The sequence below is a fragment of the Pleurodeles waltl genome, chromosome 6 (genome assembly GCF_031143425.1).
Source record: "Pleurodeles waltl isolate 20211129_DDA chromosome 6, aPleWal1.hap1.20221129, whole genome shotgun sequence".
NCBI lineage: Eukaryota > Metazoa > Chordata > Amphibia > Caudata > Salamandridae > Pleurodeles > Pleurodeles waltl.
The window spans coordinates 1,098,191,053-1,098,263,141 of NC_090445.1; the positions used below are offsets into that span (position 1 = coordinate 1,098,191,053).

Genomic DNA, 72,089 nt, shown 5'->3' on the forward strand with positions numbered 1-72,089 from the left:
CTTTGGTGTTTAGAAAAGGATCAAGATTCCACTTCGTGTGCCGACTGTCGGCCATGGCTCTGAAGGCCTTGAGCGAGAGATCCCTCAAACTTCTTGCGGCCCGACAGCCGTCTTTGGTCGGCGTGACTCCAAGGAGGTCACAGTCCTGCAGTAGGAGGAGGTCGGGGCACCGCTTCCAGAGCCCCAAGTCCTCTTCCTCACATTAGAGGTCCTCTGATCACTCAGGTAAGAGGCACAAGAAGAAGAAGAAGTCCAAGCGGACTTCGACTTTGCCACGCCTGCCGTCTTCGGTTGGCTTGACTCCGACGAGGTCACAGGCCCGCAGTAGGAGGAGGTCGCTGCACTGCTCCCAGAACCCCAAGTCCTCTTCCTTGCATTCGAGGTCATCTGATCACTCAGGTAAGAGGCACAAGAAGAAGAAGTTCAAGCGGACTTCGACTTTGCCATGCCAGACGGCCGAAGATGCGTCTAGTGAACATTGATGTTTTTCCGAGTGTGGTTCTGCAGAGCCGTCGCCAGGGTCGACTCTGCTTCTTCCCCCTTTTCCGGGGACCGGAGCGACCACCGCTCAAATGAAGTAATTTTACGAGGCCATGCGTCTTGTTTTTGAGCAGTTGCACCCTCGGTGGGTCTTCAGTCAACGTCGGCAGCTTCAGCGTCGGCACCGTTGGGAACCCCAGGATCCGATACCGGATCTGGACTAGCACCGGTCTCTCACAGTCGAGGATCTAGAAGAGGCCGGTGGACTGGACACATCTCCAGATACTGGTATGCTCTCTCCTCCTAATGTGGCTACGGAGGAGGGAGCTTCTTATGCTATGGTGGTGCATAGGGCAGCTGAGGTCTTGGATCTAGACTTGCCCATGGTGCCAGTCAGGACAAATCTCCTGACTGAGGAGCTTCAGACGGGGTGACTACATCAGAGCAGATGTTTCCCTTCAATGAGGGCCTAACAGACCTCCTTCTGGGAACATGGTCCAAACACAGTACAGTGGCTCCTGTGAATAGGACAGTCGGCCGCCGCCATAGACCCGCTACGAGCGACCATAGTTTCCTTACTCAAAACCCCACCCCGGCGAGCTTCGTGGTCCAAGCCTCTACTTCTCGTGGTGCCTTCCCTTCCGCTCCCCCGGATAGGGAATCTAAGAGGCTGGATCAGCTTGGAGAGAAAATGTTTTCTTCCTACAGCCTGGCATTGAGGTCAGTAAACACCTCAGGCCTATTGGGCCATTTTTCCCATACTTTATGGGAAACGGTGGCACAGGTGCTGCCCCAGGTCCTGGAGGGTGTACGGGACACTCTCCCCCAGGCTGTCAAGGATGGGAGAGATGTAGCCAAGTTTACTATCAGGTGTGGATTGGATACAACCAACTCGCTCGGTAGAGCGATTGCATCGACGGTGGCCCTACGCCATCACACCTGACTACGTTCAACTGGCTTTTCAGGGGATATCCAGTCAAATTTGATGCTCATGTCTTTTGATGGCTCTCACCTTTTTGGTGAGAAGGCAGACTCCGCCCTTGAGAGGTTCAAGGATTCTCAAGCTATGGCCAGATCCTTGGGCCTCTCAGTGCCAGCTAGACAGCAGTCTGTCTTCTGCCCCTTTTGAGGCTTCAGAAGGGGCGCAGTCCCACGCCAGCCGCAACTTGCCCACCATCCTTAGGCTTCACTCCATCCCAGAAGAGGACGTGGTCGTGGTCGTGGTACCATCAGACCCAGAGGGTCTGGCCAGCGGTCGACCACCCCACAGCCCCCCTCCACTGCACCCAAGCCCTCCTAGTGTGGTTCTGCGGGACCAAGTCCGTCCAGTTGGAGGGAGGATTCAATTTCATCTCCCTCACAGGCATTCCATAACAACGGACAAATGGGTCTTGCAGATCATACAGAAGGGCTATTCCCTCCCCTTCCAGTCTTTTACTCCCTCTATCCCTCCGACAAAAGAATGGCTGATGGAGGACCATTTGGTTTTGCTCCGCGAGGAAGTTATGGCTCTCTTGGCCAAGGGAGCCATAGAAAGGGTCCCGATGTCAGATTCCCAAAAAGAACAAGGGCCTTTGCTCTATCCTGGACTTAAGGGCCGTCAATCTCTTCCTCAAGAAGGAGAAATTCAAGATGCTCTCTCTTGCTCAGGTCTTGTCTGCTCTAGGCCAAGGAGACTGGATGGTAGCGTTGGACTTGCAGGATGCAAATTTTAATTTCCCCATTTGGCCCACCCACAGGCATTACCTGCAGTTCAAGGTGGACCACAAGCACTTTTAGTTTATCATGCTCTCTTTCGGTGTCACCAGTGCCCCTCGGGTGTTCACAAAGGTGATGGCAGTGGTAGCAGCTCATCGGCACAGGTCAGGAATTTCAGTCTTCCCCTACCTTGACGATTGGCTGTTGAAGGCTTCCACGCCCCAGGCTCTCGTCACCCATCTCCAGACGACAGCGGACCTCCTGCATTGGCTGGGGTTCACTATCAATGTGCTAAAGTCACACCTGACTCCCTCTCAGAAGCTCACTTTCATTGGAGCTGTTCTGGATACAGTGCAATATTGGGCCTATCCTCCTGAGCAGCGAGTCCAGGATATTCAGGTTATGATGGATTTCAGTGAGACAGACTCTGAGGTTGTTGGGACTCATGGCTTCCTGCATCCTGTTAGTCCAGCATGCCAGATGGCATATGCGGGCTCTGCAGCGGCACCTGAAGTTTCGATGGGAACAGCATCATGGAAATCCTACTGACGTGGTTCAGATCTCGAAGGGGACTGCAAAGGATCTGCAGTGGTAGTTAGTGAACTGCAATTGGGTCAAAGGCAGACTCCTCTCACTTCCCTAACCAGATCTCCCAGTAGTGACAGATGCGTCACTTCTGGGATGAGGCGGCCATCTGGGAGAGGTGGAGATCAGAGGTCTCTGGTCTCTGGAGGAATCCGGGCTCCATATCAATTTGTTGGAGCTTCAGGCGATCCGACTAGCATTAAAGGCATTTCTTCCTGTTGTGAAAGGGAAGATAGTGCAGGTGTTCACGGACAGCACCACCGTGATGTGGTACTGCAACAAAGCAGGGCAGTGTGGGGTCATGGACCCTTTGTCAAGAGGCTCTGCGTCTCTGGACATGGCTGGAACAGCAGGGCATAACCCTGGTGGTTCAACAACTGGCAGGTTCTCTGAACGCCAGGGCGGACAAACCCAGCCGATGATGCTTAGCGGATCACGAATGGTATATCCATTTGGAGGCGGCGCAAGGACTCTTTCAGCAGTGGGGAGAGCCTTGGTTAGATCTGTTCGCCTCCGTAGAGAATGCTCAATGTCAGCAGATTTGCGTGTTAGAGTTTCCAAGGGGGCTATCGCTAGGCAGCGCTTTTCGTCGCAAGTGGAGTTCAGGCCTCCTGCACGCCTTTCCGCCCATGCCACTTCTTCCCAAAGTTCTCAAGAAAATCAAGAACGACTGGGCCCAAGTAATCCTAGTGGCTTCGGATTGGGCACGTAGAGTCTGGTATCCAAAGCTTCTCAAAATGAGCATCAGTCCTCCAATCAGGTTGCCACTTCAAGAGTATCTTCTGTTGCAGCACTAGGGGAAGGTTCTCCAACCGAACCTGTCAACTTTATGACTTCATGCGTGGAGGTTGAGTGGTGACAGTTGATGGTTTATGAACTCCCTTCCAAAGTTTGTGATGTCATTCTGGCAGCCAGGCGTACCTGTACTAAGTTGATTTACGCCTGTAGGTGGAAACGTTTTGTTTGATCCTCTTTCTTCTTCTCTATCTAATATCCTTTTGTTTATTTTATCTCTCGCCCAACCGAGTTCCTCCTTAGGGACTCTCAAGGGCTATCTTGCTGCCTTATCAGCTTTTCGACGCTTGCCCAACCAACCATCTTTGTTCTAGTCTCCCATCATACAAGGATTTTTAAAAGGGCTTGTGCATATGTTTCCACCTGTGGCTTTTGTCAGGCCCCAGTGGGATCTTAATCTTGTTCTTACTTTCCTAATGTGTGCTCCTTTTGAGCCCTTACATATCTGTCCTCTCTGGCTGCTCACTATCAAAACAGCCTTTTTGGTTGCAATTACATCTGCCAGGAGAGTGAGTGAGTTGCAGTCTTTATCATCAAAACCGCGGTATCTCACGATATATCCTGATAAAGTTGTCCTCAGAACTTGTGCCTCTTTCCTCCCCAAGGTGGTGACCCCTTTCCGTCTGGGTCAAACTATCCCCCTGCCCACCTTCATTGCGCCACCGCATCCCTCTAAGGAAGAGGAACGTCTCCATCGGCTGGATTCAAAAAGAGCGTTATCGTTCTACCTTGACTGCCCAAAAGAGTTCCGGGTGGACGACCAACTCTTTGTGGGATACGTTGGTGCAAATAAGGGTCAGGCAGTACAGAAACGATCCATTTTGCGCTGGGTCGCTCTCTGTACAAAGATTTGCTATGCTTTGGCTAAGAAGCAGCCTCTAGAGGGCTTGAGAGCTCACAGAGGTAAAGCTGCTACCACTGCGTTAGCTCGTGCCATGCCAGTACTTGACATCTGCAAAGCAGCAACGTGGGCTTTGTTGCACACATTTGCAAGACACTACTGCCTGGATAGCCAGGTGAGGAGACAGAGGCATTTTGCCTGCTCAGTCCTGCAGGACTTCCTGGTATGAAATACATCCTCAGGACCCTCCACCAGGAGTTATAGCTTGGGTATCTATTCTAAAGTATGGAATCTGCAGCTAGGTGTCTCTAACAGATGAACAAGTTACTTACCTTCGGTAACAAATCATCTGGTAGAGACTCTATCTAGCTGCTGATTCCTTACACCCACCCAAGTCTCCCCACTCTGCGGATATATACATATATATATATATATATATATATATATATATATATATATATATATATATATATATATATATATATATGAACACTTTGTTTGGCGTTTCTCTCTCTGCACCTGAACGCCAATGGTGCTAGAATAGGACGCGCGCCGCCACGTCTTTACATCGAACACAACACCTTAAAATATCATTAAGGCTTCCAGCACTCCACAATGGTTAAACCGAAGGTTTATTTAAACAAAACAGGAACGTGTTTCGGCGTAGCCGCCTTTATCAACCTGCGGGCCGCCATTTTGGCCAACTTTATATATCCTATGTGCTATAGTTCACTTAAAGCAACACCCTTCACCAAAACAAATCAAATAATAACGTGTGAATCAAAATACATACAAATCACAAATGAATTAATACAAAACTTAGTGGATCACAATAAATCACAGGTGAAACTATTAACTGTATGTTGTTAAAAAATTAAACAGTGTCTAATACTCATTGCCTAGTTCATATTGTTGGACATTTGCTAAGAAGAGAGACCTCGAATGGTATTGCAACAAATCATATATGTAAATAACATTACGATTCTTGGATAATTAAGAACTTTTCTTGTCATTAAATGTAAACTGTTAGTAGTGGTTGAAATAACCATATTAACTTAAATGTACGTATAACTCTTCACTTGAGTTTAGCCCAACTGGTTCTCTCGAATTTAATGCCAATATGTACCTGGACTCTAATTTTCTCAAATGTTTCTTCCTATCACCTCCACGAATATCCTTTGTGATGCCAACTATTACACTGTATTTGACTTCTTCTGCGCACCCTCCATGAAACTTGTGTATGTGCCGGGCAACCAGATAAGACTCATCTTTGTTGGTTATTGCTCTTAGATGTTGCAAAATTCTTTTGTGAACTTGAAGTTTGGTACTACCTACATAGAGCTTTGGACAACTGCATTTTAGGATATAAATGACATATTCATTTAATGACAAGAAAAGTTCTTAATTATCCAAGAATCGTAATGTTATTTACATATATGATTTGTTACAATACCATTCGAGGTCTCTCTTCTTAGCAAATGTCCAACAATATGAACTAGGCAATAAGTATTAGACACTGTTTAATTTTTTAACAACATACAGTTAATAGTTTCTCCTGTGATTTATTGTGATCCACTGAGTTTTGTATTAATTCATTTGTGATTTGTATGTATTTTGATTCACACGTTATTATTTGATTTGTTTTGGTGAAGGGTGTTGCTTTAAGTGAACTATAGCACATAGGATATATAAAGTGGGCCAAAATGGCGGCCCGCAGGTTGATAAAGGTGGCTACGCCGAAACGCGTTCCTGTTTTGTTTAAATAAACCTTCGGTTTAACCATCGTGGAGTGCTGGAAGCCTTAATGATATTTTAAGGTGTTGTGTTCGATGTAAAGACGTGGCGGCGCGCGTCCTATTCTAGCACCATTGGCGTTCAGGTGCAGAGAGAGAAACGCCAAACGAAGTGTTCATTTATTTACCTCTCCGCCCCCGCAATGGATATCGACTTACAAGAGAACATCAAACCGTTCTTAAGGAGAGTCTGCACGGAGTCGGAGGACGCCGAAGCTGACTATTACTGTGAACGGTAAGCGTTTGATTTATATTCCATGACATGCGGAGCCAAACGCCGTACACTAATTTATACAAATGTGTACCAAAACGTACGGCACATGATCGGTTAAACAAGGAGTTTGTTTACAAGAACTCACAGCGAATTGGTAACAGTGTATTCGCATTTAAGAACATTTCAACCCTTTTAAGCCACACGTTATGTGAATGCTCGAACTGACTACAGAGTTTCACCTAACGAGAAATGGTGTGTCAATTAGCAAGAAATTAAGATTGCTGACTCGTAGGTCTACGAAGAAGAGAACAAATCGGTTTCTCTTATGTGCACCAACAAGTGAACAAGACAATTATATGGAGTGAAACTCTAGCGGCACCTAAAAATCTGACGTCAAGATAATTCATTTTTTTAAACACAGCGAACGGATAACAGTGTTTCCCTACAGAAAAGCATACCGGGCACATACTTAAAGTGACGATACGAGTACACAGACATCCTCGAAGCTTAATGACCAATATTGTAAATCGCCAACGTTAAAATTCGGACGAGTAAGCATATTGGGTACTCATTCACATTGATAGAAATCAAATACCAAACGGTAGAGCTGACAATACGGCTAAGGCGTGCAAAGATTAACGAGATGGCCAACAAAATAACAAATGTTTATGAAAGCAGAAGATTGAGAGCTGAATTAGCTTTTGCCAAAGCCATCACATAAGAAAAGAATCAAACATCCACGGTGGGTTCCACCTCAGGAAATTCGGATATTTATGGTACATTCAAAGAATTAGAGACATTAAAAAAGAAAGAGCTAATTAAGTGGTGGGAATGTGAATCTCTGAATAAGTACTTCGAAGTAGATAGAGTACCTAGAGGCTTGAGGATTTTCATTATGCCTACCAATGATGATCCTAACCCTGAATTGCTAAAAGAGTGGGCAGCGCATAATGCAGCTAGTTCTGCAGGGATGATGAAAATATTGATTAAATATGCCCAAATAGAAAGAGAGTCAGTCATAGAGAAAATTGACAACATCATGAAACAAATTGAGACATTTCCTGATAAAAAGTTAGTCGAATCATTGTCCAATGCCATGGAAGAACGATTACCTAAATCGAGGAGGAAATAATTTCTAAAAAGTCACGTAAATTTAATAGAGACACATTTGACTATGAAACAGGACACATATATACATTTGCGAAGAAATTTGATTATTGGAGACATCAAAAAGGGAAGGAGTCAGTTAGTAAAAATTATAGTACAGAAAGGAAAACATCTAATGTGGAGATGAGTGAGAGTTCTGACACAGACTTTGAAGAATCATCACGGATTCAGTCACACACTTCATTACAAGATGAATTTGATTTTTTAAGAAAAGACCGAAGAACAAACCACAGACCCTGGAGAGGAGGAATCAGAACAAGAGGAAGAGGCAGAGGCAGAAGAGACGAGGGGGCAAAAGAAAGTCAAATCGACGAAGGAGGAAAGATGACTCGAAGCAACAAACGATATTGACAGATGACAAGATGTTGACAGATGACAAGACAGTGGTCAATCTGTCTAACATCACACTAGACGAAGAGGACAAAAATAACTTGTCATTAGGCCTTTCGTATTGCCAGCCCGATGATTTTGACTACGTGCAAAGCCGCATAGATCTGTTTCTTTTCATAAGGAAATTAAAACTGTTTAAAATTCATACAGTCAAAAACAAGAGGATATCGTCATACGGAGGGAATACTGAAGAAACAGATACACACAGGGAGAAGCAAAAAGGTCAGAATTTACTAATCGAAGATGTGATGCTAATGAGGGAGCTTTGGGAACTGGAAGACAGCTCTACAGAGACATTAAATGAAGAACAAGTAATTAGTAGACTGGAATCAGAAGGCATATGTCTAGATAAAGAAGGGACATCACGATTGAAGCCCAAATCTAGAACTATCCCAGCATACAGCGGAGATATAATTGATCAATTTTCTGACACACTAATCAAGGGATTTAAGAACTTAAAGGTACAGGCACTTAAAAGAGCAGAAACACAGAACAGTGGGTACCAAAACATTGAACAAATTGTCTAATAATCCAGAAATTGTAGTGCAGAGCTCTGACAAAGGAGGAAACATTGTAATTTGGTCCATGCAACAATACATGGAAGAGGCCTACAAACAGTTGAATGACATGAAATGTTATAAAAGAATTGATTTGAAGTATGTGGAAAATGTAAAGGTGAAATTTGATTTTGAATTGGCACAATGGAGAGATAGAAGCCTCATAAGCGAGCAAGAGTATAAGTTTCTTAAAGTTGATTTCCCTAAATTACCTGTATTTTATTTGATACCCAAGATCCATAAAAATGCACTCAAACCACCAGGGAGGCCTATCGTCTCCATAAAAGGGAGCTTGTTTGAATTTGTATCCCAGTACATAGATGCATATTTACAACCGCTGGTTAGAAATTTATCATCCTATGTGCAGGATAGTAGTGACTTTTTAAGAATGATCTTTGATGTAAGCTGGGAAAGTGAATTTCTTTTGATGACATTAGATGTAACAGCATTATATACAAGCATCCCGCATAATTTGGGAGTACAGGCAGTTGAGTATTTTCTAAAAAAGAGATCCATCAATTTTTATCATCATAGTAAAATGTTGTCAGAAATGATTGCATGGTGCTTACAACATAACATGTTCTATTTTAACAATGAGATATTTGAGCAGGTATGCGGTACAGGGATGGGAACATGCTTTGCTCCAAGTTATGCCAATTTGTTCATGGGATGGTGGGAGGAACATATTCTAAATAACTTCCCCTTAGACAAATGGAGCGACAATATTATCATGTGGCTCAGATACATTGATGATATTTTTATTATTTGGAAGGGAGACCTAACCACTGCCAACAATTTTATCAAAGAAATCAACACCAATGATTGCAATTTGAGATTTACAGGCAAAATTGATCAACAAACAATTGAATTTTTAGATATCAAAGTGAATGTTGCAGATAATAAAATTGAAACCACACTCTTTAGGAAGGCCACAGCTGGCAATAGTATTTTGCATGCCAGAAGTTACCATCCGCAGTCACTGAAAAACAATATCCCCTTTGGAGAGTTATTGAGAGCAAAAAGGATTTGCAGCAGAGAACAAGAATACTTCAATGTTCAGAATGAGATGTTAGGGAGATTAAGACAGAGGGGATACTCTAATGAGATTCTAGCGAAAAGTACCGCAAGAGTTAAATCCTGTACCAGAGATCAATTGTTATTTACCACAGACGAAAAAGGAAATTTTTTGCCGACTAAGAAACATAACAAACGAAGTGACACGGGCAATGTAAGATTTATCACTACTTTCAATACTGCTCACAAATCTGTCAGAAAGTTATTACAAAGACATTGGCATATGCTGAAAAGTGATCCGGTCATAGGCACTGAAATAAGCAATAGCCGGATAATAACATACAGGAAAGCAACATCGATGAGAGATATTTTGGTTAGAAGAGATGTGAGACAAGTTAAACCTTCGAATACTGGTTGGTTAAAGTCTCAAGATGGATTCTTTAAATGTGCAAAACGTAAGGCGTGCAAGAATGGGGAAAACATCAAAACCATTAAGCAAGCACATAGAATTATACATACCATCAAAGGTAGATATGACTGTAAGAGTAAATATGTAATTTATATCCTAAAATGCAGTTGTCCAAAGCTCTATGTAGGTAGTACCAAACTTCAAGTACACAAAAGAATTTTGCAACATCTAAGAGCAATAGCCAACAAAGATGAGTCTTATCTGGTTGCCCGGCACATACACGAGTTTCATGGAGGGTGCGCAGAAGAAGTCAAATACAGTGTAATAGATGGCATCACAAAGGATATTCGTGGAGGTGATAGGGAGAAACATTTGAGAAAATTAGAGTCCAGGTACATATTGGCATTAAATTCTAGAGAACCAGTTGGGCTAAACTCAAGTGAAGAGTTATACATACATTTAAGTTAAAATGGTTATTTCAACCACTACTAACAGTTTACATTTAATGACAAGAAAAGTTCTTAATTATCCAAGAATCGTAATGTTATTTACATATATGAATTGTTACAATACCATTCGAGGTCTCTCTTCTTAGCAAACGTCCAACAATATGAACTAGGCAATGAGTATTAGACACTGTTTATTTTTTTAACAACATACAGTTAATAGTTTCTCCTGTGATTTATTGTGATCCACTGAGTTTTGTATTAATTCATTTGTGATTTGTATGTATTTTGATTCACACGTTATTATTTGATTTGTTTTGGTGAAGGGTGTTGCTTTAAGTGAACTATAGCACATAGGATATATAAAGTGGGCCAAAATGGCGGCCCACAGGTTGATAAAGGCGGCTACGCCGAAACGCGTTCCTGTTTTGTTTAAATAAACCTTCGGTTTAACCATCGTGGAGTGCTGGAAGCCTTAATGATATTTTAAGGTGTTGTGTTCGAGATATATATATATATATATATATATATATATATATATATATATATTTGTATTTTTGCCTTTTTTATGGCATGTCTTTTTCTTCAAACAATCAAGTGAAAAAACTAAATGCTGTTGGTTCTTCCATAACTCTGCGCTTCTAGCGTGGAAAGTTGTGGAAAAAGAACTGACGCCCACGCGCTGAGGTATCATCTATATAGACAACCGTGACATCACAGACGGCTCCAACGATGCTGCCGATGCCACGCGGAGCCAGACGACACACGGGGATTCCAACCACACCACCCAACGGTGCATCCAGGGTACTGCTCAGCAGAAAAATTCCGGATTCAAAGCTGACGCCAGGGAATTCTAAGGTAAGGAATAGAAGGCAAGGAATCTGCAGATAGATAGAGTCTCTACCAGATAACTTGTTACTGAAGGTAAGTAACTTGTTCTTTGCCACAATCAGCAATGTAATTACGTGACATGGAGTAATGGTATCATTTTGAGAATTTTGTGTTGGGCAAAATTCCTGAATCTATGCAAATTATGCCAACATAATTTATTTTATCCAGGCCTAAAGACAAATTTACATTGCAGGTTTAGTTGTAGCTTGAGTTTCGCTATTACCTCCTCAACCCCATTTCTCACCCTAATACTTACTGACATGAGGTGTGCCCCCTCCACCCAGGCCCAGGTCCCTTAGCCAGAACCACTAAAAAAGACTCAATGCAAAAACCCTCCCTCGCCTTCCTGCTCTCCAATCACCTTCCACCAACCTGGTGATAAAATGGCATGGAGCCCAGAAAACGCCCTGTTTTCTTCGGCTGCTCAAAATACAATGTTGTTCCTTTGAGCCATTCCAATAAGTTAAGCCCTAAGAGGCTGAGTGTCTTGGGGATGGTTGGTTGGCTTTCCCCGGTACTTGCTTCCCTGGTTATGGGTGTAATGCAGGGCACTGTGCATGGGGCTGGGGATATTCTCCCTGGTTATCTCCCTATGTATTGGGTTTGCTGGACCTACTTGATTAGGGTTTGTTAGGGTCTTTTCAGGCACCTTTTGGTTGGGGTTTACCTGGTTTTTGTGCCCCTGGTCATCGCGTCTCTTCCCGCGTCTTTGGGCGTTCAGAGTGCTGCTGTCGTTTGGTCCTCAATGACAGCTGTACAGCTGTGACCCCTTTATGTGGCTGGTTTTCACCATTGTGATTGCGGGCTTTGGTGAAGTGTGCACGTGCTATCTGGGCCCTTCTGGTTCACCAGGTTACACACGGCTTCAAGGCTTGCAGGGCCTGTGTTCTGAGTGATGTTTCCTCTGATTCCTTCAGCCCTCTGTGCCTCGAGGGTTCCGACGCACAGCACTTCCTGGTTTGCTTCTCTCTCGCATTGGATGAAGTTGGTGTTTTGACTCCCCTCTGTTGCAGGAGGTCTGGACTGCTGCATACCGGCTGCTCAGTCATCGGCGTGAGAATGGGTTGATTTCCCTTCTTCTTGGTTGCCATTTTTTTTCCCTAAAAAAAATATGCTGAATGATACAATGAGATATAGGCTATGGCCCTCATTCTGACCTTGGCGGGCGGCGGAGGCCGCCCGCCAAAGTCCCGCCGTCAGGTTACCGTTCCGCGGTCGAAAGACCGCGGCGGTAATTCTGACTTTCCCGCTGGGCTGGCGGGCGGTCGCCTTCAGACCGCCAGCCAGCCCAGCGGGAAAGAGGCTTCCATGATGAAGCCGGCTCGGAATCGAGCCGGCGGAGTGGAAGCTGTGCGACGGGTGCAGTTGCACCCGTCGCGTATTTCACTGTCTGCGCAGCAGACAGTGAAATACATGTAGGGGCCCTCTTACGGGGGCCCCTGCAATGCCCATGCCAGTGGCATGGGCACTGCAGGGGCCCCCAGGGGCCCCGCGACCCCCCCTACCGCCATCCGGATCTCGGCGGTCCGACCGCCGGGATCTGGATGGCGGTAGGGGGGGTCGGAATCCCCGCGGCGGTGCAGCAAGCTGCGCCGCCGCGGAGGATTCAATGGGGCGGCGGTACACTGGCGGGACCCCGCCAGTGGTGCCGGTCCAACCGCGGCTTTACCGCCGCGGTCGGAATCCCCATTGGAGCACCGCCGGCCTGTCGGCGGTGCTCCCGCGGTCCTCCGCCCTGGCGGTCAAAGACCGCCAGGGTCAGAATGACCACCTATATGTCTCCACAGGCCTTAAGTTTTTCAAATGTCTCTGGTTTGCTCTTTGAGTATATCCTTATTTGCTCATTGTTCTTTTTCCACGAGTTGTATTTGTGGTATTCTGTTTCCTCCCTCCAATTTAAGATTGGGAGATTTTGTGTTTTGTTTTTTTATAAATAAAAAGAAAAGAAAAGAACACTTCAAAATAGAATTTTCCGATTGATGTTCTACTGTTTCAATGAAAGTTGCACATGTTTTTCAGGCACTGGTGTGCCCTGTTTGGGGTCTTTTGGGTCTTTATATGTAGATCCTACTTCTTTTCTGTGTCAGTTCACCATAGAACACAGGAAGCGGTCTGCTAAGCACCATCACTGCTACAGTGATGTTCAGGAGGGGAAGAAAAGGCACAAGGCTGAAGATGCTCTTTATGGGTGATACCAGGAATTGGGACTTACTGAGGATCAATTCCAACTTCTGTTGTCATCCATCTCTGAGGTGGTTTGTGATCCAAGGACTCTGGGGGGGGGGGGAGGGAATCCTGTTACTCACCCTCTTCTCCTACATCTTCAGTTTTTTTGGGTGGTGTCCTCTCCCTCCTCTTCTTCTTCATGGCCTTCTCCAGAGTATGGTGAAGAGGATGAGTCTCTGGTAGCTGAGGCTCTTCTCAGATCCAAGTTCCTTAAGAAATCTGATCGTTTGGCCCTCTTCAGAGATATGGGTGACAATCTGAATATTCCTATGGAAGATGAAGTCCCAGGTCCCAGCTCAGGTCTTGTTCAGCAGTTTCATTCTCGCCTACTGGCCTATTTGGCTGTCAACAAGGAAATGTTGGATCTTTTTCTTTGTGAATGGAAGGATCCTGAAAAGGTGGATCTGCCAAAGTTTTTAACTCTACTTTATCCGCTGGCCAAAGGCAATATTGAGTTCCCCTCCTCATTGAAGGTTGATCCCCTGCTCTTTCACTTATGTGGTTGTCCTTCTATTATGTCTGAGGAGGTTCCCATTTCTGATTTTGTTTATCGTCTGGTGGAGTCTTCCTTGAAAACATGCTTTTCTGGTCTCAACCTGGCTCTGAGGGTCACCATTTATGCAGTCTACACCTCTAATTTTTTATTTTACGGACTCCCAATCTTTGACCGTGGTGATCCAGGAAGGAATTGAGTGTACCTGGCTGTTCGCTAACATGGAGGCTCAAGCTACACTTTTGGCGTTTCATGTGATGCTTTTAAGGCTTCAGCTTCTGCTATGGCTACTTCAGTTTCTGCCATGTGTATTAGGGCGATTGGAAGGTGGGCCCAGCTCAGAAGTCAGAGTTGTTGCATATGCCCTTCACTGGTAGCCATCTCTTTTGGGAAGATTTAGAGCCTATCCTCTACAAGGCTTTCAAAAACCAGAAAACAGCCCATCTTTTTCGTTCTCATTACTGAGCTGACCCCTCGACTAAGGTTTCTTATAAGAAATGCTCACAGAGACTCCCAGGGCAGTTACAGGGAAAACATGAACAGTCTTCCTCCTTCCCTACTCGCTCTTTCTCCAAACCTCAGCCTCCACCTCTGCTCAGGGTGGGGGAACACTCCTGACTATTCAGCCCTCCCGGTGGCAGGTCGTCTTGGCTTTTTTCTTCCAGCTTGGTGAAAATATGTTTCAGACACGTGGGTGCTGCAGATCATCTCAGACAAATACTCCCTCTACTTTGAAAGCTATCCTCCCCTATCAGGACCTGTGGAATCTATCTCAAGCACTTCCTTCTCCCAGTTCTTTCTCAGGAGTTTGCAGATATCTTCAGGAAACTTGCTGTGGTGCTAGGTCTGGTGGGACAGCAGGGGAAAGGTTTTTACTCTCTGGTCTTCCTGGTTCTCAAACCTGTAGGGAAGGTCAGACTCATTTTGAATCTCAGGCAACTGAACCTCTTCCCGCAGAAGCCTCATTTCAAGATGAACACTCTACAACGCATATCTGCATATTGCCATTGCTCAGTCCCATCAGTGGTTTCTTTGCTTTTGCGTGGGCGGCATCCACTAGCAGTTCCGGGTCCTCCTCGCTGGCCTTGCCTCCTCCCCCAGAGTGTTCACCAAGGTGGTGGCCCCTCTAGTGGCGTATCTTCATGGTCTGGAGGAGATGGTTCATCCTTATCTGGATGACTGGCTACTCCATCATCCTCTGCTGTCCGTGCTTTAGTCTCAGATTGTGTTGGTGTGCAAGACTCTGGCAGACTTTGGTCTGCTGATAAATTGGGAGAAGTTGCATCTTACCCCTTAGGATCTCCAGTTCATTGGGGCCCATTTCAAGACTACTGTTGGCTTGGACAGTCTTCTGCTGCACCAGGTGTAGGTGTTGCACAATCTCCTCCTGACTGTAGGCGAGGAAGATTTGCGACTGCTCACAACTGGCTGTGGTCTTCAGGGTCTCATGGTATGTAGATTTTGATGCTGCTCTTGTTTGACTCTTTATGCTTTCTGCAATGGCTTCCTTCTTTCCATCCCAGGGTTATTACTACTGATGCCAGCAGACTGGGGTGGAGGGCTACTTTGGGCAGCCTCTCCTTTCAGGGTCAGTGGTCTCCTCAGGAGAGCAGACTCTCTTTAAGTTGGAGGGAATTGAAGACAATTTCTCTGGTCCTGCTGCACTTTTCCACCCTTGATCACCAGTCATGTGGTTCTGGTAAGGACGGACAACACTGTTGCAAGTCTTATCTCAATAACCAGTCAGAGACAGGGTTCTTTCTCTGGATTCACAGACATTTCAGGTGGGGAGTTGGGCAGAATCTCACCTCTTATCCCTATCCATGACGTATATTCAAGGGAAAGAAAATGTGCAGACAGACAGGCTCAGCAGAGTTTTTCCTTCTGCCCTTGACTTTTATTTGGCTCCTTGTATTTTCGACCAACAGTGCCAATTTTTTGGCACTCCTCCAGTCAACCTGTTTGCCTCTGGGGAGAATTCCCTCCTTCCCAGGTTTTTCTCTAGGTCCCCAGAGCCGGGGTGTTGGGGAGTGGATGTTCTGTTCCAGCCCCTGCCACAGATTCTTCTGTATGCTTTCCCTCCATTCCTCTTCTTCCCAAGCTGTTGGCTAGACTTCAGATGGAAGCAGTGTGTCTCATTCTAGTCACCCCTTATTGGCCGTGGATGTGTTGGTTTCGTCTGTTTCGGCTGATGGTGGCAACACCAGAATGGATCTTCCTTTTCCACCCATCTCCCCTTTGCACTCCCATTCTTCCCCCAGCCACTTGTCAACTGATGATCTGGCTCTTGAAAGGAGGGGTTTGATGTTGCAAGGTCTTTCCTCAACAGTGGCGGTCTTCATTCAGCACTCTCAAAAGGGGTTGATTACGAAGGCTTATGCTCATCATTGGCCATCATTTTATAAGTGGTGCAAAATAGGTCTTTGGATTCTGCAAGTCCTCCCGCCTCCTGGGTACTTCAGTTTCTGCAGGAGGACTTCCAGAAGGATTTGGCAGTTTCCATGATGTGGGTGCAATGGGCTGCTATTCCGGCAATTTACTTGCCTTTTAGTGCCTGGACTGGTTGCTTTGGGTTCACACCTTCTTAAGGGTTTTTCTTTGGTCAAACCTCATGTTCGTTGAGTAGTCCCTGCCTGGGATTTGCCTTTGGTTATTTAGGTGTTTGAAATGTATTTATTTGAAAGTATTGTTATTGGTTGCCATCACTTCTGCATGGAGATTGGGTGAGCTGGGGATCTTTGTAGATCAGACCTCCCTATTAGCAGGTTTTCTCTGACAGGCTTGTCCTCCGATTGGATCCTGGCTTTCCTTGCAAGATTGTTTCCTCCTTTCACCAAAAACAGGAGATCACTTTACCCTCTTTTTTCCAGAGGCTACTACTCCTGAGGAGGAAGCCTTACACAAATTGGATGTGTTGAGGGTTGTGACGATCTATTTGTCTCGCACCATGGATTTTCACCAGTGTGAGAGACTCTTTGTGAACTTTGGTATTTTTCATCATGGCTTGAAAGCTTCTATGCCCACTTTGAGTTGCTGGATTCGTTCTTTGATTTCCCTGGCTTATGATTCCAAACATACCTGTCTGCCAAATGTTGTTCAGGGGCAGTCCACGAGGGGCTTGGCAGCTTCATGGGCGGAAGCTCAATGTGTTTCTATTTTGGACATTTGTCAGGTGGCCACTTGCGCTTCTCCCTTTACCTGTATCACACATTACAGGTTGGGTGCGCATGATTCGCTGCCCCTCGGGTCTCGTGTATTGGCTGCTGTTACTAAGTGAACGACTGGACCTCCTGCCTGATGCCTTTCTGGTTTGTAATAAATTTGATTCTGCAGTACCCAGGGCCTTGTGTCATTATTCTTCATGGGATTCATGTTATTCTCAAATTGATTTGGTATATCCTTATGTCAATAAATACTGGGACAAGAAATGGGATTCAGGAGCTAATGAATTAATTACCTAGCTGCAATTCTCATTACTCCAAATACCCTATTTATCATACCAACGCTTACATCCCATCCTCCGCTTTCCTTCCCAGATCACAACCTGACCACCTTGGTTCTTAGGCTTGGGGATGTTCAGGAGTTTTTCTGGGCTCCATACCATTTTATCACCAGGTTGGTGGAGGGTGATTGGAGATTAGGAAGGGGTGGGGGGCTCCTACAGCCTTTTTTTTATTGGTTCTGGCTGAGATGTGGGCCTGGGTAGAGGTGAAACAGCTCGTCAGTAAGTACTGGCATGAGAAATAGGGTATTTGGAGCAATGAGCATTACCGGTAAGTAATGAATTAATTGACATCCGTTTTGCACTTTTTCAACGCATTTGATGCCACTTTGAGCTTTTTCTTCTGCTACTGCCGCTTCTCTTGTTCATACTTTTGTGCTAGGAAAGCTGCTATTGTCGTATTGGCTCCATTGTCTGTTTTAGTTATGCTTCAAATAAAACATTTCACTATACAAAAGCTAAAATAATTTAAATTGTCATGCAAGTTTGTGTACGTAATTCTAAAAAAAAAGCGAACTCCTCAAAATATATGAAGATTTTTCATTTGTTGTCTGTAAGAAAGTTTTGAAAAAACGAACTGGACAATTTTGTACTATTCGAGTGCACAGACCACTTACTTGGCAACATTGCTTTACATCTTGTGATTTACGACTTGCTGTTTTAGAAGCAAAGCACAAGCCGCAAATGCATGATGTTGTTGGCAGAATAGACTGGACTCCCTGATAAAGATGAAGTCAAGCCCAGCCCATTTGGAAAGGAGAAAAAACTTTGTGGGTGATGTTATGCTGTTGTTGTTTGGTGGTGCTCAAAGGGTGTCAAACTTGGGAACAGGGCAGACATTGCCCTTAAAGTGGAGATATTCTATGTCATCACAATGGGCAAACACTGACCCTCCTTTAAAACAACAGGGAATGCTAAAAGACATTGCCCAGCAGAAAGAGAACTCCCACCATGGGGTTTATTTCCTTGAATATTGTGAACCACCTGGAACCTGTGGTGAGTAAGAATGATCCGAATAAACACTGCAGAAGTCAGTTTCAAGTTTATTTGGGAAAGAACACAACCTGGCTTCCGACCGTCCCAGAGGCTTCTCGCAACTGTCGCCTCTGGAACCGTGAACGCCTCACATTCTAGATCACGTTTACATCACAACACATCCTCTCCCGTTCATCAACAAAATAATTATGAAAATAAAAGTAAAACTAATAACAAAACTCAAATCAGTAAATTTTAACCAATAAATGAAATTTGTAACAAGAAGTAGATTATGCAACACAACCTTCTCAAATAAACCATAAGTACGTTACCTAACATAATCACTCAAATAAGAAGGTGGTTTTCTAATTCTCTTTCCTGAAACAGGACCTTTTTCATACTCATTCCCACACACACCACTCTGAACCTCATAATCTCATAATCGCTATGTGAAACCCTGCTACAGATCCCATTAACCACTTCTTCATCACTCATGAACATCAATCCTGACGAACAGTCATCAGCAGACTCATCTGACATGCCTCCTTTTTGATACAAGGCCACATTCCGAAAATTCCATCTTTCCCCATTCTCCAAAACCACAAAAAATGTACCAACTCGCTGAACCCTAAAAGGGCCCCTGAACTTGGCCAAACCTCCTTGAATCCTTCCTGATTTCACTTTGACCCAGTCCCCCACTTCCACTCGCATCTTGGAATTAACCCCCCTCTCATTAAGAGGTTGAGCACCATCGTGTCTGTGAACTTCCGCATGATCGTCGAATGCACCCTTCAACCAAGCTGGGACTAATTTAGTACCCGGTGACTGACCTCGCATAGACGCAAATGGAATTTGATTTGTGACACTATGTGTTGTGGTACAATACGCCCACACCATATCAGAAATAACCTGTTTGACATCATAACGATTAGCTAGGGAAAGTTGAACAGTCCCTTTAAGAAGCCTAACGTCTCTCTGGGCCATCCCATTTCCCCTAGGGTTATATAGCGCAGTGCAAGAATGTTTAACACCCCGTGCCTGCAAAAACTTTACCATTTCATGCGATGTAAGCTGCGTCCCATTATCTGTGATAAGCACAACCAAAGCCCCCTCCGTTTTGAAAATATCTTTCAAGACTTCAATCGTGCTTCTTGTAGTGATATCCCTCAAAAGCTCCATTATCAACCACTTGGAGTGCACATCCACCACCACCATGGCAAATCTCATGTCAGATGACAATTCATATGGTGGTCCAACAAAATCCAGACAAACCGTGTGCCAAGGCTTTCCCGGATCCTCCAAGTTTCCCCCCACACTCTTCTCAAGAACCAACCTCTTCTCACTTGCTTTACACAAGTCACACATTTGTACCCACTCCCTGATTTGATTATTCATCCCCGGCCACCAAAGATTTTCCCTCACCCTTCTGGAAGTCAAACCTTGCCCCAGATGTCCCTCATATGCCAACTGAAAAATCCGGAAACTCAACCCTACCGGGGGGTACAAAACAATCACCTCTCATAATCACACCATCACTACAAACGGACAACTCATCAAGCACCTTCAAAAAAAGATCTCACTGGTAATGGAGGAGTTCTCTCTTTCACCTTCCCATACTGTATTAATTTAACAAGATCCCTCATGACCACATCCCGATCCATTGCATCCCTCCATTGCACCAACGAGAAGGAACCGGTCCCACTGTCCACTACATCACAAACAGTGGCAATAGCACCCTCCGTGTCAGCACTATTCACTCCATCACAATCAACTTCTTCCCAATCTAAAGACAGCCTCGCCAAGCAATCAGCCCGAACATTCCTCCAACCGTGCAAAAACTCAACTGTATAGTTATACCCCTGAAGTCTAGCCACTAGTCTGGCCAATCTAGCCGATCCCTTACCTGCTCCTCCTGCATACAGGATTTTAACCAGTGATTTATGATCTGTCCGTAAGACAAAAGGCAACCCCCACAAATACACTCGGAAATGTTCAACACCCCATGCCGCTGCTAAAGCTTCACGTTCAATGACTGAGTAATTTCTCTTAGCTGATGTCAGGGTACGAGAAGCAAATGCCACCGTCCTTTCTTCACCATCATGATATTGTGAAAGAACTACACCCAAACCAGATGCACTGGCATCTACTGTGAGTGCAGATCTCAAATCCTTATCAAATACTGTCAAAATTCCAGCTCAACATATCTCCTGTTTAATGCTGTCAAAACATAGTTGTTGCTCCTCCTTCCACTCAAATCTACTACCCTTACGCAACAATTTTTTTAAAGCCTCTGTCTTCCCTGCAAACTTCTCCACAAACTTGGCATAATACTCCACAAGCCCCAAGAAGGACCTCAATTGATCCCTATCCTTCGGAACCGGAGCTTTGCTTATAGCATCTAACAAGGAATGTTTAGGCTTAACAGACCCCAAAGCAACTGTGTAGCCCAAGTACTCAACTTGTTCAGTTAGAAAAACACACTTCTCCTCATTTAGTGTAAGACCAAATTCCTCCAATTTTTTTAACACCAACCTCAGAGTAATATTATGATCAGTCACTGTCTTTCCCATGACTAAGATGTCATCTTGAAAGTAGATCACATTGTCTACACCCTCCAAAACCCTGGTCATTGCCCGTTGAAAAACGCTAGCGGCAGAGGTTAATCCAAATGGTAGACGTTAAAATTGAAAAGTCCCTTCTGTAGTGACAAAAGCTGTGAGTGATTTGGAGTCTTCATGCAACCTGATCTGATGAAAGGCACTCCTCAGATCGAGTTTGGAGAAATACATCCGGTCTTTCACCAGAGTCAACAACTCATTAATGTTGGGAAGAGGGAACATATCCACTACTATATTCTGATTCACTGAGAGCAAGTCAACACAGAATCTCAAAAGTCAATTCACCTTCTGAGTAATTACTACTGGTGAAATCCATTCTGAAGCTTCCACAGGCTCAATAACACCTTCTGCCAACGTCTCCCCTAATAAACACTTCAACTCATCCCAAACAGACAAAGGCACCCTCCTCAATCTATGTTGGGTAGGAATGGCATTTGGTTTTACTCGTACTTTATGAACGTAACCGCTGAGATATCCCAACTTCTTGTCAAACACACTTCTTGCACCCTCTAACAGATCATCCAAAGTAGGATCTTCAACCACCAACACTTGATTGGGAGCCCTAGGGTGAATCATAATATTTAGATCAAATCGATGCATCCACCCCAGAATTGCCGGGCCATCTGTTGAGACATAAACCTTGCCTTTGACACTCCGGTTACCATATTGAATATTCCCTTCCATGTACCCCAGGATATCTATAGACCTCCTTTGGTACCCTCCCGGATTGATATACTTTAGGTAAAAGTTTAACAATCATCCAATGCCTCTTAACTAGGTGTTCAGGAATAATAGTGTACATGGATCCAGAGTCAATCATAAGTTCCACATTCTTCCCACACATGGTAAAAATAGCAGAGGGTCTAATCACACCTATGCCCATAGTTGTTTTTACCCAAGAAATTAGTATCATTGTGCACTACAAGAACTCTGTCCTCACACAATTCTGCGACTGCATCCCCGACCGCACACACACTAGAATATTTATTTCCTTTGCCAGGTTCTTTACAAACTCTTGCATAGTGATCTTTACGCCCACATCTCCTAAAAATCTTGTTACTCGCAAAACACTTTGCAGAGTCTGAGTCATGAAAAATGCTGCCACAACGTGCACAGTCTCTCTTATTCCTCAGTAATTGAGAACCTTGGTCCCCTTTGTTTCTAGACATAAATTCGTACTCCTTCTTGCCTTTCCTTTTAAGAGCACACACTGCACTTGGAACGCTATCATCACGACCAAAACTGACTGAAGAAACATCAGTAGTCCTGTCCCGCCTGTTCAATTCTTTCATGCACTGCTGCGATTCTTCAATTATCTTTGCCATTCCATTAGCTTCCACGAGCGTGGGATCCTTCGCTGCCCATAGTCTCTCTTGTATTTTTCTATCTTTGCACTGGACGATCAACTATGCTTGGATGAGTTCCTCTGTCATGTTTCCAAAATGACATTTAATAGAAAGTTCCCTCAGTCTGGCCACAAAGTCATCAATAGATTCATGTTCATGTTGAGGTTGCGTGTAAAATTTTTACCTGGCCATAACTAAATTAACCTCCTTTGCAAATCTATTTTCCAACCGTTTCACGGCTTCTTTGTAGATGTCATCCACTGGCTGATCATGAGGCCCCATCACTGCTGGTAAGTACTTAACAATTCTTTGGCCTTCATCCCCGAGGGCACTTGGCAAAATAGCTTTTTTTCTAGCTGGAGAAAAGTTTTGCCCATCCAAGGCTATAATGTAGTTTTCTAAGATTTCTATCCAATCCTCCCAACAAATATCTGGTTGACCAGCCTGTTGTAAAACAAAAGGTGGTGTAATAATGTTTCCCAATGTGGCCATGAAGATATACAAAACAGAAGAGAAAAACTTAAAAGGAATAAATTCTTCTCTTTCTCCTTTTTTTTTTAAAACACCACCAAGATCTAAAAAATTTCAAATTCCTACCCTCCCAATCAGGAAGTGTACCGCAATTTTCAAAGATGTCTGCTTTTCTTTACACAAGCGGTCTAGTCTTTCATTCCGCTAGGGAATGCCGAATATGACACAACGCGATGTCTGGAAAACCCAATGGAGAGCCGGTAGCTGGTGCGCATGAGCACATGTGCTAGGAGTACCCGAGCGCGAGGAACACCTGAGCGCATGCGTGTGCCAAGACGAACTGCGGGAAGGCCCCTTCACCTCCAGGGGTTTTGCACAACATGCGTTTGGCGCGTACATGCTTGAAAGGCACACGTATTCTTCTGAGGCCGTTTGGGAGCCGCACCTGCCTCAGAGCGACTCTTTGCCGTTTAAATCGGATGCAGTGCGAACGCACCTGCCTTAGAGTGACTCCTCACTGTTCAAATTGGAAGCAGAACGGTTGGCAGAGCAAGTCCCAAAAGCGGCACAGACGCTTCCTCTTTCCGCAACGCCGCATAAAATGAAGCTGAGTCGAAACTTCCAAGAAGCTCAGCTTTGCTGTGAATAAACACAGCCCTTTTAGCTCCCCAGGAACGCCACAACAATACTCCAGTGCGGCCAGTGAAGAGAAACAAGAGCCAACAGCCAGGTTGTGTATACATCAAGGTAACTCGTCGCCAAAATGTGGTGAGTAAGAACGATCCGAATAAACACTGCAGAAGTCCGTTTCAAGTTTATTTGGTAAACAACACAACCTGGCGTCCGACCGTCCCAGAGGCTACTTGCAACTGTCGCCTCTGGAACTGTGAACGTCTCACATTCTAGATCACGTTTACATCACAACAGAACCTCCCCACCTTCTCACGCGCACATATTCCATTAGGAGGATAAGCTGAAGGTAGCTCTTTTTGAAAAAAAGTGTTTTTATGGAGCGCGCTGTAGGAGCCAACATAGACTCGATTTTCAACCCTGTTTTTCTCTATGATAGGCCCCCACAAAGCTACAGTTCAGGCTATGGCATAAGGTGGCGAGATAGGAGGGTGTGTGTGTTTATACTGGTGGGTTGCGGGGAAGGGGCAAAGTGCTTTTAGCCCAATGGTCTTTTCATACCAGCCAGTATGGCAATTTTCCCTTTATTATTTGTATATTCTAAGGTAGAGCAAATATCTACTATTGAGGTGAGTTAGACGTCGCACATCTTAAGTTCCGAAAATCAATTCGCATGTATTCTGCACTTTATAAATGGTCATTGTTTGCCTGATTAGACATATAGACCGGCGGTTGGTCCATACATAAACAACTTGTAGAAATTAAATGATTACGTCTCCGTTTATCTCGTGTCTATTGTATAGAAATGCAGAGCATATCTTGGATTTCCCGAGGTGGGCTTCTGACAGGAAGTACAGCGACCAGCTCTGCTATCTTCGCTTCAGACACTGACTCCCTGCCAAGTCACAACTCGAACTAAAGGAGTCACTGATTGTCCTTGAAGTGCTGGCATTTAGTGGACCGGAGAACACCCCACTTACCCACAGCTGCATGAAAGCTACCAAGTACAGCACAGACTGAATGTGCATAGAATCAACCCAGGCCCGATCAGGCCCAGTTATTTTCCCGAGGGATTGAGCACCTGGAGGTTGTTTTTGTGGGCTGGGGGCGTTCCTGGTTTATTTGTCACTGTCTCCTGTTCTCAAAGATAAATTGCAGCAGGAAGAGTAGTCTTCAAGAGAGAGAGGGGGGTGGAGGGAGGGAAGTTAGAGATAAAGTGATCAAAGAGAACGAACTGACAGAGGAGAGAGAGAAAAAAATGCATGGAAGGAAAGTGAGAGATTGGACAGGGAGATGACGGGAGGGGTCAGTTTATAAATTTTTTCAAAGGCTAATTTGGTTCTCCGGTCTGGCTCTGAAACAACCCCATGTGTCCACGTTTTGGCCCACGGCACTGGGCCACATTTGGGATGATTTGCTGGGGCAGGCCTGGAACCTTAGTTCTGAAATGTTTGACAGTGTTTGTCCGAGCCTCTATTTTTGTGCAATAAAAATAATGAGTAATAATAATTGTTATTGTAAATAAAAAATTATGCTATACAAATTATTCACACCTAATGAACACATGGCTCGAGCCCAGTTAAACATTGATCTTCATAACATCAAACATAAATGAATGGACTGATGTTACATAAGTGAATGAAAGACTATAACTAAATGGAAGTAAATGAAAAAAGCTATTTCACTATCTGTGAAAACTGTATGTAACAGTTTAGTCTTCAGTGATTAGTTCTTTCCCAATCTTTCTAAATCTGTCAACTGGGATATGTATCTGTTATCCCGACGACGATGGATCAAATAATTAAGCTGAAACTATGATATTATAGTCAATAAGTTGGATAACAACTGCAAGATGAGGAGTCACTGAAGATTAACTGCTACAGTTTCCACATATGGTGAAATAGAAACTACTGGATTTAAATTTTGACTCTCTATTTTCATTTATTTTATATATACTTTTAACTTTGGGAAGGTTGCTGGAGGGATCAGATCTATGAAACTGTAAACCAATTTGTACAGATGAAATAAATCATTTATGAGAGCCTAGCTTTGTGTTGATTGAGTGTAAATAGTTTCTATACTATCATTGTTTTATTTAAGATTATTTGGTGCCTAAGAATAAGGATATCTAAATGGACCATCCCTGTGAGTTTAGCCAGTTAGAAATAATGTTGTATCAGATCCAATACGCAAATTATTAGTTAATATGATTTCAGTTGAAAAGAGTTAAATATGGTGTAGGGAAATGTGTTTATTAATTTGATGATTTAGTTATGCCACATTTATGTGAAAACACCACCTTAAATAATACGGTTGCTATTTCTGTCATTCACTCTTATCTTCACTCCCTCCCATCTTGCCCCCTGTGCATTTTCTCACCACTCCACTTTCCAAGGTCTCCACTCCAAGGTTTTTCCACTGTAGTTCCACTGTGTAGATGAGTCCTACTAATTTGTGTGCAGTAATATTGTTGCAGTGATTCATGTTCGTACATCTTTGGCTGGCAGTAGCACAGTAAATGCTGGATGCTTTCTTAAAATGGGATAGTGCTTATGTGTTAAGGTAATGATGTGCACATTTCTGATTTGTTAAACAATTGTTACTTATGATCATACCATGATGAATAGCTGTTTTAACTAATTTGTTATGCAAGAATTGTGTATAAAAACTCCTGGATTTAAGGGTAAGCAAAAAGACGTACCTGTTATAATGGGGATGCTGTACAACCCTTTTCTGATTTCCCTGCTCATTTGAGACTTAGAATGATTTCTGATTTATGACTATTTTATATGACTTTGAAAATGAGCCTTTATTGCATTTTTTCTTTCTTGTTAGTTTTGTAATAAAACCTTTTAACTTTTCCCTGACATAGAACTCAATTATTGTGTGGTCCCAGTCACTTGGTTTTGCTACTCTTCTAAATTGAGGTCTGGGAGTGTGGCCAATTATTTCCAGTGGGAGAACCCTATATGGTAAAAGTTTGGTGTTCCTGAATATTGGGGAGTCTTCAATAATGATTAGGTTACCCGTTTGCTCCCCCGGGTGGACATAGCTACTTGATATTGAAATATGATAGTTCTCACTCTAGGCTATCCCGCTGCATACACCAAAGATTGATAAAAAATAATAAACAATTCTTTCTTTTATATTTTCATGTACTATTGTTGTTGGTAAACCTGCTAATAATCATCCCAATTGCGATCAGGACAGGAGACGGGGGTGCGCTGGTCACTTTGAGTTACCCAGACACTGTGTTTCCAATCTTGGACTTTCATTTGACGAACTAATTTACTGTGGAGGTTATCACTGTTCGCACATTAAAATGGTCGATCTAAAGGACCACAAAACAATAACTAGTATCAGGAAAGCGGGTACCACCAACATGGTGCGAGGCTGACATGGAACATTCGGATACCCAAAAAATGAACTAAGGCAGAGGGAGAAATGTGATTTGCGCAGGACTACGCAATTTGATCAAGTGATTAAATGAGAACGTGTGCGTTCTGTCTCTTTTATAAGAGCTATAGGCCAACAAAGAGAATAAAAGCATCTATCTGCGCTTCATTTCCTTCATCTCCTCTCGCACAGTCATAAGATGACAGAATGTTTACTACGTGCAGGTCACACAAAAAGCACGATGCGTGCCCGATAGTGAGGTCTCGCCCACCATAAGAGCCTCGGAACCGCGGTTACTAATTCACACCCCACACATTTTGGGGTCTGACTCATGATCACAGGAATGCTACGTCAGACGCGCCTCCCTTTCCGCCCTCATGTTAGGCAGCTGGAACGGCTTGTAGTGCAGACCAGACAAGAATCTGTACGAAAAGCCTGCTATTGTTTTTTGTAAGGCCGAGAATTGGGCGCTGCATTGTAGAGGTTTGTAATGCAGGGGACGGCTCACAATATGTAAAGACAGGAGATTTGCATCCAGATGCGACGAGACAGTCGATCTGTTTTGGCTCAACTAGCCAGAGCACGAGACACGACGAGGAAGGCTTCACCGTTTAAACATAAAATACCAACATTTAAAGAGACTACATAATAGCCAAAGAGTCAATATGTAAATCAGGGAGAGGTCTTTATTATACTGCATTAAAAAGTGTTATTTCCTACCTTAGTTACTTTTTGTATTACAATAAAAGTATATATATATAAAACGACCCATCTATTTTATAATTTATCCTATACCCACATTTTTCCTTGTACCTCTCACACACCAATACCTCTTGGTTTACTGGTCTAGGAAACATATGCATTGCCTTTGTGGTATCTGAAAAGCACTCAGCGCTCATTTAGACATAGTTGACCCACATTCAAAAACGGTTTATCTTTGGAACCGTCTGTTGTAGACCAATTCCAGTGCAGCTGTGGTGCACTGAAACATGGCTGTCTCCTTGATAGGTTTAGGAGTACACTTTTCAAACGTCCATTCAGAAACAATTTGGTATTAGCCATGTGTAAACTGTCCCGCCCCTGAAGCACCCACTTGAGAATGTGAAAGTTCATCAACCGGCTTTCCCAGCCCATGGTTATGAGGTGTGAATTTAAGGCATGGAGTCCTAGTTTTTGCTCAGTCGTTGCATAGCTCAGCACTGAGGGAGGAGATGTATGGTGTAGCAGAGGGACACTCCTCTAGAACACAGGTCCTAGTTTGAAGAGGGTCAGTTCTCAAACTGTACAGAATGAAGGGCATTGGGGTCTGGGGATGGAGCAGGTGAGGGTCCTTATAGTCCTAAATTGTCATTTTGTGGTGCAGGTCATCATCTCCTGCTTCTAGGGCCAGCTCACTTGCACTTTGTTGTTGCTGATTGAGCTTTCGAATGGTTTTGGTGATGGGCCAATGCAGGTCTAACAGATGTGCTGTGTGTGGCTGTCAGGCTGACTAGTGACAGTCCTCTTGGGCTACAGAAAAACTCATAAACAGAACTTTAGGCTTGACGCCAGCCTTAAGGAGTCATGTAGTGCCCAGGTCGTGTGCAACAACAAACTCCATGAAAGTCCTTCAAGCCCAATTCAGTTTTGCTCTTCGAATTTGATTTAAGACAGTTGATCGAGAATCACACTACAGTTCAGAATTGAAACTTTTTATGCATGCCATGAGATTGGCTTAATCTTCGCACTCCTGGAAAGCTAGATGTTTATTCCAGTATATTCTCCCAGAATATGAGATTTAAATATTGTCCTGCCAAAATATTATGATCAAAATATCGTCTAACAAAGTATCCTGGAGCTAAGCATATATCTTAGTTTACATTTACTATTCTTAAATCCACATATATGTTCCTTTATGATATATGAATAGTAAATCAATACTTACCTTTATAAATGATATTCCAGTAGTCAAAATTTAGTAAGTAGGTTGGCATTTTTTCCTTGATTTTCTAACATATAACTGTATTGCAGAGTTGTTGTACAAATCTCCTCAGTACTGTTATTCTGTTGCTGACCGGAAAGGCTCGCTCTGACCCAAGCATACTGTTTGAGCTGGTTCGGCTACGTGTTGCTGGACAGTCTCAAGCCTTCATTGCTGGGAGGCTGCTTGGATGTGAGGATGTATCCTTTTCACTCAGACAAGAAAGAGGAAGAACAAGGAAGGTGATGTGGCTTGGCCACTTTTTCTGCTGGCAGAATCTCGTCCACTATTTCGTCACACACAAGAGCGCACTCAGTCCTGCTTACATGGACATACTTGAAAACCACAGTCAAAAGAAACCTTTCAAAAGCCTGCTGAACTTTACATAGGAGCAGTGGACCACATTCACGATAATACAAAGATGCTGAAAAGTCAAATGTGATTTTACTATCATCTGAAGTGTTGCAGTAAGGGAGGTAAGAGAGGATATTTACTTTGCAGTGAGTTTTTGGGTCCCTTTGTCGTGGCAACAGTTTAGAGTTCTGCTGGAGAACAAAGAAGTGCATCCAGACATTTCTTTACACCTGGAGAGCAGTGCAAAGTTCACAACTTAGTGGATATTGCCACAGTTTGACCGAGGCTTACAGTTCTTGTAGAATAAGGTTTAATTTTTTTGTGCTAGAATTTTTTCTCAGTCATTATGTTTATGGGAGACTTTTCCCACTGAAAGATCATTTTGCTGGGCTCTTTGGTCCACACATAACAAAAACAGGTTTTTGCATTTATTTCACCCATGTTTCTTAAAAAAAATATTTACTATCGCACATTTCTAAAATGACTTTACAAAGTATATTGGAGCGAAATTGGCCTACTCACCACTCAACTGAAGATGGTTTCTGGGTTACTATTTAGGTTAGGCACCATTTTTAAATTTATGGAGAAATATGTGCTCTTTTCACTGCCCACAACATCTTTCTGGGTTGAATCAAGACAGACTCCCAAGAGTTTCTAATCACTTCAGTGTCAGCTAGTCAGGTGGCACCGAAAGTGTCAGCTGCAGTAAAGCTATGAGTCACTAAAAGCATTGCTTTCAAAATTCTCGCACCAGTGAATGAAGATCTTCTGTTAGTACCTTCAATGGATATTTTAGTAAACAATATTCGGGACGCTATATATATGTCAGACAATATTATGAAAACAACATTGTGGTAGCAGACCTGGACAACAGCCCGGAAAGTGGCTTTAACATGGCCTTGAATTCACTTTATTTGTCATTGTCGGTGAAGTTGCATTCCCTCTTTTGCAACAGCCATCTCTGCTCCTTGACGTAGATCATCAGAGAAAGGTTTGCTTTCTTCAATACACTTGTCTGAGGCTAAAAAGCATATAGCCATATAGGCGTGACAGTAGCATGGCCTATGCTGAATCATGTTAAAACGTGGGGCTCTTGTGGGACCCTGTGCCAATTAAATACTTCCTATTTCCGACATCTCAATCAGAATAATGTAGGATATCTCCCATTTGCCTTCAGCTGTTTGTTGAGCTCCATAATGTGCGCCAACTAGCCAATCTGGTTTTAACTAATATCCTTCTGGATCTTATATCAGCTTCATTGCCAGCCTGATGTTTCACTTGTATTTTGTTCCTTAGGTAAACCATCTTCTTCGAGATGTGTCAACCCAAAACAGACTTCTTCTATAACATCATCAATGAGCTAAACCCCAACCTAATCTGTGGAACTTCAGTGTAGGGAAGAAAAAAAGCATTGAAAGAGGATGCCCCACTTCCTCATGAAGGTCAAATCAAGAATACAGATCTTGTTTTCAAGCTTTTTAATAAAATCTTCTAACCTTCCACTGGTGTGAGGATAGTAAAATATGGAGAATGTGTAGCTAACCCAATACTTGCCTGCATTTCCTTCAACTATGCATGTAGAAAGGTGGTTCTCCCACCAAAGATGACCACTTTGAAGAATTTGTCTCAGGGAAAGACTGGACAGTTGTGCTTCTGAAGCTCCTGAAGCATTTGTTGTGAGGTACCTAGTAATGAAGGATGCCACAACAAGGATGTATTTGTTGTCCTGGTGTTAGGAGGATCCTGTAGTCTGACGCTATCCATCCCTTACCTCATCAACAGTACCCCATCTACAACTAACAATATCAATAACACATGATGCCATTGTCTGACCGCATGATTTCCAGTAGAGCTGATAATTCATGCAGAACACTAAAATATCAACCAGTACATCCATGTCGTTCCATGGTCATACTGGGCCAGAGATGCTGAACCTCTAAGCATCCTTTAATTAATGTGGAGGAACCGATTTGCACTCATGGGTACCCAGGTTAGGACTTCAAGGTTTGAAATCATGGGGAGGGGAAACCATGACCAACTCATTTGGGGCACCAATTACGTTATCTCCACTATTCTTCTGTCCATCCACATTCTGGATCTCATTCCCGATTGTTGACATCCCTATCTCCCTACCATTTGAACAATTAATTTATTTTTTATTCATCACCCATAGTTTCTAGTCTTTAATTATGCTTTTGTGTTTACCTTCCTTCTCATACTTTGAACTCTTTGAGGTATCTGCATTCATACATGAACAAGCATTACCATAATTGTTACCATGGCACGGGGTCTAGGAGAAGCCAAGGGTTTACAGCTTTATTTAAATGCAAATAAATACAAAATAATTCAAAGGAAGAATGAGGAGATAAAATCAGATTGAATTTTGCTTGTCATCCCTTTTTACTGGAATATTTGGTGGTTTTCTGGCCACTCTTACTTCTATAAGGAGAATCTTGGTACATTGAGCATGATCAAATGTTACATAATTTTCATAAACAAATCACTTCCCGTCATCCTGAGTAGAATTTGCTCGCCATCTTTTCGAGCATCAGCACTAACTGCTTAATGCAATATAAATCAGACAAAACAAAATATCAGGGTTATTACGTTGAAAGTAATTAAACTTTATGAACATTTAGCATTATAGTACAGTAAAACAGAGATGAATGGTGGTAGTCTCAAATCTCCAGATCTAACAAGCCAAGATATATTGGGAAATATTTGTTTCGTCACAGGGCCTGGGTCGACACTACATCGACCTGTTTGGCCAACTCTTTGATAATTCAGTTCACCCGAAAACTTTCATAGGAACCATACAACCTATGTTAGCCTAAAACAGTTCTCCACCATGGGTAACTCTGGGGGTCTGCAGGATGACTAATGGGTAGACGGCAAAGATATCAATGTCAACAGGTACCTTTGGGGAACAAGCCACTGACGCTGTCCAAAATTGAGAACCTCTTTATTGTTTACAATCTCCAGGCTTAGTGCATCCCGACTCTTCAGGTTAGTAGTGAAACTAATACTCTAGAGATATAAAATTGATCAGCGGCCAGGGGTCTCTTTTGGATTCCTTGGCCTTACAGTTACCACATTGAGGTAATAATACTGCAAAGTTCGGTTGTCCTTTAAAAATCAAGCACCCAAAAATTATTTATTCCTTAACAGTGACTGGAATTTGAGTCACACGTATCTAGTAGAATCCACTCTGCCCCACATTACAAGTTTTCCTGGAGTAATGTTGCTTCAAATGGTTTCCCCAGGGGTGGATATCGCTCTGGGCAACTCCAGTGGCCCTGTACTTCTGTGCCTGGAATTTCCCAGACCGGAAACACAAAGCCAGTTTTACCTGGTGTAGATCTGCTTACCTAGTGTGGATTTGTAAAAGCAGGTGCAGTAACGGCACCTCCCATCCCCTCAGGAACAAAATGGTGAGTGGGCAGTACTCACCCAGAGAGCCTACAGCCTATATGCACCTTGGAAACCCTCGCTGCCACAAACACCCACACCTTCATCCCGCACCTGACCCCCAACCCCAAAGACATTTACCACTTGCTTAGAGCAGGTGATACATTTCTTTGTTGACCTTCACCTTTCCCTGGTAACCAGGAGTAAAGTACCTGGATGTCACTTTGGTTAAATATGGTTAAATTGTCTTAAGACACATTCAACTTGTAAGGCTATAGTATATGGTGCGGATATACACCCATGGCCTGGAATGTTAAATATCTATTTTGGACTGCAGAACATATTGTGCCATCCTCTACAGTGGCAGTGAAAAATGGCTGCAGGCCTAACCCATGTAGCCTGACAGCAGCAGCTTGAACCATGCCACCAACAACTATCAAAATCACCCTGTTGACAGGGAGGAACACACAATTTTAAATGTGAAATATGTCACCCCTGAGCTCACTTTGCTGCCCATAGGGTAGGGCGCTTAGGGCCACATGTGCAAAAGGCTTAAGTGGTCGCAAACGGCCAATTTGGCCGTTTGCGACCGCTAAATGGCCTTCTCACATGTACCAACCCAATTTTGCGAGTTGGTAACCTACTACCGACTTGCAGAATAGGGTTTGCAATTCGGTATCAGGAAGGGGCCTGTCAATGGCTTCCCTTCCTAATAGCAACTCGCAGTGGGATGTGTGAATGTTTTGTGACTTGAATGCAGTCACCAAAAATGTGCAGTTTTCCTACCAATTTCAAATTGGTGGTACCCCTTCCCTTTTGTGAATGGGGGCGGCAAAGGTTTTTCAGAGCAACTCTTAAAAAATGAAGTTAAACTTTTTCTTCTTTTTTTAAACATATCCTGTTTTCCTTGAAGGAAAACGGGGTGCATTTTCAAAAAACAACTACTTTATTTAAAAAACAGTCACAGACGTGGTGGTCTGAGTGCCAGCCATTCTTAAGGGGTCACAAATTGCGACCTACCTCGTGAATATTAATGATGCAGTTCCCTTGCAACCCATTTGTGAATCACAAACAATTTTGTACACGGAAGTTTGTGACTTCCTAACTGCGAGTCCCAAAGGGTCACAATTAGGATGTTGCAAATTCATGGGATAGTACATGTGGCCCATAATGTTTAAGAGCGGAATATGTGACATTGAAAATGGCATGTTCCCCAGTGACTAGTCCCAAAACAACATTAGCTCTGGTCAAGCTGTAACTGGGACTTGGAAAACCAAAGTACAGGCTGTACACTTTGATCTATAACTTTTGACCTTTAATGGCTATAGTTTCTGCACCTGCAGAAGAAGAGAAGAGGACTGGACCAGTAGTCTTTGCCCTGTGAGGAGCACTGAAGACTGGTCATGTGCCCCCATTTACCAGGGCAAAGGGGATTCCAAGGGTCTGTTGATCAACCTCATTTGTGGCTACAGGGACACAAAAAGGTGCAATAGTCCTTCCCTACAATTACCCTCTGCCCAGTGGCAACTGGAACTTGGACTGGACTTTACTGGTGGCCTTTGCCTGGCACTCTGATGTTCTCTTGGTGCACTCCTGAGGTTCTGGTCTTCTGCGACCATTGTGTCCCACTGGTGTTTTACTCATTTTGGCGCTCTGATTATTTCTTCAACATATCATATATTTGTTTTCCCTTATTGTATTTGTTTCATTTTTGGTATCATCTTGTTCATTAAATGTTTCTGTACTTTTTAATTTGGTTCAGGATTTTTATAGTTTGGTATTTTGACTTTAATACCGTTTTGGTACAACATAAATATTTTACACAGTGCCCTAATCTAAGCCTGTCTGCTCTACACCAAAGCTACAAGGGGGTACATGCAGATTAATTTAATGACTTTAAGGGATCATCAGAGCAAGAGTTGTGATTATTCCTTGAGGTGGGCATGTCTTTCACCTGTGCCTGAAGGATCTGGTAGTTCTAGATCCAGAGGGTTAGTCCTCATTTTTGTGACTTTAACTTGTGATTCTCCTTATCTCATGGGGTGATACAATCTGGATGGTGAGCGGTGGAAATGAGAAGGGAATTTAAAATTCAAATTCTTAATGTCATTATACTCGCTCTTTTCTTGAATATGTTGTAAAATTGCTTGTACCAGGTACATGAAATTATCAATAGTGTATTAACCAAAATCAAAGATGTTACATGCAGATCAAAAGAGGAAGACTGAATAATTGTAAATAGCTGTGTATCAATGCAAGTGTACATTTCACATTCAGAACAGTAGTTTTTTTTAATTACTTGTAACAAAGAGGAGGAGCAGGATGAGACACTTAATAGAGAGCCAACAGGACCGGACAGAGAAGGCGATATTTTTAACGTAGTCCCTCAAGCAGTTCTATGCAAGTACTCAAACAGAAGGATAAAGCTAGGCAGCCAAGAACAATAGCCGAACAATGAATACTCAAATTGACTGAGCCATGGCATGACTAACAGTCTCAAACTAATGGCTGAAAGAAGCAAGTTGAAGTTAGCCAATAATTGAAAGAGACAGACCCAAAGCCCTCTTTATGTGTATTGTAAGCAACAGTTCTTATTGACATTTGTGCAGTCAAAACCACAGCTCCTAAAAGAGGTGCCTAGTACCCAGCTGGTAAAGAATGCGTCTTTATTTCTTATTTGAACACAGTAATTGATCAAGGACCTGAAGACTTAGTGGAAGACATTCATGCCAGCATGCTGGAAAGAGCTGGTATCGTCTGTAGTTCAGCATGGGACAGGAGCACCACATCCATGTGATCACTGGCCTGTATCATGCTAACCGTCTCCTGTACCAACTGTTGCTAATAAGGGAAAATTCTCATTATACCTCAGGTTTCAGGGACAATGCATTTGAAAGGAGAAACTCTTATGTCCTTTGCATGGACTCATATATCCCTGGAAGATGGCTGAGTGCTGCTGACAGCTGTATGTGACTTACACCAGTAGGAGCTCATATTCTGGGAGAGCCACTCATCATTTCCTCATTCTGAGGCTATTGAACTGAATATTGGTAAACTTTGTAATGCTCACGGAAGTAGTAAAACTGGTATTAAGTGAGCATAAAAGAGCTAGTAGTCATTATCCAGCCTTGCATTTTGGTTAAAAAAATAGTTTGCAGGATGTCCACACTTATACTCATTCTATGACGTAGAAAGGAGCATTAGTTAAGGTTCATGTGTTTCCCTAGCTGCTCTCAAAATAGGCGTCCACAAGCAGTGGCGTAGCAATGGAGGCATGGAGCCATGGCCATATGTGTGAAGCATTTTTGCAGTCGCAAATGGCCCAATTTCCAAAATTGGGACGTTAGCGACAGCAAAACTGCTTTTCCAAATAAACAAACGCCCAAACTTAAATTCTCCAGAATCACAGTTTGGGTGTAAAAATGGTTATTTTGAAGGGGGTGATTAGGGCGTCCCTTCCAAATAGCGATTTCCAGTGTTATGTATCAAAGTTTTGTGACCAAAATGCAGTTGCAAAACCTTCAAAGTTGGTGGCAATGCATTCACAAATTGGAAGGGGTCCCCAGGGGACACTTTTCGCTTTATGAATGTTGAAAAAACATTTGTTGGTTATCTTTTTCATGCTTTATTTCACCCTGGACCTCCTCAAAGTAATGTAGAAGAACAGAAGCAGGGGGCAAAGAAAGGGGAGATAAGAGTCAATGTGGGAATGGAATGGTCTTTGTGACAGCGTAGGAAAGTACCATCTTGCCTGGCATGTTACCCCCATATTTCACTGTATGTATGTTGTTTTAGTCTATGTGTCACAGGGACCCTGCCAGGCAGGGCCCCAGTGCTCATAAGTATGTGCCCTGTATGTGTTCTCTGTGTGATGCCTAACTGTCTCACTGAGGCTATGATAACCAGAACCTCAGTGGTTATGCTCTCTCTGCTTTCCAAATTTATCACTAACAGGCTAGTGACTAAATTTACCAATTCACATTGGCATACTGGCACACCCATATAATTCCCTAGCATATGGTACCTAGGTACCCAGGGTATTGGGGTTCCAGGAGATCCCTATGGGCTGCAGCATTTCTTTTGCCACCCATAGGGAGCTCAGACAAATCTTACACAGGACTGCCACTGCAGCCTGAGTGAAATAACGTCCACGTTATTTCACAGCCATTTTACACTGCACTTAAGTAACTTATAAGTCACCTACATGTCTAACCCTCACTTAGAGAAGGTTAGATGCAAAGTTACTGAGTGTGAGGGCACCCTGGCACTAGCAAAGGTGCCCCCACATAGTTCAGGGTGATTTCCCCAGACTTTGTGAGTGTGGGAACACCATTACACGTGTGCACTACATATAGGTCAATACATATATGTACCTTCACAATGGCAACTCCGAATATGGCCATGTAACATGTCTAAGATCATGGAATTGTCCCTCCATGCCAAATCTGGTATTTGGGTGCCAATCCCATGCATCCCAGGGGCTCCACTGTGGACCCCGGGTACTGACAAACCAGCTCTCTGGGGTTTTCTCTGCAGCTACTGCTGTTGCCAGCCCACAGACAGGGTTCTACCCTCCTGGGGTCTGGGCAGCCCAGTCCCAGGAAGGCAAAGCAAAGAATTTCCTCTGAGAGAGTGTGTTACACCCTCTCCCTTTGGAAATAGGTGTGAAGGGCTGGGGAGGAGTAGCCTCTCCCAGCCTCTGGAAATGCTTTGAAGTGTACAGATGGTGCCCTCCTTGTATAAGCCAGTCTACACCGGTTCAGGGAATCCCCAGCCCCTGCTCTGGCGCAAAACGGGACAAAGGAAAGGGGAGTGACCACTCCCCTGTCCATCACCACCCCAAGGGTGGTGCCCAAGGCTCCTCCAGTGTGTCCCAGATCTCTGCCATCTTGAATCCAGAGGTGTGCTGGCACAATGGAGGCCTCTGAGTGGCCAGTGCCAGCAGGTGATGTCAGAGACCCCTCCTGATAGGTGCTTACCTCACTAGGTGGCCAATCCTCCTATGAAGGCTATTTAGTGTCTCTCCTGTGGGCTTTTCCTCAGATAACAATTTGCAAGAATTCACCAGAGTTCCTCTGCATCTCCCTCTTCAACTTCTACCAAGGATCGACCGCTGACTGCTCCAGGACGCCTGCAAAACTGCAACAAAGTAGCAAGAAGACTGCCAGCGACATTGTAACACCTAATCCTGACGGCTTTCTTGTCTGTTTCCTGGTGGTGCATGCTCTGGGGGCTGTCTGCCTTCACCCTGCACTGGAAGCCAAGAAGAAATCTCCTGTGGGTCAACTGAATCTTCCCCCTGCTCCAGCAGGCACCAAACTTCAGCATCACCGGTACTCTGGGACCCCTCTCATCCTGACGAGCGTGGCCCCTGGAACACAGGTGGTAGACCCAAGTGACCCAGACTGTCTAGTGGTCCAACTATCCACATTTCGGGGAGGTAAGTACTTGCCTCCCCTCTCCAAACAGTAATCCTGTGTACTGCATGAACTGCAGCTGCTAGGGCTTCTGTGCACTTTTGCAAAGAATCCTTCTTGCACAGCACAGCCCAGGTCCCCAGCACTCCGTCCTGCTTTGCTCAACTCGCTGAGTTGACCACCGGCTTTGTGGGACCCTCTTTTGTAGTGTTGAGACGACCGCCGTGCTCAGTTTTCTTGAACCCGTGTTCAAGCACTTCTGCAGTGCTGCCTTCTTGTGCATGGGCTCTCTGTGTTGCTGAGGGCCCGCTTTGTCTCCTCTTCCAAGTGGCGACCTTCTGGTCCTTACTGGGCCCGGGCAGCACCCTTTTTTTTCAGCTGCAACCTTTGCAGCTAGCAAGGCTGGTTTGCGGTCTTTCTCCAAAGAAACAACTCTGAATCCTCCAGCACTTCGTGGGACATATTCTGTGCAAAGGAAAAGTTCCTGGCACCTTCCGTTGTTGCAGAATCTTCAGCTTCTTTCATCCAGAGGCAGCCATTTTGCACCTTCATCTGGAGTATAGTGGGCTCCTGCCCCCCTGGACACTTTCATGACTCTTAGACTTGGTCCCCTTCCTTTACAGGTCTTCAGGTCCAGGAATCCATCTTCAGTGCTTTGCAGCCTGTTGTGGTCTTTGCAGAATCTCCTATCACGACTTTAGAGTGTTTCTGGGGAAGTAGGGTCACTTTACTCCTACTTTTCTGGGTCTTGGGGTAGGTATCTTGGACACCCTTAGTGTTTTCTTACACTCCCAGGGACCCTCTACACACTACACTAGGCCAGAGGTCCCTAAGTGGTTCGCATTCCACTTTCTTAGTATATGGTTTATGTTGCCCCTAGGCCTATTGCATCCTATTGTATTCTACAGTGTGTGCACTACTTTTCTAACTGTTTACTTCCCTGATTTTGTTCTGTGTGTATATTTTGTGTATTTTACTTACCTCCTAAGGGAGTATATCCTCTGAGATATTTTTGGCACATTGTCACTAAAATAAAGTACCTTTATTTTTAGTAACTTTGAGTATTGTGATTCTTGTGATATAGTGCTATATGATATAAGTGGTATAGTAGGAGCTTTGCATGTCTCTTAGTTCAGCCTAAGCTGCTCTGCTATAGCTACCTCTATCAGCCTAAGCTGCTAGAACACTACTAATCTACTAATAAGGGATAACTGGACCTGGCACAAGGTGTAAGTATCATCAGGTACCCACTATAAGCTAGGCCAGCCTCCTACAAAGATCAGGCAGAGGTCCCAAGGACCACTACCTACTGTTAAAAAATTTAACTTCAGTTTCATTGTTTTCGTTTTAAAAACATCCCGTTTTCCTTTGTGGAAAACAGGCTGTGTTAAAAAAAATGTCTGCTTTATTTAAAAGCAATCACAGACACAGTAGTCAGCTGACCTCATCAGGCCACCATCCCTGTGATGGCTGTGATTCCTAATGGGTCGTAAATTGCAACCTACCTCATTAATATTCATGCAGTTGGTCGAATTGCGACCTACTAGGAATCGTAAGTATGAAACAAAATGTTTCATAAAAAAGGAATAGCAATTTCCAAATAGCAATTCTGATCAAATTGATGTTTGAAAATCACTATTCCTTGAATTTGTACATCTGGCCCTTGATCCCTAATGCACTTAAGGAAAGTGAATTCCCCACTCACTGATTTGGCAGTTTTGTAAATAAAACAATTAGGTGTAGTAGGGCGCAGTGGGCCTCTCAGACACTCAGGCGCCAGTGCCCGTGCGCATGCTGCACCACCGATAACTTTGTCCCTGTCCACACATCTTTTCAGTAATTATAAGGCCAGATTTATGAAGGTTTTTTTGTAGTCGCAAACAGTCTGATGCGCAGAGTTGGGCTGTTTGTGACCACAAAAAAACTTTTGGGGATGTACAAAAGCTGTTTTGTGATTTGGTAATCTTTTACCAAATTGCAAAATAGGCTTGTGATTCGGTATTAGGAAAGGGCAAGTTAAGGGTGTCCCTTTCTAATAACTACTCATAGGGGGAGGTACGAATGTTTTACGACTGGAATGCCGTTGCAAAACATTTGCAGTTTACCACCAACTCCAAGTTGGTGGTAAAAAATTTGCAAATGAAAAGGGTTCCTCAAGGGATCCCTTCCCCTTTGTGAATGTGGGTGCAAACATTTTTTAAGAGCAGGGAGTGGTCCCACGGACAGCTGCCTACTCTTAAAAAATGAAAAGAAAACTTTTCAGTTTTCTTTTTGAAACACAACCTGTTTTCCTTTAAGGAAAGCGAGCTGCATTCCCACCAAAAATGCTTTATTTAAAAAGCAATGAAAGATATGGTGGTGTGCTGTCCCCAGCAGAACACCATCCCTGTGTTTTTAGCAATTTGCAATGGGTTGCAGATTGCTAACTCATGAATATTGATAAGGTAGGTCCGTTTGCCACCCACTGGGAATCTTTAAATGTGTCTGAGACACATTGGTACATCTCCGTTTGAGATTTCCTAATTGTGAATCGCAAAGATTCGCAATGAGGAAATTGCAAATGGATTTCGAGGTACATGTGGCACCTAATGATGTGTCAGTATGCAACTACGACGAAAACGTTTCTTTCACTAACGTCAAGATCGGTTTACACACACTAGCTTCCCCCTCCTATCCTCTTAATACGCTCGTTAGTATTCTTAAGCAGGAGATCACAGCAGCCTGAAACTTGAATAATTTCCCGTGCACGCGATTCAGCTTCTCCACAGCGTCTTGAATCCGGTATTCATGGCACGAGTAGGACGAGAACCCTAGCGTGTACTTACGAACGGTGAACGGTTGCAATGGATTACCGCTTTTCACTCTGCCTAGCACGCAGCGCCTGTCAGAGCGCATCTGACAACTGCCATCAAGCTCGGAGGATGATGGCGCCGTGGGGGTGGGCACGGGGACGCCGGTGGTGCCAGTGCAGGCCCGCCGTTGCTATGACAACCTGGCGGCGGGGCCGGCAGCCGAGCTCCGTCTCTAGCTCTGAGTCAGCATGACTCGGGCTCGACCGGGAGCTGCTGCCTAAGCTGTCTGAACCCATTTGTGGCGGCGCTAACAACCTCCGTGCCGCGGGCCTTTGGGCTCAGCTCCACGCACGTGCATCGATTGCATTTACTGGATAATCAGTGGTGCGCAGAAGTTTGTTTCACAATAAACGAGAGGTATTTGGCTTCAACGCTCTTCTCCGCTGTTTACTGTCGCCGAAGGGCTACTTTCCAGTCATTATTGGGGGAACACTCCGACAAATCAATCTATTCTGACGCAGGGGAATGCTCTGAAATTGGAGGCAGTCTATGAAATAGAAGGTGTTTAGTGGCGGAAATCTCCATCTATATTAGGTGCCTTGGATTTATTCATATGGAAATACTATTGGGCCGGTTTACTATAATACTTGAACTGAAGAGCTATGTAGGAAATTCTACTTGGATTCCGTTGCATCATGGAAACTGTACGGCAGCGTCAGGTGGTGTCTATAGCATTAGATGTTATTTGTACTGTACTAGCGGCATATTTATTGGTCGGTCTTCTAGAGGTCAGTGGCCGAGCGACAGTGAACCGGGGCTAGAAGAAGGGAGTAGAGAGGCGCTGATAGAGAGGGGTATAATTGTAAAATAGTCCATCACGAAGTTCTATGTACGGTCAACATCCAGACCTAAAAATTATATAACCTGCAGTCAGTTACTGGGATTTTACCTGCAGCCACAGTACAGTACTGAGCTTCAGCTAGGCCTAAGTCAGTGGCAGCTCTCATCATTTTAAAGAATAACTGCTTCATGGCGGGCCTCATGCTGCAAAGTGTTTAGGGGTGTAGGAGGATCAGCATTTCGAAGTGATGCTAATGTGTTTTTCATACTTGAGTGCATTTATTTGATAGCTGATTGTGCACCCCGAATGATGGTAGATGCTCTTACTCCAAAGATATATTTAGGTGTGTGTGTGTCCATATGTGTGTCTCCGTGTATCATCACCTTTGAATAATCTTTAGAAAACAACTTCGAAGCTTAATGTGTGCGCTGCTTGTAACCTATGGTGAGTGCATACTAGTTATTTTTGACCGTGATAAGTATTAGCACCAGTCCAAATTCCACTGAGCGTTTCCAACTACCGACAGGTTGGTTTGCAGGAGTTCTTCCCCTGCTACGTTTTTGAATTTTTTTTGGGTCAAATCGAGAATTTTACTGCATAAATGTCACAAACATTCACTAGAAGGACACTGTCTATGAAGAAACATTCATGAAATAGTCCCATGCTATCCTGGTGTGCCCAGAAAGCCTAGTCTTTTTCCGTAAGGATGGGGCTCATCTGCCCTAAGAACATTTTGTGCAAAAAATGCCAAAAACTCCATAGGTGAAACTTACCAGTCATCTCTGTTTTTGCGAAGCATCAGAAAAAGTTGTAAAGATTGGGCCACATGTCAGTACCTTGCACCATCTAGTGGGTTAAGCCATGTTCGCTGCCAGTCAAAAATAGAACAGGTTTGCTTCAAAATCTATAAATATTTTACAACACAAGCCAAGGCTCTGAAAAAAGCGCAGGGCCTCGAGAATAATGCCCATTTGACCCCATCCTTCTAACGGAATGATATAGACCGTTCACATAATTCAGTTTCGTGTGGACAGTCGTTTTGTTTTTCATAGCATCTTCATACTTCTATAATTGGTTTATTTTCATTTTTCAATCCAGCCTCTTACAAGTAGATGCTCAGGCATATGTAGGGACTGAACATTTAATTGGAAACGGGAAAGGGTAGTAAAACGTGCACAGTCTCACAATCTCAGGTTGTAGACCGTAGAGCTAGGCACAATTTCGAAGCTCTTAAAACAGTTATATTACTCTTATCACTGAACCATTACACATTCACATAGCAGCAGGTTACACCAGTCGAACAGTTAGGGTCTCAAACAGTAAGTGATTATCAGTAAAACATCAGTCTTATATCCGAGAATTCAGTCATTTTGGCCACAAACGACAGTCTATCAGTTTGTGAAAATACATGCTCACTGTTACATACAATTTTTTATTTTAGAAAAATAAACTCAGATCATGAGAAGAAAAGCTAATATTCTGAATGAAAAAAAAGATTTTGTGCTGAAAGACCAGTTTTTCATTTTTACGCGTACGTATTTCTTACATAGTGACAGACTTTAGAATGATCTGGACTATTTCAGATAAGCACTGCCCGAAGGTCCAAATGTGCAAACAAACCCCTCTGCACATGTTTGTATCCTGTTACTATTGCTAAGTGGCACATGTTGCAAAGATCCTTTAGAAAACTGTAGGCTAAAATGATAAAAGTTAGGGCTGCATTTACAAGGATTTTGTGCTGCCTTAGCGTCATTCATTTTATGCTAAGGTTGCGCAAAATAGTCCCCCGCGCCTTATTTACAAACTAGCGTAATGTCAGCATTGCTCCAGGTTGTAAAGCCTTGCACCACATTATACCTGTGCCAGGTATAATGTATGCAAGGTAGGAGTTTAGCTGATAAAAGCCTTGAAGAAATGGCGCAGTGAAATCTACAAGATTTCTCTGCACCAGGCTGCACCAGCATAGCATCATGTTTTCAACGCCTGCTCAGGGCAGGTGTTAAAGGTGATGCTGTGCTGTTGTCTATGGGGACCCCTTAACATTGCTGGACTAGCGTCAAATCTGGAATATGTGTTCCGCAATAGGAAATGTGCCCACTCACTAAACATCCAGGTGGTATGTGATGCCCATAATGTCATTATTGACGTTGTGGAAAAATATGCAGGGAGAACACATGATGCATACATATTCAGGCACAGTGGGATACACCAACGCCTAGAACGTGGGGAGTTTGGCGAAGGATATTTCTTAGGTACTGTCTAGTACACTCTGATGCCTTAAATACATGTCACTGCGTAACACTGTGATGCCCTGCTAATTTTGGCTCTTTTGTCACACAGGTGACAGTGCATATGCTCTGAGACCATGGATACTCACCCCATACCTAACACCTGGCAATCAGAATGAGTGGCGATACAACATAGGACATCGGCGGACCAGAGCTGTCATTGAGAGGACCTTCAGCTTGTTGAAGTCATGTTTCCGATGCCTGCACAATAGTGGAGGGGCACTCCAGTATGCCCCCAAAACTGCATGCAAGATCGTTGCAACATGTGCCATCCTCCACAACGTTGCCACCAGACGTGGGCTATATCTCACCCTCAACGACACAGATTCGGAGGATGAGGAGCAAGAGTTACCACACCGACAGCCTGGGGATGGTAGCATCGCAATGGAGGGCAGACAGAGATGGGACCACATTTTTACTTTCTACTTTGGCAGGTATGTGGCAAGCGTGACAACACTCACAAATGTAAGACACACATAGCAAAGTGTGTAATACAACAAATAATCCCTTTAATGTCAGGAATGTAATGATTAAATTTTGTCATCTCAACTGCACGAAAAAAGCAAAATGTAATGTTTGACACATTAACATCATGTGCCTCAGTCAAAACACAGAATAGGTAGCTTACACCCTCCTGCGACTACGGCCACCATGGCCCAATCGTGGTTGGTCCCCTGATCCTTGGCGGGCACTGCTACTCCGCAGGATGCGTGCATCTGAGGCAGATACACTGCTGACGCTGGAGATGTGCTCACTATCCTGAGGGGTATCGGCAATGCCCCGTGCTGCCTGGGTGGCCCCTATTAGGTCCACGGCATGGCTGATGCGCCCTAGTCCCCTTGCCACATCACCAGCAAAATGGCCAAGTTCTACCTGCAGCTTTACGGTGCACCTTGACAGGCAGGTAGTTGTGGTTGTAAGGCGCCCAATTGATTGACTCAGTCGGTCCAAACGGGCAACAGTGTTGTGCTCTCTGCACCTTGCATGGGCCCTATCTGCCACCATTTCCCTGACCAAGTCATTGATCGAGCTTGTGAGGTTTGCCATGTTGTTGTTCATGGCAGTGAATTGGTTGTCCACGTTGGCAAAACTCTGGGAGAGGGTCTGTTGCAGTCTGTGCAGGTTCCTATTCATAACCCGCTTGTGTTTATTTTGCAGCCGGTGACTTCTCAGTAAGGATGCCTCCAGTCTTAGAAATTGTTCACTGGTGACATCCTCCTCACTGGCTGACTGTCTTGGATGTTGCCGTCTCCGCCCAGACCCAGCTGACCTATGTGGCCGACTACCACTCATCAGGGCCCCAGTGTCATGTTGCCTGCCTCAAGATCAATATCTGTCTCGTCGGTGGTCTCTCGTGCATGTTGGACTAGTGGTGTAGTCATGCACTCCCCTGCAGTTACACTGGCTGCCTCGTCTGCTGTGTTGGTGGCAGATTCTTCTCCCTGCACAGTAGGGTTGTTGGTGGGTCCTTGTGGGAGACCCATGGGACACAAGGGATACACTGTCAGTGCCCCACATATGCTTGGTGTATCAGAATAAATATTTCTCTAAAGTTGGACTACTGTACTAAATTGCCCATAATGCATTGCTCTGTAGGTTGCAATATGTGAATGGAGCATATCTGGAGGATGCATGCTTTTGTGTTCTGTGGTTGTGTCCATGGTACACTGAGTGGTGTAAATAAGTGATTTTGGTACTTACTTTTGGATGTTCCCGGTGCAGAACTGTCCAGGTCTCCAATTCCTATCACAGCCTCCGGCTCCGGAGTGGTCTCTGCCATGCTCTCTATGGCTGTAGGAGGTGGTACTGTTGATGGTCCTCCTCCAGTTCCGTGCATCTCCCTCATCCGTTCTGCCACCCTTTCCTTGGTCCTGGACCGGAGGTCGTACCACCTTTTGCGGACCTCATCAATGGTGCGATGGCTGACTCTGATCGCATTGATCTTACTAAGGATGTCCTGCCAGATTTTCTTCTTTTGGGTGTCAGGGACACTCATTGATGCCTTGCCAAACAAGACATCATGGTGCATGCAGCACTCCTCACTTAGGACCTCCAGCTCCTTTTCAGAAAACTTAAGTTTCCTCTTCCTCCCAGCAGTGGGTGTCTCCTTGTCCTGATCTGACATGGCTGTAGTTGCTCCTCTCAGCTGGGTGGGCCTCTGCTGTTTATGCTGGATAGGCTCCTCCCTGTTCCATGGGGGTACTTCCTGGTTCTGATGTCATCACTCAGAACCAGGAAGTGTGTTTCCACCTATTTTATTTGCACCTGCGTGCAATTTGCGAGCCAGTCGCAATTTGCAACTCTGGACCACACCCTTGTGCAATTTGCGACCTCGCAAATAGCGATTTTGCAAATTGCAAGAACGCAAATTGCAGTCCGACTCCGCACTGAATCGCAATTTGGTTTTGCGATTTTTGCCTGCATACCGTTTTGCGAATCGGAAATAACGATTTGCAAGGAGTCGCTATTTCTGACTCGCAATTCGTTTGCTTCCTACATCTGGCCCATAGTCTTTAGTTGTTTCCTGGACTGATTTTCATTAGAAATCTGGTGAAGGAAGGAAGTCAGTTTATTCCAAGCCTTGGTTGTCAGATAAGTGAAGGAGCGGCCACCCCTATTATTGAGATAAAACCTAGAGAATTTAAACTAGAAGGGCTTCCTTTGATCTTAGAAAGCGAGAGAACATATAAGGTCAGAGCCTCCTACATAGGTATCTGGGAGCCACTTTATGAAAGGAACCAAATGAAAAAACCAAAGCTTTAAAAGTAATGTGTTTCTTGATAGGGAGCCAACATAGTTCTTTGAGCTGCTCAATTATTGAGTAGCGACTAGGAACCCCCAGAATCACCCTAGTAGGAGCATTTTAGAAAACTTTTAGAAAACGTGCAAATGCTCAGTCAGATAGCCAGGTAAGCACATAAACAAGTCTTTTGCATAACCAAGTCTGGAAGTGATTGCTACATGTGCTATAATTTTCCAAAATTGATGTGGAACAAACTCTAGCATCTTCTTCAGCGAGCGAATCAGGGGAAAACACACCCCTGAAGAAAGTAAGAAAGAAATACAGTCAGAAAATTATTTGGAACTTGCCACTAATATTAGGGAGTGCCTCACATCTAAGACAGGAGTAAGACGTGAAAACTCGTAGAAAATTCCTAGTGAAATGGATCTGCCTTATTACGTTGGTTATCTTTTTCGTGCTTTATTTCACCCTGGACCTCCTCAAAGTAATGTAGACGAACAGAAGCAGGGGGCAGAGAAAGGGGAGATAAGGGTCAATGTGGGAATGGAATGGTCTTTGTGACAGTGGCAAGTTTCTTATGCATCACGAGAGATAGTGTTTAATGTCAGGTTCTGTCTTGAATGTTTTGAACATTTATTTTTACTATGGTAACTAGCACTTTGCGCGCCACAGTAGACCACAGACAGGTCACAAATCGCACTGCACATGGAGGCAAAAATAAAGAAATAGTTGTTGAACCATTTTGCTTTTCTCATTGCCAAAGTGTGAAATTGAGCATTAAAAACAACTGGGGACTGCCGCTGGGGTGCTGGAGAGGAAGAATAACATTGTCTTATTTACATAGATAATTTTATCCTGTGACGCATTTCTTATTTTTAGTACTTGCTTTTACTCTCCTGGAGACTCTACATGTTTTCGAGCTCTGTTCTACATTGTTTACAGAGTATACAATGTAGATAAATCTAGGGCATCCTTATGCATTTTCAGGAAATATTTGGGCTGTTGCATTCACTCATTCTAAAAATTGCTTCATGTAACGGTATATTGTTGTTATGTGTAACGCTGTTGAAATGGCGCCCAATAAATACAAACAGAAATATTCCAGTGAGGTTTTTTTGTCGGAAATGATTGACAAGACTGAAATCCAACGAGACACACTCGTGTTCAGGAGGGGAGGGCTGCCACGATCGTATAGGTGACCTTTGCCCTCAGGATGCAGAGGGGTCAGACGAAAGCTGACCGGGCGGTACTCATCGACTGCAGCAGAGACACAGCTGGGGAATGACAGCTTGCACAGCATAGTGATTGGCAGTGTGTGATTTGCCCAGCCATATTTCTGCTCTCTGGAGCTCCTGCTAAATCCCTACCCTGTTTGCAGTGAATTTCTCGTGGAGAGAACATAAATTAATATCTGGATCGATGTTAGCAAGGCGAAGAATAGCCCTGTACTTCAATCAGTGTGCCTGCAGCTTTCCATCCTGACATCAGGGGAAGGTTTCTCCGGGCAGGTTGTGCTCAGTGCTTAATTTGTGAAATCAATAAGTACCAGCGGCCAGGTTTTTCGCAGATGCCAATGCTGAATGCCAGGATTGCCAAATACCAACTCTTTCTATTCGTGATTCAGTTCATGCCTCCTTTATACACAAGTATACTCTCCCTGACCCTTTCTCTCTTTCCAGCAGTCTACGTTTTATCCCTGCTCACTACTTCCTCCACCTCATTTTCATTTTTTCCCCATAATTTCTACCCCCACCTCTTTCCTTCTACTCTGAATGATGATTAAAAACAACTCCTGGTGCCAAAAATGAGTGCCAGTGGTCCTCACTGTCCACCAGATCAAATTAAATACACGTTGTGGTCCTTAGGCTGTAGCTGTCCAGGGCAGGCCTTAGGCATTGGCAAGCTGGACACAGGACGCTGCAAGCCACAGTAGTGATCTTTTGGTTCTCCTAATAGTATTGCCATCCTAGCACTCAATATGTGACTCAGTCACAGACACAGAGGGAAATGATCACATTCTTTCATTAGATTGGTGCAGATGGCGTCATGCAAACTTAAAGCCAGCTGGGTGTGAGGAAATGAACCTTCACCACCCTTAGAGCCAACACCAAGGGCAGTAGGAACTCAGACTTTGCCATGGTAACCTAGACTACTAGAACATTTAATAAACACATACTCTTCAGCTTCACAGATCTCTAGAAGGCCGTACTGGATATGATGGCACATCGCGTCTCAGAACAAGCAGTCCTCATTCTGATTCAAATTGGTGCTGCTCTTCACTGTAGCAAAACTATTTCCACGCTGTAAAAAGTGAACCAGTCTGTGGAAACGAAGGAAAGACGTAAAGTGAATGCAATGGTGCATTGCACAGCCCACCAGCAGAAGGCATGTAAGTAGTTCTGAAGCCTGCGTCTGTTGAAGCAGACCTCACAGAACCACTGTCACTGACCCTAATTTGTGTTGGTCACTTCATTATTGTTGCAGAACTCACATTCTGACTTTGGCTGTCAAGGTGCCTCCTTGGTGATTACCTCATGTTATGATAGTGCTTAAAACCACCGAGCCTAATGGGATCACTTAAAGTTCCTAGTGACCACTCATGATAAATCAGTTGTGTACACCTAGGGCGTCTGCCTCACGGGTTAGTGATAAAATGCAGGGTAATAGATGAATTTAAGCTTATGGGTGGTGGTAGATATAATATACGGCAGTTCACAACCATGAACCGGTGCCACAAACTTAATCACGTGCATAAAGCAGTAAAAGACAGCTGCTTAAAACCCACAAAATAACACACAAATTCAGTGGAATATACATGAGATTGAGTAATTGAATTTGCACTTGGGCTACCAGCTGTTTTTTACATGCCTTGGTAAGTATGGTAGGGCAGAATGCCCACCAGCAAACTGGACTTTGCTCCAATCTCCAACGCTCAGAGGGAGGGGTTATTTTACAGGGCGCCCAGAAGGGAACAGGGGTGGAGTGTGCAATCAAGATTCGACTCCCTTTTACCTTCTTTCTCCCGGAAACCAGCTCACTTGAAGTTCAGGAAGCTTCAAAACCCAGCCTTTTCCTCACTGCCTCTAGAGAGACAACTGCAGCATCTTGTCCATTCCCTTACTAGTTCTCTCTCATCTGAAAGCAGTCCTCTATAAGCCCTTCACTTGAGGTGCATGCAGCGTCTCAAAGTGATATATTAGCTACATAAGTTAAATTAAGCAAGTTAAAAGAAAAAGCAAACATCTGAATACCATCTTATTTCCATTATTCTCTTTGACAGATTTATGTAAGTAGCTCTGATGTTTTTCTTATGGGCTAAATGTTTAAAGTAATATATTTTACAGGACACAAGGGCTGGGCTAGCAAAGCCACCCAGTAACTAAATCCAGTTGTCTTTTCAGATGTCTTTTTGAAACGATCAGCAAAACATGCACATGATTTGCACTGAAATTCGATAAATGCAAATTGGATGAACATTTATTATTTATGGGAAAGCCTCTCTCTGTTCTACTATTCAGTAGCTGGCAAACCCAGCTCTACAAGAAACTTCGGAAGAAATTTACAAAAGTGGCGCAATGCATGTATTACGCCTCTTTGTAACCCTTTGCGCTACGGCACAATGTATGCAAAGGGGGCGTTCTCCCATTAGGGGGCCGAACAAATGGTGCAAAAAAATCTAAGCGATTTCTTTGCATTATTTATTTCGGCACTTTCGGGACTTTTAATGCCTGCTGAGAACGGGATTAGTGTCAAAAAGGTGGATGCTAATACTGCAGTACTCCGAACTAGCTATGATGCTGACAAAAGTTATGTTGCTGGTAGCCTAACTACCACCATGGTGTGCATATCTTAGATATGGCACACACATGGTGGCGTTGGGGGGGGGGGGGGCGCTAAGGGGTGAAAGAAAAGTGGCACTCCAAATGTTGCAGTGCCACTTTTCTTAAATCTGGCCCTTCATATTTTGTGTTGTAGAGGGACATTTTGAGACCAGAAAGGTAAATTATCTTCTTAGACAGCCCAAACAACTTCCACTCTCATGTTACTCCTTCAGTATTGAATTTGTTGGTGTCTCAAATATAAAACTTCATATGTGCGGCAAGTGGAAGAACCTAAGAAGCGGGGCTTCAGTATGTCTACCAAGAATCAGAGAGGAAGTCTGAAACAGAGTCAAAGTAGAGAGGAAAAGCGAGAGCAAGAGAGGGCACGTATGTAAGGGATAAAGGTACAGAATATAGTCCTTTCTGTGTTAAATGTTAACAATGAAAGAAAGCCACAAACGAAGGAACTACCAGCACACACAGTACTGTTGACTTCTTTTAGCTGCCTGAGGAAGAAAGCTAACGGGCTGGAATTTTCGTCTAGCGTGTGGGGTCATTTATTTTATTTTCTGTTCAGGACTGCCAGGCTGTCCCGAGGTTCTGAACAGGAAACTTGCATGTGACTGGTATCATCCTAAGTAGGGCTGCTGGTCAGATGGTCTGATGTACATTGGCCAATGGCACTGAGTCAGATGGGTTGTTTGTCAGAGATTTTCACTAGTGATGCCAGTTTAGCCTCCACTGGTGGAAACCTACACTTAGAGAACCTTTAAATGGGACAAGTGAACCACATGTTTGGTGGAAATGGCTTCAACCATTTTTTGGCAGAGGTCCCACATACAAATAACTCTAAATGCATGCATTGACTCATTGATGAAGGCTACACCCAGCACAACTGAAGCGAGCCTATTCCATTTTGCAGCTGTTTACAGTTTCAAAAATCCTTTCCTATTTCATTCATTCATTCATTAGACACCCACATCCAGTGCTGCCAAATACTGGGTTGCCAAATGCCAAGGATGTCTATTATTGGTTTCACATCATGCCTCTTTTCTCCCCCACATACTCATTCTCTTGCTGTATCTCATTGTAGAAGGTTCTTAGACTTTGGCTGCAACTGCTTATGTGCTGCACACGCTCTCACTTGCTAGAGGGGTTGTATACAGCAAGGAACTTGTGGTCCACCCATTGGTTACCATTCATTGGCTTTACTGTCCCTCTTATTTACTGCCTTCTAATTGGCCAGCGTGTGCCGGCCTCACTTCCTCTTCCAGCAGGACCAGTATAGATTGCTTCAACTTGACTGATGTCACTTTTCTGATCCCACTGTGACTGAGGTACCATTTTTTACTTTGTATTCTTCACATCATCCTTGTCTGTGTTGCGTTTTCCCTCCCACCCCTTTGTTGCTTCTTCCCCTTCCAACCACGTGTCTATCTTGCTTCTTCCTCTCCCACCCACATTTGCCCATATTGCTTCTTTGCCTCCCACCTCTCAATTGTCTGTATTACTTTTTCCCCTTCTGCCACCATCCCCATTGTCCATGTTGCTTCCTTCCCTCCCACCCCTATGTCCCACTGTCCATGTTGCTTCTTTTCCTTACCGCCTCCCTAGGCCTGTGTTGCTTCGTCCCTTCCTATTTCCCACCCTCCTTTTATCCATGTTGCACACCCTACACAAGAAAGAAATGCAATGAAGTGGCAAGCCCTGGCCGAGCCATTACACTTTTATTTTGTCCTGGTGCCCTTCCCCCCCCCCCTTACTCTCATTGTCAGTGTTGCTCATTCCTTGTCACCCTCTCTTCTGTTGTTCATGTAGCCTCCACAACCTCACATAAGTAAAATAAAGTTATGACATGACTAGCGCTGCCGGTGACACAGTGCTTTTTAATAACTTTTAGCCATGCTGCACTGCTCCACAACATGGCTAAAATACACTGGCAAAACCATTAGCTCTTATAGGTGAGAAATATTGGCTTTGGAAATGCTTAATTTCATTCCTGCTTTGTCCTTTTTTCACTGTTTTCTGCAGTCTTTTTTCTGCTTTAATATATCTTACTCTGGGTCAGTGTCTGATGATGGAAAGGGAGTCTTGCGTTCTTTGGAGTTGAACTGACCTATCTAACCATATTTAAAAGACATGGTGTGAAAACTGTAGTATGCTTTGTACACTCATTTTCTGATTAATGAAAGAGCTCTGCTTGACTTTTATAAGATTTGTACTAGGCTTGTGTTTGACTTTAATCTAAATTAACCTCTTTACACTTATCACCACAATCATCTCCCATCGGCCTTCCCATCCTCCATGGATTTCCCAATCCCGTTGTAACAGTAGCATGAACCATCATACTTAGTTTGTGATGTCAGCAAAAAGGAATCATTACTGTTGATAATAGATGGATGCATTAGGCATAATATCCACATTCACTGTATTCAAATGTTCTTATATCTTTAATGTATTAGTCCACCATGACATCTAGATTTCAAATATATTTGAATAGGTGATCCTTAATCCCCACTTATTGGGATTTGGAACAATAACCTTCTTACCACCTGTAGTGTTCTTTCTAATACATATGGTGGCTACCACACATTCCTTCCTTGAATTATTTTTAGGCACCAGACTGGATCCTGAAATGTTTCCACAGCAATGTTTTCCTAGCAGTTCTTTTTCTATGAGATTGTGTGGCCCTACCTGAAGCCAAAAGTAGCATTTTGTGTCAAGTACAGAATCTGCCAGATTTAATCATTGTTCTAAAATAGCTCTTGTATACCTTAGTCTTTGGAGAAAAATGTCTATGTGGTGCTTGGCTAGATGCATTGACTGACTGCATAGACATATCTGCCAACAACCTCAGTGGACCACAAAACGTCCAAATGGGATTAGAACCTCCACAAACATCTCTCCAAGTGTTTTCTCCCACACCATTTACATTTTCAAGTATTCAATATGAACTTGCACAATATTTACCAACATAATGTCAAGCTAAGTAGATATGGAGTTAAGAATAGTAAATCTATACTACGTTATGTACGCTTACCTTGATGATATGTTTGTAGCTGATATGTGTGCAGGACAATATTCTTGACCTTGACATTGTGACATACAACTCTTCAATTTACCGAAAGACAAAACACATTTCTGACAGAACATGCTGTCTCGAAAATAGACAGCCAGGTGAATTTATAAAAAGAAACCCAGTTTCACTCTTAAAAGTCAATTCCTCACATTCATTTCCTTCCCCAGTCGCTCCCTGGATTTTAGCAATGATATATTTTCAGAATTAATCAGCTGAGAACATCTCAACAGCAGAATCGTCATTTTTCATCTATATTTTTCAGAGCATAATTCCAGGAGAAGAGAATGAAGTCTCCGTGGGCTCTGTTTTCATTTTTGGATGTTAACAGCATAGTGACTTTGGTCTGAATTTCTTGAAAGTAATAGAGAAGCTATGAACATCAAGAGCTGTCAGATACCTTTGGAGTGAAATGTTTGGGATGCCTTTTAAAGTACAGTCGCCTGAATTGTCTTTGAGGAGAGGGGTATCCAATGAGTTCTTGTGCACAGGGAGAATATTTAGCTTCCGAAGTGGTTGCAGCGGTACATTAAGGCTACTTTAGGCAAACATAGTTTGGCCTCAAATAGGTCACCAGAATTTATCAGATTCCAACAATATGCCAGAGTGTGGCTTTGTTTCTAAGGCAGGGTGGCACCCAGACAGCAAAAAGTAATTTGGCTCATCGGTTGAAAATCCTTGCAAGAGAGTTGCCAGTAGTCAGTGTCAGTTACAAGTTAGGCTTTGCCTACTAATCACTTAAAAGCTTCAATATGTCAGTAATTGCCAAGTATTTCTAAAGGCCAACTGTCTCCTTTGCACCACCACTGCAGAGAAGTGTGATTTCGAGGTAGTTGAGATTTAAGAAAAATGATATAAAAATGGTCATGATATCTATGATGAAGCTCTATGAATCATGAAAGACATGCTAAGGGCACAAGGGGCTTTGTTGGCTGCTTCACCTACAAACTCTAAAAGCAGACAAAGAAAAGGTTGAAGGGTAACAGTTTATTCTTCTACAAACCCAGCCATGTGAACGGGAAGGACATCGTATAACGAAGCAGAGTACTCGATTTCGTAGATTAACCCGTCCATTTTCTTAAAGCACCCCCAACAGCAGGATTTCAGACTCTCTCTCCTTTGAAACAGAGGGGCATAGTTACAAGAAAGAGGAGCATCATAGATAATGCGCCACTTTTCTTGTCCCCCCCCACCCTGCACCTAATGACACCAAGGTTGCCCCGTATGTACAATGTGGCGCACCATGGCGGTCATTAGCCCTATAGCATCAATATTTTTGACGTTATTGTGGCTCGTCGCTACACTAGCATCAAAAATGTTGACGCTAGTGCCTCAAAGCGCAGGGAGGCCCATTGAATATAATGGGAGTGTCATTTTAACACCTGCTCTGAGCAGGCGTTAAAAATGACAGAAAAAATGGCTCAGTGAAATGTTGTAAATTTCACTGCGCCGCCCCCCCCTTGCATACATTATGCCTGATGCAGGCATAATGTGGCACAAAGGTTTACAAAGTGGCGAAATGCAAGCATTGTGCCACTTTGTAAATATGGCGCAGCAGAAAAGCTACCTTTGTGCTGCCTTAGCGCCAAAAATGTGTTAATATGCAGCAAAATATCTTCACCAGCAACATTCTCTTTATAGGAATGTTCCACTTCACATTAGTGGGAAAAGGTAGATATCACACAGAGCTTGCGAATGTCCTTTTGGCCAAATATTTGACACACTGCCTCAAATTCTTATTCCAAGCTGCAAACTGGCAAAGAATGCTCATTTCCAACCATGCTTGGAAACGTAAGAAAATTCAGTAAATGTATAGTGTCCCTATTACAAGAAAGTATTGAACCCTTAAACAGTTCAGCGTGCACCTCCTACAGCTATTGACCAACAATTTCTACAACACTTCCATGTTGTTTAAATAACACACAATTGGCTCCATTTGGGCAAGTGTGATGTCAGCACTATCAATTTTTGTCGCTGCCTAAGATTTGAGTGTACACGACACACTATCCCGTTTGTGAATACCCCTGTCCAAAGGCAGTAAAGCATTAATATCTTCTCATCATAGAAACACGTATTAGCAAAGCCTTTAGTTTAGGAAGGAGAAAAGGAGCACACAGATGATACGGGGAAAAGCTAAGAGGAAAAGCACACAGAGAGAGTGACATGGAGCAGGGGCTTGGGGGAAGAGAGACACATGGAGGACAGGGAGCAGTGCGGGGTAAAACAAGCCCACGGATGAGAGTGACACACAGAGTAGCTGGAGAGAAAATCAAACAGAGAAGACTGTTGGAAAAGAAAGACACTTGTAGAGTGTTCAAGCAAAAGAAGTGAGCAAAATTAGGATGAAAGAGGGAGCCCAGTAGATGGACAACAGTGAGCAACACAGAGCATGAGGGGAGAGACACACACAAGACAGACAGCTGAAAACATATTCTATCTTGTGGAGTGCCTAAGCAGAAAGTAACAAGCAGTTGCAATGCAATAGGTCTTGCGTTTTCTTGAGTTAGATCTAACGGCATTGTAAATTCATAACTGGACTTTTCTTGCCACATAAATTGGTCAACCCTGCCTCATAATTTCGTCTTTTCCTGCCATATAATTCCAGTGGAAATATAGGGGTGATTCAGATCAGGAGTGGGGGGTATAGACACAGCTGTGTCCCAGCCTAGTGCTGGAATAACAGGTAGCAGGTGAGGAATGAGAAACAGAGCACTGTGTAATTCCTGGTATTGGAATAATGGGGCACTGCAGTTTAGGGTTGAGGTGCACTGACAGAGTTGTATGTGGGATGCAGTACTGGAATAGTAATGGGCACACAAGGTCAGAAGTGAGGCATGTTAATGGAGCTATGTGTGGAACCTAGTATTGGCGTGCCAGTGTTGCAGAATGGTGGTCTTCTGGTGTCAGCAGACCACCATGTCTGTGACTGCTTTTAAATAAAGCAGTTTTTTTTTTAATGCAGCACGTTTTCCTTAAAGGAAAACGGAATGAATTTCGAAAACAAAAATGAAAAGTTTTCTTTTCATTTTTTCAGAGCAGGCAGTGGTCCGTGGGACTACAGCCTGCTCTGAAAAAATGTTTTTGAATGCATTCACAAATGGGTTTCATGGGGACCCCTTCCCTTTGGCGAATGGGTTAGCACCAATTTGAAATTGGTGCTAACTGCGATTGTTTTGCAACCGCATTCGCAGCCACAAAACAATCATACAGACCATTTGGATTCGGTATTAGGATAGGATGCCCTTGACACGCCCCTTCCTAATACTGAATCGCAAAACCCAAACTGCGATTCGGCCCCTTTGCGACTAGAAAAATGCTTCATACATCTGGCCCTTAATATCCCTATGCCCGCGTACAGCGCCTTGAGACCCTCACTGGGTATAAGCTGCTCTATACAAATCTATACTTCGTTTCAATTCATTTCAGTATTGGCTGGCCAGTGGGACTGAATATTAGAACTGAGCTGCTGTGATGGAACTGTATGTGAGCAGGATCCCAGTATAGGAAAGGAAGTGACCTCGTTGGGTAGAACTGAAGTGCACTGGTAGAGCTGCGCAAAAGGTCCTAGTACTCGAACAGCAGAGTGTAGTGACTGTAAGAACCGAGGTGCTCTGGCACAGGGCGTGTGTGGGGTTCTGGCATTGGCACGGCTGAGGGGTTTGGAGTGTGTGAACTGAGGTACACTGATGGAGCTGTGCCCAAGGTCCAAGTAATGGAACCGCAGTGTGTACTGACTGTAAGAACTGAGGTGCTCTGGCAGACAGTGTGTGTGGGGGTTCTGGCATGAGCATGGATGATGGGCTTGGAGTGTGTGAATTGAGGTGCGCTGATGGAGCTGTGCCCGAGGTCACAGTACTGGAACAGCAGTGTGTACTGACTGAAAGAAATGAGGTGCTCTGGCAGACAGCTTGTGTGGGGTTGTGGCACGGGCACTGCTGAGAGGCTTAGAATGTGTGAATTGAGGTGCACTGATAGAGCTGCACCCAAGGTCCCAGTACTGGAACATCAAAGTGTAATGACTGTAATAACTGAGGTGCTCTGGCAGACAGTGTGTGTGGGGTTCCTGGCACTGGCACGGCTGAGGGCTTGGAGTGTGTGAACTGTGGTACACTGATGGAGGTGCGCCTGAACCAGAGCAACTAAACGTACTGACTGCATGAACTAAGGTGCTCTAGCAGGCAGCATGTGTGGAGTTCCTGGCACTGGCATAGCTGAGGGCTTGGAGTGTGTGTACTGTGGTGCATTGATGGAGCCGCGCCCAAGGTCCCAGTAGTGCAGCAGCAGAGTGTACTGACTGCAAGAAATTGAGGTGCTCTGGCAGACAGCGTGTGTGGGGTTCCAGGCACTGGCATGGCTGAGGGCTTGGATTGTGTAAACTGAGGTGCACTGAAGGAGCTTCAAGCGGTATCCCAGTATGGAGCAGAAGTGGGCACTTTCTCTAAGGTTTGTGGAGCCCTGGTAGAGCTGGGTGCTTAAGCTACAAGTGATCCTCTGCCCTTGCTCTCAGCACACAGGCAGGCTCAATTGGTAAAGAAAATTCAAGCCAAGGAAGGACGGGAGCCCGGCAGCTGAGAGACTGTGCAGAGATGCCACAAAGACCAAGGGGCTGATTACAACTTTGGAGGACGGTGTTAAACCGTCCCAAAAGTGACGGATATACCACCTACCGTATTACGAGTTCCATAGGAAATAATGGACTCGTAATACGGTAGGTGGTATATCCGCCACTTTTGGGACGGTTTAACACCGTCCTCCAAAGTTGTAATCAGGCCCCAAATGTGACCAAGATAACAGCCTGTTTTATAGCCTTGTTTACAACTAAGCTCAGAGGAAGAATGCTCTGCAAATGAAAAGGGAAGCTGCCCTGGGCAATAGCAGGAAAAAAAGTAATTAAAGGTTCCCTACAGATCAGATAAAAAGGACAAAGTGTAGTTATACAGTAGTTGGTCCCTGCTCCCACATAGTAGAAGGAGAGACAAAAATGCATGACAGGCCACTAGCAAGCAATATTTTTTAAATGATACTGAAACTAACATATGAAATAGCCGGAAGCCCACAGAAGAAGTTTACTTAAAAGTATACAAGAGGTCGTACGCTTGTGCTCAACCTTAAAAATAGGTCTCCAAATCTGAGCAGTGGAAGGAAACAAGTAAAGAGAATACAATCTAATGTGTGGTACAAAGAGAAGATGGCCAATGCAAGCCAACATTAAAAAAGAAGCAAGCAAATGAGAGACAATAAATGCAACTAATGGTAAGGAATGGGTTGGCATACAGATGGCATTTTTCTGCTCACTTGTGCACATACACATAAAAAGAAGTACACTTTATTATCAGGGCCAATACTTTATCAGTGATTTTTTCCCCATTCCTTTTTGTATTTTTTTAAAGTTCCCCTTGTGTTTTTAAACTATGTTTCCAGATTACACTAATACTAACATAAAAGCCTTTTCTTTGTGGCATTTTCCTGTGATCTGAAGTAAGAGTAAAAAGAGTTGTAAGGACACCTGCATGTTAGAAAGCACCTGTTCTGTTTTATTAAAAGTGTATCCAATGAATAATTTATTTTTATGTAAATTTATTTTATTGCAAGCATATGGCCTCAACGTTTAGGCAGCAGCATGTGTCAAAGAAAATCTCACAGCAAAATCGAAGTCTGGAAGGGTTATTAATAAAAATAAAGTAGTCTGCAAATCAACAAATCAATATAGTAGAATTTCACCCAGCATGACTGAATGAAGCACAAATGTATACACTAATGTATGTACATTTCTAAAAAGGTCATGTGATCAATACTTAAAAAAATGCAAACGGGTGTCCAGCCTGCGAAGAATTGAAATGACCTTCAGATAGTAGTGGTAAAATTCAAGTATTTTGGCTGAGCAAGCCAATCTTCGTTTCTTGCATCCTGAGTTAAGATCTGGATACAAACCGATGTAATAGGCACTTCCTGTGAACAATGTTAGCAGAAGCAAGAAAACATGGCTGAGGCAAGTTACAATTACTCCTATACAACTTTTCCTAGCATTTTCTTTTTTCTCCTATCTTTTATTTTTGTGCCATATTTTTTAAATGAAAAACTAAAAGCTTTTGCCTCACCTTGTCCAGGGCACACCTTTCCCAATGTTTATACTTGTTGGACATTGGCAATGGTAAGCTCCTGCATCTAGCCCTCTGTGCTACAGCCACATTTCAACCAACCCATTTAACACTCTGCTTATCCACTGCAGAGATTCTTAATACATTTAACATGCAATGAGTTACTTTACTACAAAAGAAAAACAAATGTGTGTTGTGTGAAAGTTTAACAAATCTGGACCCCTGTCTCTTAGCTTTATGGTCAATCACCAGTCTGCGGTATTTGGGGAATGTCACCTCATTCAATGAGTAAATGAGCGGTGGGTCTTGAATAAGAATGATATGCAGACCTGCCTCAAAGTGGAAGATGGATCAAGGTAATGTCACCAAGTAGTTACCTGCCTGTAAGAAGTCCAACACTCTTTGCAGCACAACTGCCACTGCTTCAACATCCAAAAGTCTAAGATCTTGCTCATGGGTTATATATCTCTCAGGTTTTCTTGAGCGGGAATCCTCAACAGTAGCATAGAAAGGCTGCAACCTGAGGTGGTACAAGGTTCATGCTAAATTACAGCAATAGTAGGCAGCTGCCTCAAAGCACTACCAGAAGAAGGTGCCAGATTGCTATTAGGAGCCTCAAATATAGCTCTGTTGCTATAGGAGGGAGAGTAGCAACATGGCAACATGTTGCTTTACCTCGGGCACCGAAAATTCTTGTTACAGAGCAACATGTTTATCCAACAGGTAATTTTCCTTCCCCCACCCACCAATAATTAACTGTTAATCCCCAGCAGATGCTATGAATTCTCCACCACCCATACCATGAGTAAGGGCACTATCTAGGATAGGCTTTTGCAATACACTCTGTTTGGGGATCCAGGAATGGTTACAATTGAAGCTCCAATCACTTCAAAATGCAGCTGCTCGTCTGCTGCTTAAGATACCTAAATACAATTCCATCTCCAAGGATATTCAGGGCTTACATTGGCTGCCCATCAGTGAAAGAGTGAAATTCACAGCCCTGTGCATGGCCCATAAGGTGTTGTGTGGCAAACGTCCATCTTATTTCCAGAAAATCTTTTCCTGGCATGCACCCTCTTGAAAACTAAGATGTAGCACCGCTGATCCGGTGGTAGTCCCCAAAATAAAGAGAGCTCGATGGGGAGGAAGAAATTTCTCTTTCTTAACTTGTAGACTGTGTAACACCCTGCCCTAAGATCTCAATCTAACAGAGTATTTTTAAGAAAAATGCTTAAAACATGGCTCTTTTCCATTCACATTAACTAGTCAAAACTCTTAGTACTTAGAAAACGTTATCGCCAAGACGCCTCTGCATTTGTGCGCTTTATAAAAGTTTACTTACTTACTATGAAAGAGCTCTTTGATCACCTTAGTCACTTAACATCTCACGACAGCAATGCCTTTTACTCTAGTTGTCCTATAAGGATCACTCCAACCACAAGAATATGGAATCATGTCGCTTAGCTAACTGAGCAATCTGATGGGATTGTATTACAACTGTGTTAAAGGCATGGCATTGGTTCCTGTTATAGAAATTGTAATTCAATACCTAGGGCCACATGTTCAAAGAATTCTGTTTGCGACTACCTAATTATGAATCTTTGCGATTCGCAATTAGGAAGACGCAATCCCCGATGTACTAATATGTCTTAGACACATTTAGTGATTCCCAGTGGGTTGCAAATGGACCTACCTCAACAGTATTCATGAAGGTAGGTTGCAATTTGTGACCCACTGGGAAAGGCGTAAAATCACAGGGGTGGTGGCCTACTGGGGTCAGCAGACCACCATGCCTGTGATTGTTTTTTAAATAAAGCATTTTTTTTCCTAAAAGAAAACGGGATGCATTTTAAAAAAAAACAAAAAACGAAAAGATTTCTCTTCATTTTTTAGCAGAAGGCAGTGGTCCTTGCTCTTAAAAAATATTTGCACTCACATTCACCAAGGGGAAGGGGTCCCTAGTGGACCCTTTCCCATTTGCGAATAGGTAAATACCAACTTGAAGCTGGCAGCAAACCGAGAGCGTTTTTTGACCACAATCCCGGTCACAAATCATTCATACATCCCCCTGCAAGTCGCTACCAGGTAGGAATGCCCGGGACATGGACCTTCTTAATACTGAATCACAAACCTATTTTGCGACTGGGTAACTGGTTACTGAATTGCAAAATAGGGTTTGCACATCTCTAAATGGTTTTTAAGCGTCACAAACAGCCCAATTCTGCGAATTAGACTGTTTGTGACTGCTGAAAACCTTTGTACATGTGGCTACTGGAGCATAAGGGGATACATGATATCTTCCATGGTTGCTCTCTTGTATTTGTAGCTCTACCACCTGACCAAACACCTGTGGTTGACAACCGTGAACCTACTCTAAGTACCAAGTACGGTGATTTTGGAGGGAGATATCTGCATATGTAAAGCTCTACAAACTGTTCACGGAGACTTGAAGGATACCAAATGAAGATTTGGAGAGGATTTAAGATCCATCTATTCCATCCCCAATATAAGTAAATACGAACTTATACAGAGCATGGCAACTCCGCTAGTCAATCTTTACAGGTCAGCATCTTGGGTTCATCTCTGATTTTCCCCCGGTCTTCCTCAATTCCAAGTCATATGCTATCCGTCAGTTGCTCCAGTGACATTATGGACTGTCTTACAACCACACCATTCCATCAGTTCAGTATGCTCTTAAAGATTGCAATCAACAAAAGACCAGCGTCTTCCCTTCACTGAATAATGTACTTTAAAATTCATAACATATTGCGTACTTGTAAAGTGACCTCCTTCAACTGACCCTCAATTTTTATGGCAAAGCGTTTTGAGGCAAAGCTTCCCAAAAACTCTTAAATAAATGGATATCCATTTCAGAACTGCTGTGTGGACCTGTTTTCATTTAAATGAGATGATAGCGTCTATTTTCATAAGTAATTGGATCCTCTTGAGGGTCTGTGGAGATTAATCAGTGTCAAATATTATTCACTAGTTTTATCCATTTCAGGTGCATTCGAGGCTATTTGTGTCTGTTTCATATAAATTTGACACGAGATCTGAGCATGCATTAAAAAAACATAAAAACACAATATCCTGCTCATGGGCTAACTCAGAAGACAGAATATGGGAGCCCGGTTCACCAAAATATTGATAGGGACAAACTCCCAATCATATGGGTAGGCCCACAGCGGTGAAATGCAACATACTGTCCGCAGGGTCGTCATACTCACGTGCCCACTGGTTCATGACCAGTGAATGACCATATGTCTCAGACTCTAAGACTATTGACAAGTTTCTTGTTTATACATTTTTTATTGGCCAACCGGCTATTATTGACCAACCAGCTAACGCTGGCCACCCAAGCTGTACTCCTGTGACCTCAAAAAGGATACAAGTCCTAGATAAATAGGTAGCACTCTAATTACCATAAGCAATATCTTATTTTCTTCATTGGAAGGCTTGCCGTTGCCATAACATACCCCCCTGTGAAGTTGTAGCTGAGTTACCAACTCCAATAGACAAGATAACACATAAATAACAATGTCAATTTTTCACTCTCATGTTCATCGACCTGTCATTACAAAGCAGTACATTTTTGATGCAATTCGATGCATATATTAAAAAATAATGCATGCATGTATAATCTTTTATTCATTCCACGAAACATAAAAAATGCAAACTTTTCTTTAAGAAACAGGACACTGCTGCCGTCCTTTATATTTGGAACTCAACAAGTGGTTATCAGTAATAGTGTATCATGTCAAATGCCTTACTTATGATACATGATGGAAGGGGTGCCGTGGGACATGAGTGCAGTTTTACATACTCTGGCCTCTGAGGTTTTTGGTCATGTTATGTGTTTTTGTAGCAGCAGATTAACTGCTATAAGTCAAAGTGTATTATACACGCATATGTGATAATTTACCAATTAAGTAGCTAAAAATAACAAGATTTTAAAACTAACGGAAAGTAAGTTTAATCAGTGCGCTAGAAAGAGGCTGCTTCCCTATGAGTGAAACAAATGCCCTGCCTGTAAGTGGTAATGCTTTGGTAATCGTGTGCTGTATAGTGACAGCTGGCTTGCAAATGTATCCTTATGTACTTACGGCTCCCAGCTGCATCTTTTAGATATGCTACTCACTCTGACTCCAAGTCGACTGAAAAAAACACACCATGCAATATAGTGAGATGTAGCTCCCCTGTCTTTTACCACTGCCTTATTCAGCCCCCACCCTTTACCGCCTTACACAGCACACAGTGCTTTCTCCTTCTTCCAGCCTTGACTAAGGTAAAGAACATGAAAGACCCCAGCAAGGCCCCGGGGTTCCTTTCATAAATGTTTGATGGACCCACCTCCAAGAGCCCTTTTAACCTGGCACTGGCACAGTACAGGAAGCCATAGCTCCCCGCTGTTCCATATTGGTATACTGGTTGACTTACCAACCCTTGAGAGGGACTCTGAGGGCACGTCTTAAGGGAACCTTTAAGGCCCGCTCGATAGTTTGAGTGTATGGAGCCACTATAAAGGTACACACTGTACATCTCTATACAGGGACACCACTACTTGCATTTGGAAGGGGACCAGTGATGTCTCTAAGGGGTGGGTGGTCCTGCCTCTGGCCCCTCCATGGTCCTTCCAAAAATGCACACAGTGCACAGGTTGAATATGCATCTCCTCCTGGAAAGCGAACATTAAGCATGCCTCCAAAGGCCATTTAGTCCATGCACATGATCCCGTAATTTATGCATGCCATGCATCCAAAGAACTGCACGGTGTCAAGGGTTTTATCCATGTCCCGATGCTCAATGGAGATAACCCACTATCCATTGCATGGGGATTACAAGTGCATCCATTCAATGGCTATTGTAAAGAAAGGTGCAAATAAAGGTCTGGCCACTTTTGTAACTTAGGAAAGATATTTAAGTGCAAAAATCAGTTCGTAACACAGGCCCATGCAGCCTTTTGCATCGAAGAGTGTCCTTAACCTTGCAGGAGGCTCCCAATACTGCAGGTGTCCGTCTGCAACCCCAAGGCCAAGGAATATCTGTGAGATATGGGAGCATCATCACATTCTTCAGCTGAGGCCATCATTTTGTGTTATGCCACTGTGCCGATTGCTGTGTTCCTAGCACCATTTTGATCATACAGCTCCTGAGGTGATAGCTTAATGAGCCAAACATTCACTGTAGCAACAAAGTAGTGATCGGCAGGCCACAAGTTTGAATCCAAGCATGGCTGACTTATCCTTCCACTGGTCGATAAATTAAATGTCACGAGTGGGTAATAGTAATATCTGTTATTTACAGCACTGCAGAAGTGTGATATCAGCAGCATAGAAGTTAGGTTTTATTTACATCCAACTTATTGTGTGCAGAATAACTGGATCACTTCTAGGATATCAGTTCCCAGCCTGTGGTCTGCTGACCCCCAGTGGTCCGCGACACATTTCCAGGAGGTCTGCAGGCCTTGCCCAGAAGAAGGAACTTCTCCAGCTGGGGCCTCTGACAAACGTGTGTGTTTTTATATTTATTACATCTATGTGCAGCCAGTTTTAAAGCACTGCAAAGTTCCTTCTACATCCAGCAGCTTTCGGGCTAAAATAAATGCATCAAGATAACTCTAGTAGTTGAGGGGCGTGGCTTGAGGGCGATGGAGCAGCACGCTTAATGCGGAGCTCCCAGCAGCCTCCGACCATCACACATTAATCCTGTTTCCCAGGCCCCCAGTTCACACCAGAGATGGACTGGTACGAGTGGCGGAACCCCTGGCAGCCTTTATGAGCCGCGCTGCGGGGATCCCGGACAGCCCTGTGGGGACGGAAGGCCTGGAACACGAGGTGAAGTGAGTGGGCAAGATGGCGGCGCCCCGAAGACACAGTGAGCGAGCCTAAGACACGGTGAAGCGCAAGAGTCCGCTCCGCTAATGATTAGCGGAGGACCGCTGGCCGATCGAGGCAGCCGGGTGGAACCTGAACCCGGGCTGACGAGGCCTGACAAAGACTTCGAGGGGGGTGAAGCAAGCACGCAGCCGACACCAGAAGAAACGGACAGGGAGAAGACCCGAAGGTGAGAGGTGCCGCTCACTGCATTGCTCCGACCCCACGGCGGGACCGGGGGGCTCCGAGATACCCCCCTGCTCACTGCCCCGCAGATACTGGTTGGGCCTGATCCAGAGGACCAGCAGTGGAGACCAAACTGGAGACCCGAGCTGAGGCCTGTGCACGGCATCCAGGGGAGAGCTGGAGAACTGCGGCCCCTCCTGGAACTCGGAGAAGAAGGTGCCCCGTGCTGCGCCTGGGGGGAAATAAAAGAACTGCTTGCGGTTCCCGGGGACAGAACATCGATCTCGCGCCCCTGCGGGGACAAGGTAGAAGGGGCTGGGCCTGCGCCCTGGCACCCGGACCTAGAGGCACAGAAGCTGGGCCTGATTGGAGTGGTCTGAGACGGGGCGCAGTGAAGGAGCCCCCATCAAAGAAGTACTGTGGTGCCCACAAGCAAACTGGAGCACTGGGACACCTCCCGGAAAGACAGACGTGACAGCTCCCACATGACGAACTGAACAGAGAGGGGCCTTTGCGGCAACATTCTGAGTAAATCAAGGTAAAGAAACAGTACAGCGAAGGCCTTGAACGGAGTAATAAAGGTGGTAGGCGACTGCTGAAATACCGGCGCAGGGACAGAGGGGACCCCAGCCCTGCGAAAGAGAGAAGGCTACAACAAACATGGGTAAACCTAAAAAGCGAGATGGCCCTGGGGGCGAAACAACAAGCGGATCACAAAAGGACGGAGGAACCGGTGAATCTGACAAGACCCTGCACCAGGAAACTACGCTAGACACTATATTACAGGCCATACAGGCCTCTAGAGATGCACTGGAACTTAAAATAGACACACTATCCATGGATCTGACGCTCCCCAGAGACGATCATAGATGATTAACTGACAGAGTGGCCACCAACGAAAAATCCCTGGAGCAACTTACCCCAGAATGCCAGAAGATGACCAAAACGGTGGTCGAACTGACGTCGCGGATTAAAACACTAGAAGCACATGCGGAAGATGCCGAAAACAGGGCGAAGAAGTAGCCTACGACTGGTTGGTTTCCCCTGAGAAGGCAGAGCAAGAGGCTCCCAATATAGAAACATACTTGGAGCAATGGATATGCATCATCTGAGGGACGACAGCGACTACGCTCGGAAGAGACAAAACCTGGAGGTATGGTCCTTGGGAGATGCATCGCTAGAGTTTAATGACACTATGGACCCAAAGAGCACACCGGGGCCCAGGAAACACCTGCACACAGGATCGGCAACCAGTTGACTGAACTGTTTCTGCTTTCCGCCACCGCAGGACAATTGCACTTACTACAGGGGGGCCGGGAAGAAGCGTCCAACGTCAGATGATTTAGGGATGGGAGGGGGACCACAGGTGAGGCACTCGGTTCCTGCCTCGGCCCTCACACACAATGTTTACAAAGCTAGAGAAGGTTTGGACGGGGTTATTTTCAATACCGGCCCTGGGGAGAGGGAGTTTGGATAAAAAGGGAAATGTTATGTTTGAAGTTAATGGGTTCATAGTAGGGATATCAACTCCATGTCACACATCCCCTTGGCTAGATCCACTGTCACAGCCACACACGAAATGGACACCTGGGGGCGAAGGCACAAGCAAATCACATGCCTACACAGACATCGGATAGACCCCTAGATTGTAAATTCCTCACCTGGAACGTCAGGGGATTGAACATTATGAATAAGCTATATAAAGTTTACAGTCAGCTTAAAAGGCGAGGACTACACATAGCCATACTGAAAGAAACAAACCTCTCGGAAAAGGAGGTTCAAGCTATATTGAAATGATGGAGAGGGCAGGTATATGCCACAGCATATTCAGCATACGTGAGAGGGGTCCTGATGTGGGTACCGCCGGTGTTCCATTACAAAAAACAGGAGTATTCATAGACAAAGAGGGCCGCTATGTCCTAGTGACCGGTCGTCTGGGGGGACAGGACGTCACACTGGGAGGTATTTATGCTCCTAATCAAGACCAAGGCACCTTTCTGAACCCAATTTCACACAAGCTAGGACCACATTTAACCCAGGCAACGATAGTGGGGGGTGACTTTAACTGTATTGCAAACACTGAGTTGGACAGATCTCACCCTCCTCTGCGACACTCCCCCACAATTAAGACAACCAAGAGTTTCAATGACTGGCAATGGCACTGGGGCCTCACGGACTCCTGGAGACACCTTCACCTGCAAGAAAGAGATTACTCTTTCTACTCGCCCTTACACTACTTACTTGTACGACTGGATGTTTTCCTAACATCCCCCGATGTAAATTGCACAGTATATAGTGCTGAATATCTCTGCCGCACAGTGTCTGATCACATTCCCCTGCTGCTCACACTGGATTGGAGGAAAGAACGCCCCAAAATACCAGACTGGCGACTCAAAGTGGAAACATTGGAAGATAGTGCTTTCCAGCAAACCATTAGAGATACAATCAAAGAATATTTTACACACAATCAGGGCTCAGCATCCTCCCGGGCTCAAGAATGGGAAGCGTTTAAGGTGACTATTAGGGCCCAATGCATGTCTGGGATAATGGGGGTCAGGAGATCCCTGGAGGGAGAAATAGATAAATATGAGAAAGAACTGAGGAATCTGGAACGCAAAAGACCAGATGTCCCAGAACTAGCCCCTAACCAGTCCGAAACTAAAAATAAAGTGACATCGGCTCTGGAAAAACTCAGATGCTTTGACTAGAAGAAATATATTATTAGACAGCATGCAGAAGGAGACAGAGCAGGGGCATTGCTGGCCTGGTTCTCGGCTCCGCCGAAACAGCAGTCCCTGGTGATGGAGATAGTGGACCCGGCAGGAAAGAGACTGTATGTGCAAAGCGACATTAACGCTAGCTTCACTGAGTACTACTCGTCGCTTTACGCCCCCCCAGTGGCGACCCTGGACCTGGAGCAGCTGAGATGCTTGGAAGGTATCCAGCTCCTGGCCCTGGGAGAGGACGATCAACAGGAACTAGGGGAGGTGATAACCCCTCGGGATGTGACTGTGGCGGTAGGGGCGATGGCTAGAGGGAAGGTGCCTGGGGCGGATTGACTACCCGCAGAATTTTACAGTGCTTACATAGGCCTCCTAGCACCACAGCTAAGTGCACTCTATACAGAGGTGCTGCGGACTGGAAGGCTCCCCCCATCCACAAATGAGGCCATTGTGATCCCATAGCCAAAACAGGGTCGCCCGCCTATGGATGTGTGTTCATATCATCCTCTATCCATGCTTAATATGGACTATAAAATACTTAGTCGCATCCTAGCCACAAGACTACTGCCCCACATGGAAAAATTGATCTACCCAGACCAGACGGGATTTATTCCACACCGCAACACCTCCCTTAACATAAGGAGACTGATTAAGATACTACAATCAGGATCTCCGAATATACATACAGCAGCAATAATAGCAGTAGACATTGAAAAAGCATTCGACAGTCTCAGATGGGACTACCTGGAGACAATATTGAAACAGATGGGCCTGGGTCAGGGGTTCCTTAAGTGGATGAGGCTGCTATACTCAACCCCCACAGACCATTTTAGTACGGGCACAGATGGGTAGAACCGGGAAGCACTACGAGGGACTAACAGTTGGGGATCAGACTCACCAAATCGCACTCTTCGTGGACGACATGATAATATTCCTGAAAGACCCAAACAGAGAATTACCGGGAGCCATGGACTTGCTAGTGAAATTTGGGGACATGTCAGGGCTCCGTTTAAACTGGGCGAAATCCCTCATTTACCCATTAAATAGGGGAGCGCCCCAAATTATAAATACTCGCGGTCTGGGATGGTTCTCGACCACCTTCCGCTATTTGGGCGTTAATATATACCACAAACCGGTAGATCTCTTGGAGGGTGATGTGAACAGTGTGATCCGGAAACTGAGATCAGATGCCCAGTTCTGGAAGACATTACCCTTGTCAGTGGCAGGTTGCGTGGCCCTGGTGAAGATGATAGCCCTGCCCAGATTAATGTACTACTTCTCGACATTGCCCATACTGATCCCCCACCCACTCTTTCCGGAGATTGACTCTATACTCACTAGCCTTATCTGGGGGCCGGGGCGACACAGATTAGCTTTGCATAAATTCCAGAGACCCACGGTGGAGGGGGGATGGCGGCACAAGATATTGAGTTGTTTTACCTAGCATGCCAACTACATTGGCTGGCTAAAGCATGACATGCATCACAGCCGGAAATACCCAGAGGGCACCAAATAGGATGCGCTGGCACAACCCTCTCGGGGATACTCCTGAGGCCCGGAGGGAAACGGGTGATGGGTTCGCCGGACCTCCAGGTCATGCGCGACTGCTGGAAACACAGCTTGCAACACACGAGAACCACATCCCCATACTCACCGAATTTACCGTTGGCCTGCCTGACTGTGCTCCCAGGGGGAAATGCTGTTGCGGGTATCACAAAGCTGGTGACATGTGGCGTCTCTGTGTTGGGAGATCTTTTTGGGGATGGGAAACTGATGTCATATGAAGCACTGATGGCATGATTCAGAGCCCCACCGGGGATGTTCCTTATGCACAGATCACTCACAGCACTCATACAGCGACACTGGAAACAGGGGTCAAGGGAACCTCCTACACACGCCGGATGCCAGGCTCTCTGCACAATAGGGGGAGATAAGAAAGTTGTATCCACACTTTACAAAACATTACAAAGAGACACTCTATCCCCTCTTGAAAGATTGAGGACCCTCTGGCATGAGGACATCGGGGAACCCATAGACGAACCTCAGTGGCGGAAAATCACAGCACATATACACAAGGTATCCAGAAATGCCAGTTTTAAACTGATTAATTTATATATATACCACAGAGCATTCCCAAGCCCTGCCAAGATAGCATTGATGTATAACACTGCAAATGGTGCATGCCCCCGGTGCTCGGAACTGGATGCAGGCCTGATACACATGTTATGGAAATGTGGGGCACTGGAGCAATACTGGGACAAGGTCTTACATAGCATTAAAAGAGTGACGAACAGGAGGCTTCGGTCTTCCCTAATGGTGACATTGTTGGGGGGATTCCCCAGTCCCCATCCTAAGAGAACTACAACCAAATACATTGATCTAGCACTGATCCTGGCTAAAAGGGAGATCACAATGCACTGGAAGGATCCCAGAGGCCCACAAATATCAAGATGGCGGGACACACTGGTCAAGTGGGCCGAGGCAGAGGGAAGGGTCCTGCACCAAGAGGTAGCAAAAGGGGCTGGGAGCACAGACGGGGTGCGGCAATGGGACCAACTTCTTGATCGTCTTAAGGACCCAAAAACTGAATCCCGGGAGCAAGGCACATCATCGGAGGACTCAGATGTAGCTGAGGAGCGGAATCACTAGAACATAGTAAGGGGTTGGCTGTGACACCAACTTGTCAGCTGTAACCCAGAGTAACAATACCCAAGCGGGAACTGTGTATATGGAGTGGAGTTGTTAAAGGGGTAAAGGACCAAGGAGGGGAATTACCTGGAAAGTTGATTTGATGGCTGTTTGTTGATGAAACACCAATGAATATATTTACAAAAAAAAAGATAACTCTAGTAGTTAATGTTCCTACTGGAGAGAGATGGGAGTTTTGTTTAGTGGCAGTTTTGACTCAAATGTAGCAGTGGTGGTTAATATGCCTGCTGCAAAGAACATGTATCATGCCGAGAACAGTATTTTATATGCATACCAGAGTAGGTTACGGCTTTTGCCACAGCGATTCTTTTGTTATTGTGCAGTTTGTAAGTTACAATCACAATATAGCACAGCTATGAACTGCCATTAAAGACCTACATATAAACTGCATGGCACAAATTAAAAAGGTATGTTTTTTCCCAGTCTTTCATTATCCTGATGCTGCTAAAAAGGTTTGCTTGCATAGAAATACATTCTTATTATTAAAGTCAATAATAACCACTGTGTTGTGTTCTGAATCCTGAGTTTGTGCTTCTCCAGACCAAGCACTCCTAGAAAATTCCTAATAGTGTGGATGACATGTGAACCCTACACCTTGTAGTGTCCTGTAAAGTGCTCCAACACCCTACACCGGTATGAGAGGTGCTAGAAAACAAATAAATTACATGGAAAAGAGAGGCTATGGAGAGATGGGAGGTCCTTATGATTGTACCCTCTTCCACCCCCAACATATTTATGTGAAAAAGCTTCTTCAAAGTTAGTCGCTGACATGCAGTGCCAACCTTCCCATTAAATTGTTTCGATTTTTGCATATTTTTTCAATATAAAATAATTATGGGCCTGATTACAACTTTGGAGGACGG

At 44.2% G+C, this 72,089-nt stretch overlaps 1 long non-coding RNA gene across 1 annotated transcript; it reads left to right on the forward strand.

The window, feature by feature from the left end:
• Positions 1-23,190: 23,190 nt before the first annotated feature.
• Positions 23,191-47,477, forward strand: LOC138300607 (uncharacterized). Its single transcript, XR_011204968.1, has 3 exons — positions 23,191-23,679; positions 44,050-44,431; positions 45,156-47,477. It is a non-coding gene; the product is annotated as an uncharacterized lncRNA (long non-coding RNA).
• Positions 47,478-72,089: the final 24,612 nt, after the last annotated feature.